General features: G+C 52.5%; 2 protein-coding genes across 4 annotated transcripts; one reads left to right on the top strand and one right to left on the bottom strand.

Annotated features, from left to right (window-relative positions):
- The first annotated feature begins 19,325 nt into the window (after positions 1–19,325).
- Positions 19,326–39,493, top strand: LOC136582875 (hepatocyte nuclear factor 4-beta-like). Its single transcript, XM_066584158.1, has 10 exons — positions 19,326–19,440; positions 24,993–25,164; positions 25,986–26,080; positions 28,886–28,992; positions 30,266–30,421; positions 30,629–30,716; positions 31,844–31,996; positions 32,136–32,372; positions 37,118–37,228; positions 38,898–39,493. Exons 1-10 carry the CDS (start codon positions 19,326–19,328, stop codon positions 39,014–39,016), a joined length of 1,353 nt encoding a protein of 450 aa, XP_066440255.1. The 3' UTR covers positions 39,017–39,493.
- An 8,016-nt stretch (positions 39,494–47,509) lies between these two features.
- ZDHHC7 (zinc finger DHHC-type palmitoyltransferase 7) lies at positions 47,510–67,336 on the bottom strand. Of its 3 annotated transcripts, none has more exons than XM_066584162.1 (8): positions 67,182–67,336; positions 63,723–63,803; positions 62,491–62,814; positions 54,440–54,564; positions 54,240–54,336; positions 53,280–53,361; positions 50,173–50,303; positions 47,510–49,299 (listed from the first exon to the last, which is right to left on the bottom strand). In XM_066584162.1, exons 3-8 carry the CDS (start codon positions 62,794–62,796, stop codon positions 49,126–49,128), a joined length of 915 nt encoding a protein of 304 aa, XP_066440259.1. In that variant the 5' UTR covers positions 62,797–62,814; positions 63,723–63,803; positions 67,182–67,336; the 3' UTR covers positions 47,510–49,125. The 3 variants fall into 3 exon arrangements, with proteins under 3 accessions (XP_066440259.1, XP_066440261.1, XP_066440262.1); XM_066584164.1 differs by lacking the exon at positions 67,182–67,336 and adding an exon at positions 63,990–64,082; XM_066584165.1 differs by lacking the exon at positions 67,182–67,336 and adding an exon at positions 64,017–64,040.
- Between the last annotated feature and the right edge of the window lie 445 nt (positions 67,337–67,781).

The following is a 67,781-nucleotide window of genomic DNA, read 5'->3' as shown; positions in this document are numbered from 1 at the left end:
GCTGGGGCGCGGACCGGCAGCCACCTCTGATCCTGCACCGCACTCCTGTGATAGCGGTCTATAAAGAAAAGCTTTGTTGCCCCGAGCAGCCAATCACAGCGCAGCTTTCATTTCTTGTACTGCTGAGGTAAAGTGAGACCTGCGCTGTGATTGGTTGCTCAGGGCAACCGTCTGGTTTTCTTTCGGCCATCCGTGTGATGCCGGCCGGCTCTCCTGCAGCCCCCTGTAGTTATGTCCCGTCTCTGTAGTAGCCAATATGGCCGTCACTAAGGTACTGCGGGGGGCAGCTGGATGACAACGCCTGTGGAACGGGAATGTCGCCTGAGTGGTTGCCAGCTTATATGATAAAAGTTTTGGCGCTGAAGACTTCTGTTCAGTGTGAAGCGTTTAAAGGGCCAGAGCGCACAATGTCGCGGCAGACGGCGGCTCACAGCGCAACGAGCGGACACCATTGTGGATGACGCCGCCCCCGCTCAGACATTAGGAATCTTCTGGATTGTTCACGGTCACATGACCGCGCTCTGACGCGGTACAAGATATTAACGCCGTTGTGATCGGACAGTCTTGTGACTTCGGCGGCTTCACACCATTTGCTGCGTTTTTACGGAAGAAGCGATGCTTTTTGTGTGCGCAGCGGTGCCTTTTGCCCCCCGCAGAGATTGTTCATTTGCACGCAGCAAACAGACGCAGCGATTGGAATGGCTGATTAGTCCCAGATGTGTTCTACGCCCAGCGGCGTCCCGTGTTGCCCAGTGTATTGCGCACGCATTGGCGCACCCCATCACCTTCTGTGGGACTCTGAAGTCAGCGGGTTCTGTTATCCGCGTATCGCAGCCGACCGGCCCGAGGGATTTCCATCAGCGCATCGCAAGAGCCACACCCCGCGGCAGCCGGGGGAGAGTTTACTGGCCGCATGCCGGGGGACATCATGCGTCGGAGGACATTTTTTGGGGAAAAGATGGAAGCATCGTCCAGAGATGGCGCCGTTGTGTTTTTACAGCGCTCACCATTCCACAACAACAAGCTGGTGGCGTTCTTCTCTCCCGCCGCTCCAGGATCGGGGAGATCGCTTTATTGTTTTACTACTTGTGCACAATACTAACAAATTTTAAAGAAAAATCACCTGACTGCGCCGCCGCCTCCTCCGACGCAGAGCGCTGTTCTTTCCCAGCAGCGGCGCTCGGCGGGGCCGGTTATTTGCGGGAGGAGTTGTAGTTTTTATTGGTTCAGGTGACTTTTGGATTGATTTTTATTTCATTTTTTTTTGTGAAGCGAAGAAAAGAAAAACAACAACTCTTGTTACTTTTTAGACTGATTTTAGCGCGTTCACCGCGAGCGATAAACAATCCTTCATTGTCTGGGCGGTCCTGAACGCGGTAATGGCGATTTAGGTGAAGCTTTAAAACATGTTTGGGGTGTTTTAGGGTTTGTAGGGAGAAACGTGGATTGTTTTTAAACTGGATTTTTTTCTTTAAAATATAAACTTTATTGACCTTTTTGTCGCCGTTTCTTCCTTTTGATGGCGGACAGGGAGGCGTTTGTGGCTGCCATGAGGACTCCCGTATAAATCACCCTAAGACTACCTTTACACGGGTGAGTGCGATTATCGGATTTCGCGCTACCAACATGTAATCTTCCCATGGATGTCAGGCGTTTTTATCTACAAACCGTCTCGGGGAAGTAGCGATCCTCCGGCACCGCTGTCAGCCATGGCAGAGGATCGTGGAGTTTCTCCCATTGTTCTCTATGGGCAGACCTCGCATCGCCTGCTCCGAGCCTGGGGTGCGCTGCAGCCGCCGCCTCCGTTGAGGGCGATGGGCGCTGTGATGAAGAGCACACAGCGAGACGGCTCTTGTGTATGACAATTCAGAACAATGGAGTCCATATTGGTGCGCGGTGTGTGATTTTTCTCGCTGTGTCACACACACGTGTATTCACATGCACATTCGCGCCTCATTTTTGTGCACAACAGCGTTTTTTTACTGTATTTTTTGCACGCACCGATGCTCTCCGCCATTGAAATGGCCAATTAGTTTGATGTTTCAGATGTGCGCAGATGCTACGGTTTTTGCGCAACGCAATTGTGTATACGAAATTCATGCTTGTAAACAAACCCATTGAAGTCCATCCGTTCTATTTTCTGCGAATTACCTGCGCAAAACTTCTGCACGCAAATATGTCCACGTGCCACCGGCCTAAAGCCGAGATAATGCCCGGACTGTTGGGAAAGCCAAACTATCAGATGTGCGCACTACAACTCCCAGCATGCCCTGCCAGCTCGCGGCCCTCCTGAGCCTTTGGATAGATAGTGTTATGATGAGTGGAGATTTGACATTTCTCACGTGGAGCGAGTAAGTCGCCGCGGTCCTCGCACGTGTCTGGATCCCAAAATTCTTTTGGCTCATTCTTCCTGGCAGAAGCCAAGGTTGTCTCCGCTGACAAAAGACAGAGGCCGGGGGGGCCGAGGGTTAGTGAGCGGCCATAAACACGTAGAACCTCACTGCTAGGGGGCGCTGTGCTGCTGGGGCTTATACAAGTGGCCAAATTCATTTACTGTTATACATGTATTGGCATTCTGAAGACCCAACTGGGATCAGAAGGCAGAGCTGTTATTCAGGGGTCTGGGAAAGCTGGGTGTCCGAGAGGCTGGATGGAGGACGTCCCGCGGCTCCCTGCGCAGCGCCGCCGTATTGGACACAGAGCTCACGGATTTATAGCAGATTTTCGCCTTCACCGCGGAGTCAGAATCTGCGTTGTGGTGGATGTTGTTGGCGAGAACTGAACTGTTCAGCCTGATCTGCAGGGAAATCCGTAGCGGCGCGTCACGCGGTTTGGGGATTTGTTTTATGGATTTTTCTGCAGTTTGTAGTTTTATTGCAGATATTGGCTTTACTTGTCGCACAGCGAACCGGACAGCGCGAGGCGGACAAGTGTATACGGGCCATGTGCTGTTAGAGGGAGTCCAGGGGGGCAACGGCCGAATTATAGCCCAGCAGGTTGTACGCGGGGACAGAAGACGGGGCAAGCAATGTATATCGGACAGCTCAGGGAGGGGTGCGGGTGGCTGTCCGGGCGCTGGGTGATACGATTCCCCCACGCACAACTGACAGGTGCCACACGTCTAAGGCCACTTGCACACAACCGATAAAATCACGAGAGATTTGTGTGTTGCGAGACGAATAAATCTCACACAAATATGAGCTCTATTCTTTTGAATAGGGTCACCTGAGCAATTATTTTCCGGCATCGCATCGCGGTATGGAAAAAACTGGCAGCATGTCCTATCTCTGTTCCCTCGGAACGCATCGCCGATTGTTTTTAGTGGGGCCGGCAATGTGCCTGTGAGCGAGATGCAGGGGTTCCCATTGAAAACAATGTGGAACACTCCGCAATCGCAGCAGAGGATCGCTACTTCCCTGAAGTGATGCGAGGCGTCAAAAACATCTCGCATCCACGAGGACTTTGTATGTTGGCACCTGGGGGGGGGGGGGAGGGGGCGGGATAACGAAATGCCGACACATGGGGGGGGAGGGGGGGGGCGGGATAACGACCCGCCGACACTTCGGGGGGGACGGGATAACGACCCGCCGACACTTGGGGGGGACGGGATAACGACCCGCCGACACTTGGGGGGGACGGGATAACGACCCGCCGACACTTGGGGGGGACGGGATAACGACCCGCCGACACTTGGGGGGGACGGGATAACGACCCGCCGACACTTGGGGGGGGGGATAACGACCCGCCGACACTTGGGGGGGGGGGATAACGACCCGCCGACACTTGGGGGGGGGGATAACGACCCGCCGACACTTGGGGGGGGGGATAACGACCCGCCGACACTTGGGGGGGGGATAACGACCCGCCGACACTTGGGGGGGGGATAACGACCCGCCGACACTTGGGGGGGGGATAACGACCCGCCGACACTTGGGGGGGGGGGACAACGACCCGCCGACACTTGGGGGGGGGGGACAACGACCCGCCGACACTTGGGGGGGGGGGACAACGACCCGCTGACACTTGGGGGGGGGGACAACGACCCGCTGACACTTGGGGGGGGGGGGGGGACAACGACCCGCCGACACTTGGGGGGGGGATAACGACCCGCCGACACTTGGGGGGGGGGATAACGACCCGCCGACACTTAGGGGGGGACGGGATAACGACCCGCCGACACTTAGGGGGGGACGGGATAACGACCCGCCGACACTTAGGGGGGGACGGGATAACGACCCGCCGACACTTAGGGGGGGACGGGATAACGACCCGCCGACACTTAGGGGGGACGGGATAACGACATGCCGACACTTGGGGGGACGGGATAACGACATGCCGACACTTGGGGGGGACGGGATAACGACACGCCGACACTTGGGGGATGTAAGCAAGATCCACAACAGGCATGCTTCCGCTGTAGGCAGTGCGGCGGCAGCAGAGGCCGGTGATGGTAAAGCAGGGGGGTTTATTACCAAACTCTCAGTCATAAACAAACACAGGCTTTCTCCAGCCATATAATGTCCATAAGGCACAAAATAACAGCCCTTGTAATCTGATGCCGGGATTCTCACCCAACCCTTTCCTCAGGGTTTTGCTTCCCTCAGCTCTCCAGGTTCTCTTCACCCGGCTTTCCAGGGACTCTGCACAGTCTGTCCTCTCTCTGGTCCGGCTGAACACTCTGCCACAATCTCTCTCTTACTGAGCTTTTCCTGTTCCTTTTTCAATTATGTTTCAGCTGAGTTCCAGGTTCAGGTATTTCCTGGACTTGAATATACGTGTGACCCGGACAGCCCCTGTCTCATGCAAACTCCGGAGTTATATACACACCATCCAGTACTTTACCCCTTACTTCACTACAGGGACGGGATAATGACACGCTGACACTTGGGGGACGGGATAATGACACGCTGACACTTGGGGGACGGGATAATGACACGCTGACACTTGGGGGACGGGATAATGACCCGCTGACACTTGGGGGACGGGATAATGACAGGCTGATACTTGGGGGACGGGATAATGACACGCTGACACTTGGGGGACGGGATAATGACAGGCTGATACTTGGGGGACGGGATAATGACACGCTGACACTTGGGGGACGGGATAATGACACGCTGACACTGGGGGGACGGGATAATGACACGCTGATACTTGGGGGACAGGATAATGACACGCTGACACTTGGGGGACGGGATAATGACACGCTGACACTTGGGGGGACGGGATAATGACACGCTGACACTTGGAGGGACGGGATAATGACACGCTGATACTTGGGGGATGGGATAATGACAGGCTGATACTTGGGGGACGGGATAATGACACGCTGATACTTGGGGGACGGGATAATGACACGCTGACACTTGGGGGACGGGATAATGACACGCTGATACTTGGGGGACGGGATAATGACACGCTGATACTTGGGGGACGGGATAATGACAGGCTGATACTTGGGGGACGGGATAATGACACGCTGATACTTATGGGACGGGATAATGACACGCTGACACTTGGGGGACGGGATAATGACACGCTGACACTTGGGGGACGGGATAATGACACGCTGATACTTGGGGGACGGGATAATGACACGCTGACACTTGGGGGACGGGATAGTAAAACGCTGACACTTGGGGACGGGATAATGACACGCTGACACTTGGGGGGACAGGATAATGACACGCTGACACTTGGGGGGACGGGATAATGACACGCTGATACTTGGGGGACGGGATAATGACACGCTGATACTTGGGGGACGGGATAATGACACGCTGACACTTGGGGGACGGGATAATAAAACGCTGACACTTGGGGGACGGGATAATAAAACGCTGACACTTGGGGACGGGATAATGACACGCTGACACTTGGGGGACGGGATAATGACACGCTGACACTTGGGGGATGGGATAATGACACGCTGACACTTAGGGGATGGGATAATGACACGCTGATACTTGGGGGACGGGAAAATGACACGCTGATACTTGGGGGACGGGATAATAAAACGCTGACACTTGGGGATGGGATAGTGCAACACTGACATTTGGGGTACAGGATAATGACACGCTGACACTTGGGGGACGGGATAATAAAACGCTGACACTTGGGGACGGGATAATGACACGCTGACACTTGGGGGACAGGATAATGACCCGCCGACACTTGGGGGACAGGATAATGACCCGCCGACACTTGGGGGACGGGATTATGACGCGCTGACACTCGGGGACGGGATAATGACAGGCTGATACTTGGGGGATGGGATAATGATACGCTGACACTTGGGGGATGGGATAATGACACGCTGATACTTGGGGGGACGGGATAATGACACGCTGACATTTGGGGGACGGGATAATGACACGCTGACACTTGGGGGACGGGATAATGACACGCTGACACTTGGGGGACGGGATAATGACACGCTGATACTTGGGGGACGGGATAATGACACGCTGACACTTGGGGGACGGGATTATGACGCGCTGACACTCGGGGACGGGATAATGACAGGCTGATACTTGGGGGATGGGATAATGATACGCTGACACTTGGGGGATGGGATAATGACACGCTGATACTTGGGGGGACGGGATAATGACACGCTGACATTTGGGGGACGGGATAATGACACGCTGACACTTGGGGGACGGGATAATGACACGCTGACACTTGGGGGACGGGATAATGACACGCTGACACTTGGGAGACGGGATAATAAAACGCTGACACTTGGGGACGGGATAATGACACGCTGACACTTGGGGGGACGGGATAATGACACGCTGACACTTAGGGGATGGGATAATGACACGCTGATACTTGGGGGACGGGAAAATGACACGCTGATACTTGGGGGACGGGATAATAAAACGCTGACACTTGGGGATGGGATAGTGCAACACTGACATTTGGGGTACAGGATAATGACATGCTGACACTTGGGGGACGGGATAATAAAACGCTGACACTTGGGGACGGGATAATGACACGCTGACACTTGGGGGACAGGATAATGACCCGCCGACACTTGGGGGACAGGATAATGACCCGCCGACACTTGGGGGACGGGATTATGACGCGCTGACACTCGGGGACGGGATAATGACAGGCTGATACTTGGGGGATGGGATAATGATACGCTGACACTTGGGGGATGGGATAATGACACGCTGATACTTGGGGGGACGGGATAATGACACGCTGACATTTGGGGGACGGGATAATGACACGCTGACACTTGGGGGACGGGATAATGACACGCTGACACTTGGGGGACGGGATAATGACACGCTGATACTTGGGGGACGGGATAATGACACGCTGACACTTGGGGGACAGGATTATGATGCGCTGACACTCGGGGACGGGATAATGACAGGCTGATACTTGGGGGATGGGATAATGATACGCTGACACTTGGGGGATGGGATAATGACACGCTGATACTTGGGGGGACGGGATAATGACACGCTGACATTTGGGGGACGGGATAATGACACGCTGACACTTGGGGGACGGGATAATGACACGCTGACACTTGGGGGACGGGATAATGACACGCTGATACTTGGGGGACGGGGTAATAAAACGCTGACACTTGGGGACGGGATAATGACACGCTGACATTTGGGGGACGGGATAATGACACGCTGATACTTGGGAGACGGGATAATGACACGCTGACACTTGGGGGGACGGGATAATGACACGCTGACACTTGGGGGGACGGGATAATGACACGCTGATACTTGGGGGACGGGATAATGACACGCTGACACTTGGGGGACGGGATAATAAAACGCTGACACTTGGGGACGGGATAATGACACGCTGACACTTGGGGGACGGGATAATGACACGCTGACACTTGGGGGACAGGATAATGACACGCTGACACTTGGGGGATGGGATAATGACACGCTGACACTTAGGGGATGGGATAATGACACGCTGATACTTGGGGGACGGGAAAATGACACGCTGATACTTGGGGGACGGGATAATAAAACGCTGACACTTGGGGATGGGATAGTGCAACACTGACATTTGGGGTACAGGATAATGACACGCTGACACTTGGGGGACGGGATAATAAAACGCTGACACTTGGGGACGGGATAATGACACGCTGACACTTGGGGGACAGGATAATGACCCGCCGACACTTGGGGGACAGGATAATGACCCGCCGACACTTGGGGGACGGGATTATGACGCGCTGACACTCGGGGACGGGATAATGACACGCTGATACTTGGGGGATGGGATAATGATAAGCTGACACTTGGGGGATGGGATAATGACACGCTGATACTTGGGGGACGGGATAATGACACGCTGACACTTGGGGGGACGGGATAATGACACGCTGACATTTGGGGGACGGGATAATGACACGCTGACACTTGGGGGACGGGATAATGACACGCTGACACTTGGGGGACGGGATAATGACACGCTGATACTTGGGGGACGGGATAATGACACGCTGACACTTGGGAGACGGGATAATAAAACGCTGACACTTGGGGACGGGATAATGCAACAATGACATTTGGGGGACGGGATAATGACACGCTGACACTTGGGGGACGGGATAATGACACGCTGACACTTGGGGGACGGGATAATGACACGCTGATACTTGGGGGGATGGGATAATGACACGCTGAAACTTGGGGGACGGGATAAGGACATGCTGACACTTGGGGGATGGGATAATGACACGCTGATACTTGGGGGGATGGGATAATGACACGCTGACACTTGGGGGACGGGATAAGGACATGCTGACACTTGGGGGATGGGATAATGACACACTGACACTTGGGGGACGGGATAATGACACGCTGACACTTGGGGGACGGGATAATGACATGCTGATACTTGGGAGACGGGATAATGACACGCTGACACTTGGGGGACGGGATAATGACACGCTGATACTTGGGGGGATGGGATAATGACACGCTGAAACTTGGGGGACGGGATAATGACACGCTGACACTTGGGGGATGGGATAATGACACGCTGACACTTGGGGGACGGGATAATGACACGATGATACTTGGGGGACGGCATAATGACACGCTGACACTTGGGGGACGGGATAATGACACGCTGACACTTGGGGGACGGGATAAGGACATGCTGACACTTGGGGGATGGGATAATGACACGCTGACACTTGGGGGATGGGATAATGACACGCTGACACTTGGGGGACGGGATAATGACATGCTGACACTTGGGGGACGGGATAATGACACGCTGATACTTGGGGGACGGGATAATGACATGCTGACACTTGGGGGACAGGATAACGACCCGCCGACACTTGGGGGGGACGGGATAACGACCCGCTGACACTTAGGGGGGGACAGGATAATGACACGCTGACTCCAACAGTCACTAGTGGTACGGGAAGTGCTCGGCTAGGGAATCTCGGAGCAGTTGTATCCGCACGTCTGATGTCTGTATAATGTCCTTCATTTGGTTTTATGTGAGGGGGGTGACTGCGGAATATTCCGGCCCAGCTGGGCCTCTGACCTCAGCTACAGTTAATAGACCTCTCTGTCTAGTTTGTCCATCTCCTTCAGCAGGGGGCGACACTGAGGAGTGACCCACAGTGCAGGCAATAACTGTCTGATTGCTGAGGCTCTGACCACTGGGATCCCCACCCATCCCGATTACAGGGGTCCCAAAGGTCCCTGAATGAACGGAGCAGCGTTCACGCTCTCGGCTACGCCTGGCTGTCCCATCCACATACATGGAGCAGCAGCGCACAGGCCCAGCCGAGGTGCCCTTCATTCGTGGCTCCGTGTTCTCAGGATTGGTGGGCTCCCAGCGGTCGGACCCCACCAATCAGTCATTCCCTGTCCTGTGGGTAGGAAATAACTCCGTTTGGCGGTACCGCCTCTTTTAGGGGTCACTTACACGGTCGCACAGAATAAAACCCGGTCATTTGTGTTGAGCGTTTTTTTCACCTATATTTCGTCCCGTCCCACTTTGTGCCGCCTGCAGACCGAGAACGTTCACTGAAGTCGGCGGGGGCGCAGAAAGACACAGAGAACCAACGAGAAAAAACAGCAAAATACGCCGCAAAAAATGCAATATCCAGGCTATAAATATGCGAATACGGACGCGCCCGTGGGAACCAGCCTGCAGGGGTTGCATCTATTTATTGTTTTTTCCTGTCTATTTGGAGGATTTCCTGTTTTCTGCTTTTATCTAATTTTTGGCAGTAAATATTTGCCCCCTGCGCCGAGCTCTAGTCCAACCGCGGAATTAACGAGTAAATGATGCCTCATCACTGCAACATGATGTCTGCTTGAGGTCAGTGAATGGAAACCTTCTGTACTTAAACCCTGCAGCAGAAATCCTTTAAAGCAGAGGTTTTGTTACAATGTATCCAGCCTCTGTGACTCCAGCCTGATACATTGTAACAGACCAGCAGCACAAGTGGGCAACTGGACAGTGTGCTGCCTCACTGAATAATCCGGTCGGCACGCTGTCCGTGCGTCGTCCGTTTTTTCTTTAAATGTCTGACACACGAATAAAAACCTTGTGTCGGAGGCCGAAGTCTGTGCCTCCAGCCGCCCCGCGTCATTGGGACCCCCTGTCGTGGGAATAAAGTCGCCATTTGTCGCTTCTTGATGTGGCGTTCCGGTTTTCTGCATGCCGATCAGTCCTTGTGGCTGAATTCATGTAAAGCCAGGATTACTGTGTGCGGGCAGCGTAATGCGTAAACTCTGCGGGTGGCGGCAGATCTATCATTACTGGGGGAGGGGTCTCTGGTTAGTTTTCAGATCCGGTCGCCGCTGATCACAGCGCGGTGCTTGAAAGATTACCTAGAGTCTGTAGGGCGACTTCCCCTTAACCCCGATCTCTTGTTAATGTCGGTGCAGCGTATTCGCGCGGGTCTTGTGCGTGTAATACACTATGCCAATCTGCCGTAGGTGGGCATGTACTCACACGACTTGCGAGAAGTACTCAAGAAAAATCGTAGCGTGTTTTATCTTTGCACATATTACACGCACATACATGCCTGCAAGCCACGTGCGTATATCTCGTGTGAGCCCGGCCTTACTCTGGGGCTCTCACTGAATGACCCCCAATCCATCGCAGGCTAAATTCTACAAGATGTTCACGATTTCGTTCAGATCGCCTTCGCTGCCAATTAAAAGTAAATAACGTATTGCGCAACAAATCCACGCGTTTGTTCACCAAGGAGGGAACGTTGTGTTCAGAGCAGAAGAAATGGGAACAAAATCAGTCAAACTCTTAATTCTGCGCCTCCCGTCCAGGAAATGTGGGGTCAGGGGAACCCCGGGCGTCCTCAGCCGCAGAGCGCCACAGTTCTGCACAGATGGCGGATCCCTAGTCAGACACATAAGAAGTACAACTCCCACCATCCTGACACATGAAATGGGGACACCAACCTGTGGCGTACCCATATGTCTGTGTCCTGCCATTCTATCATTAGAAAAACATGGCGGCTTCCTTCTAAAAATGGCGCTAAACCTGTCTGTGGGTCGTGTCTAATATTACAGCTATTCTGATGTGAACAGTGCAGATGTGTAATACCACTGACAGCCTGCGTTCTGTAATGTTCCGATGATTTGATGGACGTGCGATCGCAGATTTCTTACAACTGACGGAGGGAGATATGAGACCCTCATATCATGTGTGACTCCGTAATCCCCCCAGTGATGTCACCGCTCCTGTGCGGAAGCGAGCGGGGGGCTCAAATGAAGAAACGTATTTAATCCTATCCTGTGTCTTTACTATCCAGCTGGAGTGTCACATGGAGTATTGGGGGCTCCGTATCGCTCCCCTATAAACCCTCTCTAGTGTGCGGGGGTCCGGCTCTCTGCTCCCCCCGATGTTCCAGTCGGTTTTGGTCGCTGACTCTCCCATTCTCCATCTCACTTATTGGGAGACATTACAGCAGATTTGCCGCTGCAGTTCTTGTTTCTACCCCCTTATATTTTGGCTCCTCGGCGCCCTCTAGTGGTGAGAACGCCTTCTCTACAGCCGGTCAGGAACTACAACCCCCAGCAGCCTGTGCTGCGCCAGGTGGTCCCCCTGCAGCCCCCGTAAGACATGCGGCCGGGTTCAGCTAAGTTCCTTCTGTGATTTACAAGGCAGCGGTGACGGCTGTGACAGTGCCAACACCATAAAAAGCGCAGTAAGTGCTCCTCGAAGACCGTGGATGACGCAGATCGCCAACCCCCCCGCTGCGCCGTGCATTCCGCCTGTTTACACCAGCAGCGCCGCCAGCTGTTTATGATAGAACCGATCTGATCCATAATCCTATGGAAGCGCTTTATGTCACCGCTTCACCGCAGCGCAGCTCTGCTACATCGCACCCCGCCGCCATGATGCCTCTGGGATCCTCGCTGGCCGTAGCGTTCCCAGGAGGAAGCTTCATCATTGCAAAATGCAAACTAATGCAGTTTTCTAACAGGCTTTGTGTTTCACCATCTTCAAGATCTCTGCTTGCTGTCAGTAAACAGGAAGGTGTATTAACCCAAAAGCAGAAAAGCCAGTCCTGTCAGTAATACTCCCAGCTGAGGGTTTGTTACAATGTATCCAGTCTAGACAATCTGTGACTGCAGACTGATACATTGTAGCAACCTGTCATAACAGCAGAGAGACTTGTGCTGCTGATGTGTTGGGGCAGCTTGCCGCCCGCCTTTCTGATTGAGAATTGCGCCACAGCGAAACCCTACAGCTGTGTGCCGCTCTGTCCCGGCCGCTTGCATACCCAGAGCAAGCAGAGTCCTGGAAGCAAGACGCTAACAGCGGGGGGGGGGCAGCAGTAAGAGGTTGGCGCACCACTACAAGTCCTTGCTATGTATATATGTAGCGGCCCGGCGGTGTTAGCGTCTTGCTTCCCGGACTATTTGGGAGACCCGCGGTCAGGCCGAGGTGCAGTTCCATATTACGGACCCAAACGCAGGGCATCGTTGACACACATATTTCGGCTAAGGCCCCACCCTCCCTGGCCTTGATATTCCTTAAAGGGGTTTTCCAGGGAAATCCTATCCTCAGGATCGGTGATCAATAGTTGATTGGCCAGGTCCGCCGCTCGGGGTCCTAACCAGTCATCTGCTTCTCTGCACCGCTGTCAGTACGGACAGCGCAGACAGCCAGTTGCGCTGCCTAAACTACAGCTGACCGGATGATATTGCAGGCGCAGCTCCCATTGATTTCAAGAGGCGCTATGCCTGCACTACCCACACGCCTGCCAGGATTTGCTTTTAGCACCGTGCTTACTGACGGCAATGCCGGGGATCAGCTAATTGGCAGGGATCCTGAGCTGGAGACCCATGCCGATCATTTACTAATGACCGGTCTTGTGGACATCAATAGAAAACGTGCCTGAAGTCCCCGGCGACCCCTTGAAAAACAAGATGTTTTCCCCCTAAAATCATCCATTTCATTAGCCATTGGGAGCCTGCCCCTTTAAGGCTGCCTGTCCACGGGCACTGTGATATACTGCGTCGGATCTCCGCTGTGGGAGCCGCCGCTGGGAAGCAGGAGGCAGCTGACGGATCTCCGTGGTGAGCCTATCTGACAGATAGGTTCACCGCAGAGAATCATGGCAATTCACAGCATGCTGCGATTTGCCATCCACGAACGGTGAATCGAGGGGGGCTGCACTTTCCATAGCAATGGATTATCGCCGTGAGGAACACAGTGAAAATTCACCCGTGGACAGGAGCCCTAAAAGAGTAATCCCATCACAGTGGGTTACTGCCCCCCGATCACATTCAGAGGAGAGAGGATATGGACAGGACACGTGACGATTCTGTAGTATTTTCCTTAGGCTGGTCTCACAAGAATCTCCAGCGCTGTCACTAGGGAAGAGAGAGTATTCAAAAAGCTCTAGAAAAGCTTGAACGGTGGTCGGCGACTAACCGAATGGTATCTAACAAGGAGAGATGCAAAGTCTGACATCTGGGCAAGAAAAATGAAGAAAGCACATAGAGAATGGGAGGAATTGGGCTAAGCAGCACATGTGAAAAGACTTGGGTATACTAATAGATCACAGACTGAACATGAGCCAACAATGTGATGCAGCAGCCAAAAAGGCCAACACAATTCTGGGATGTAGTAAGAGAAGCACAGAGTCTAGATCACGTGAGGTCATTATCCCCTCTACTCTTCCTTAGTCAGACCTCACCTGGAATACTGGGGCCAGTTCTGGGCACCCCACTTTATAAAAGACATAGACAAACTGGAGCAAGTTCAGAGAAGAGTTACCAAGATGGTGAGCGGTCTGCAAATCATGTCCTATGAGGAACGGTTAAAGGATCTGGGAATGTTTAGCAGAAGAGAAGGCTGAGAGGAGACTTAATAGCGGTCTACAAATATCGGAAGGGCTGTCACACTGCAGAGGGATCAGCCCTATTCGCATCTGTACAAGGAAAGACTAGAAGCAATGGGATGAAACTGAGAGGGAGGAGACACAGATTAGATATTAGACAGTGAGGGGATCAGTGAGTGGAACAGGTTGTCACAGGAGGTGGGGAGTTCTCCTTCAATGGAAGTGTTCAGAGGCTGGACAGACATCTGTCTGGGATGATTTAGTGATCCTGCACTGAGCAGGGGGTTGGACCTGATGACCCCGGAGGACCCGATGACCCTGAAGGACCTGATGACCCCGGAGGACCCGATGACCCCGAAGGACCCGATGACCCCGGAGGACCCGATGACCCCGGAGGACCCGATGACCCCGGAGGACCTGATGACCCCGGAGGTCCCTTGCAACTCTACCAGTCTATGAATTACTAAGACAAGAAGAAGAAGCTGTGAAGAAGCACTAAAAACCTATTAGGCCGCTTTCACACGGCCGTAAAATCACGCGAGACACACAAATCTCACACGAATTTGAAGACTTTTCTTTTGAATGGGGTCGCATACATGAGCGTTTTTTTTGTTTTTTTTGCGGTGCAGGAAAAAATTTCATTGTTTCCAATGGGGCCAGAAAACCCGCGGCATATGAGGGGCACGTAAGTGCGATGCGAGGTTTCCCATTAAAAACAATGGGAACTGCTCGCCAATCTTCCGGTGCGGCTGAAACCAACTGTACCGGAGGAATGGGAGGCATTTTTGACACTGAAGCACCTCGTGTTCGCGGGGACATCGCACACACGGGCGCGATATCTGACTGTCAGAGGTGGAGCTGTACAGGACACAATGTCACGGACGGAGGAGAACGCAACTTCCAGGCCGTTCTGTTACCTTTGCGGCTCTGGGTCGGCGCCCGCGCTGAGACTGATCGGAGGCTACCATACCGACTGTCACATGTGATCACCGCTCCCCGTGTGCGGCATGTGGACCCGCGTTCTGCTGGTGAGCGTTCACTGCAAATAAACCTGTATGTGCAGAAGTTTCCACCTTGACTGAACCGTGGCTGCAGCTCTGGATGTGACTGGAGGAGAACAAGGAAGATTTAGTGTTAGATGCTGAACTATAAAATTTGGATTTGGCGGAGAACAGTCTGTGTGCGGCTCCGGAAATGAACAGCTCTCTGACAGACTATAGGTTCATTCCTTGCCAATTTCAAGTTTTCTGCTTGCTGTCAGTGAATGGAAAGATTGTTTACATGTAGAGGTTGGAAACCGGTACAGACTTCATCCTGGTCACACAGCTGAGGGTTTGTTACCTGGAGCGATCCAAGCCGTTATGCTGCCCGAAGCAAAGTGTGAAATTGCGTCCCCTTCCTAAAAAAACATTTACTTTACAGGCATTGAAAGCGCCAATACACAAGATGCCCAATACATATTTGACCCCCACACCATAGTGGCCCCAGTAGTCATAGTGATGCTCATAGTGGCCCCAAAAATTACAGTGATGTTCATAGACCCCAGTAGTCAGTGACCCCACTCCCCCCCCCCCATCGTGGCCCCAGTAGTAATATTGCCCCCTATTGTGTCCCCAGTAACCATCATGGCCCCAGTAGTCAGTGACCCTCACCCCCCATCGTGGCTGCAGTAGTCAGTGACCCTCACCCCCCATCGTGGCTGCAGTAGTCAGTGACCCTCACCCCCCATCGTGGCCCCAGTAGTCAGTGACCCTCACCCCCCATCGTGGCCCCAGTAGTCAGTGACCCTTTCCCCCCATCGTGGCCCCAGTAGTACTATTGCCCCCCACTGTGGCCCCAGTAGTAATTTCCCCCGTAGTCGCTAAGTATTATATAAAAAAGTCACTAATTTTGGCGCACACTCTATTTAGGCAAAATTATTCAACTTTTGGCGATTTTTTTGCACCCTGTTCAACATTTTCCAAAAATGTGTGGAACTTGACAAAGGGGCGGAGTCTCTCGGATCCATCAGATTTACTATAATGTATGCCAGCACGTTGCTTGCAGCAATCCAAAGCGCTCTTTACGTAAACCGGCTCTGACATCACTTACCGCCGTAGTCCTTGTTTTTCCTGTTTAGTAAGGCTAACTTCACACGGGCGAGCGAGATATCGGGCGTGAATCCCTCGCGCTCGCCCGCATGTCACTTCCCTGTGGATGTGAGGCATTTTTATGTCACCACCTCATGGACGTCCCGATCCTCCGGCGCTGCTGACAGCTGCAGCGGAGGATCGTGGAGTTTCTCCCATTGTTTTCAATGGGGAAGCATCGCATCAGATGGCCTGCACCTGCGATGCCACCGCCGGCCCTATTGGCGGAGCACGCCAAAAGATAGAACATGCCGCAAATTGTTTCCCATATCGCGGTCCAATGCGGGAAAACATCATTCATGTTTATGAGCCCATATAAAAGAACGGGGTCCATATTCGGTCCGGACTTTCTCGCCCGTCTGAAGGCGGCCTAAAACAAAGGCCAGAAAAATGGCAGCTACATTCACAGGGATGAGAATATTGCGCACGTTTCCTTTCCCCCTCACAGCGGTGCTGCGAGGAGAACAATCGCGGGATGTTCTATCTTTTGGCGTTTGTCAGAACATTTCACCGTTTTTTTTAAATGGGACCTTAAACATCGCCCGGCGCCCGCGAGCCGTACGAGGTGCACGCAAGTGCGGCGAGATGTTTCCTGTTGAAATCAATGGGAAAGACTTGCGATCCTCCGACGCGCCTGAAACGTTTCTCTTATGATCCAATTTCACAGAAGTGATGCAAGACGTTTAACTAAAAACGCCTAGCGTCCGCGGCAGAAACGCTCGTTGGCAAGCGCAACATCGGGCTGCTTCCTGGGCCTGATATGGCGCTCTGCCGGCGGGGTTTTTCCTACTAAGAAGCCTACAGTGAAATAGCCAGAAAATACACCAGCGACCCAAAAACACAGGAAAAGGGAGAAAAAAAGTGCCACTGACACCCGCCGCTATTTGACCTCTGACCTCCCGCAAACATCTGGACTTGGAGGTTTTGGGCTAAAAAAAATAAAGTAAGTAAGTGTGTCAAAACCAACGGAAACGAGGCGATTCTGAAAAAACAAAAGCAGCCGGTGACGCCGGCGTGCGATGACTCTGTGGTCACATGACCCTAATCACAGCGGGATCCTGCAGGACAGAGTCCAAGGCCGCCATGTCTCAATCCTCTTTATGAAGCGCAAATCTTGTTGCTCAATCCAGGTGTGATAACGAGGGAAGTCTATTATTCGGATAACTTAACCCTTCACTGACCGCTCCTCCGAGGGTTACTGAAAGGAGCAGCAGCAGTGGAGTCCATAGGGGGCGCTCTATACCTGTAGCATCCCCGAGTGGAACGTATGCCAATTAACCCCTTAGTGACGCGGCTTATATTAAACCTAAAAACTCAACGATTTTTTGGATTTCCATCTCCACTTTTCAGGAGTCATCGCCCCGGCCGGACGAGGAGTGATTTTTGCGCGGCGCGCTGTAGTCACTGTTGTACCATTTTGGGTCCATAGAACGTATTGTAAAACTTGCATTATTCATTTGCATCCCCTGCAGTGCCGCACGGAGCTCTGCGAGGACTGCATGTTTGTTGCCTGACGAGCTGCAGCTTTTATTGCTGCCATTTTGGGGTACTTACGGCTTTTGGCTCAGTTCTCCTGCCCTCTTTATAGCGTTTGCCCCACAGGATACAAAGGTTCTTTAAAAATAATTCTTTACACTTTATGTCCCTGTGGGGGACTTGAACCTGCACTACTATGACAGCTCTGATAGTACACTGCAGGACTTCTGTACTGCTAGGCATTATTGCTACTGGCCATGGCAACCCATTGGCTCTCCATGATTCCGTGTTGGAGGGCCGATCCCATTGGAGGGGGAGCGCCCTCCCTCTGTGATCCCTCCACAGTGTACATGCCTTGTACGGCAGTGGGGTTGGTGTTCTCACAGCCGCAGCCTCTGAACCTGCGCCATTCATAGGATGTAAATGTATGCCTGTTCGTGGGAACTGCTTCCTAGCCCGGACATACTATTGTGTCCCAGGGCGGGAAGGGGTTAAAGATTCAGGACACGAGTGGCTGATAACAGAGAACAGTAGTCTGCTTTAAAGGGGTTGTACCAGAATGACAAGTTCTGCCCTTTCCACAGGATAGGGGATAACTCGCTGATCAGTGGGGGTCTCTCCCATCACTGTGAGGGTCCATTCATCTCAGGGGGAGTGACGGCAGTGCCTCAGTACCGCAGGTATCTCAGCAGCTCTGTTGTAAGTGAATGGGGCGCTGGTGATCTTGCAGGACCTGCACTCTGTTCTGTCTCTTCCTCACTGTGAGGGGCGCAGTAACCCCGCAGTGAGGAGGTCGGGGACACGGGACCCCTGCTCTCGGGATCTGCTGAGACCCCCACCGATCAGCAGGTTAGGCCCGCCTTGTGGATATCCGGTGGACGGGGAAGGGGGGGAATAGAACTTGTCATTCAGGTACGACCCCTTTAAGTTTAGCAAAAGAGGAAATGAAAAGGTAACATCTTCAAGATCTTGGAAACAGCACAGCTGAGGGTTTGTCACAATGTGCCCAGTCCAAAGAATCCCCTGGGACTCCAGACTGATACATTGTATCCATTCACTGACAGCAAACACAGATCTTAGAAATGGAGAGGACTTGAGAGACTAAGTCTAACCCCAAGTCCACATAACGGACTGTGACTCGGTGGAGAACGCGGCGGGTTTCCCGGCTCCTCCTGCGGTGTCATGTGACCTATCAGTAAATGTCCCGGCAGGTAAGTGGCAGTGATTGGTGAGGCTTATCTCTGTGTGATTGACTCCTGCCCTGCAGTTTAGATTCTGCTCATTGATTTTCTGGTAACCTTGCTCCGGTGCGGAGGGGGCGCCGCTCGCTGATTGGCGCCGATGACCGCTCTTGTTGACAGATCGCAATAATGAAGCTTTGTGAGGGAATTATGGACATGGAATTAGCAGATTACTCGGCGCCGCTGGACTCCACGTACACCATGCTGGAGTTCGACAGTATCCGGGTGCTGCCCACTAATGCAGGTGAGGACGTGGGGTAATCGGGCTGGGGACATGCTGGGACTTGTAGTCCCCTATAGACTACAATATACGCGTGTCATTGTGTCCACCGGATTATATATAAAGGGCGATTGGCGTGATTTCCCATCAGGTGATTTCCACAGATCTCCTGCTGACCCCATCGATCAGCTGATATAGGACCTGGGGGGCAGCTAATGGAACCCCTAAATCCTCTACAGGAGGTAATGGTGGCTGTGGCCTCTTCTTGATTTGCTGCTATAGGTGGAGTTTTAGACGTGGCGCTGCTGGTCTCTGCTCTACGTGTCCAGATTACGTTTTTATAGCAGTTAGAGATCAGAGTCACATTGTATCATTCTGTCTAGTTGCAGTCACCACTAGGGGGAGCTCCCTGCACACTGATATATACAGCCACCACTAGGGGGAGCTCACTGTATACAGATATATCCAGCCACCACTAGAGGAGCTCCCTGCACACTGATATATACAGCCACCACTAGGGGGAGCTCACTGTATACAGATATATACAGCCACCACTAGGGGGAGCTCACTGTATACAGATATATATAGGTACCACTAGGGGGAGCTCACTGCATACAGATATACACAGCCACCACTAGAGGAGCTCCCTTCACACTGATATATACAGCCACCCCTATTGTTTCCATCAACTGATTACTATGTAACCGCGGTTCTGTAATGTTTGTATTTTGTCTCTCTGTATCCCCGTCTATGTAAGCGCTGCGGAATATGTTGGCGCTATACAAATAAAGATTATTATTATCTATACAGCCACCACTAGGGAGAGCTCACTGCATACAGATATATACAGCCACCACTAGGAGGAGCTCACTGTATACAGATATATACAGCCACCACTAGGGAGAGCTCACTGCATACAGATATATACGGCCACCACTAGGGGGAGCTCAGTGTATACAGATATATACAGCCACCACTAGGGAGAGCTCACTGCATACAGATATATACGGCCACCACTAGGGAGAGCTCCCTATATACAGATATATACAGCCACCACTAGGGAGAACTCAGTGTATACAGATATATACAGCCACCACTAGGGAGAACTCACTGTATACAGATATATACAGCCACCACTAGGGGGAGCTCACTGTATACAGATCTATGCAGCCACCACTAGGGTGAGCTCACTCTATACAGATCTATGCAGCCACCACTAGAGGGAGCTCACTGTATACAGATATATACAGCCACCACTAGGAGGAGCTCCCTGTATACAGATTTATGCAGCCACCACTAGAGGGAGCTCAGTGTATACAGATATATACAGCCACCACTAGGGAGAGCTCACTGCATACAGATATTTCATTATGTGGAGAGCGAGTAACAGAAGTCCCTAGGTAAGGCTTAAAGGGGTTGTCCAGCTGTAAACCATTGATGCCAGGTTTGTTGCCTGGGACTCCTGCCGATCAGCTCTTTGCTAGGCCACTATGATTGTGAACTGAGCTGACTTCTGTAGGAAGTAGCAGCTCCGTTTGTACTGTAGTTGCCAGGGCTGGTATTGCAGGCCAAGTTCCCTTTCATTGAAATGCCTGCAATACCAAGTTGGGCCACTACAGTAAGAATGGCGCTGTCTGCTTCCTGCAGAAAACGGCTCAGTACAAGAGTGCACCAGCCCAGTAAACGCTGATGCCATATCCCGAGGATAGGTAATCAATAGTTTACAGCCGACAACCCTTTTAATCATTATATCTGCAAGTTTCCAGTAGGCGTGTCAATCCATAACCTCTTCCAAGACCTCTGCTTGCTGTCACTTAAATGGAAACATTCATTGTTTAATACTTCTCCCACTGTCGATCTGTGCTGCTGATTGTCTGCACTGATACATTGTAACAAACCCTCAGCTGTACTGCTGTAAATCTGGACAAGTTGTCACCAGGAGACGCGGGACCCTCTCATTCACAAGATCAGCGCGGTCTCCGTGGTCGGACGCCATTTTATCTATAGATCGTGTAGCTATCGGAGATGATTCGCCCGCTATAGATGGCAGCAGTCCAGCATACCAGGCCGTTGTGTAATCTGCGGGCGGGGGGCGTGCGGGGTCAGCCGCGCCGCCGAGGGGTCACCTCAGTTTGTATTGTTTGCTGCGGAGTTAATCAGTTACATCTTTGCTGCCATCTTGTTTGGAAAACATCACGTGGAGAAGAGCAGAAAATGGCGCAAGTATGAGCGCCTGTGCGTAAGACCTCCAGCTGCCATTTTCCTCCTTGTCTCTTCTTGGAGGCCATCTCCGGCTTGGGGCGAGGGGTGATATGGTAAAAACGTGCGCTATACTTAGCGAGAGCGGCGACAATGTCCGACCGCTCTGCGCCTTCCATTGATATGAGCATTGCCATTGCCGCTGCGAGGAGGGGCCCCGCGGCCGGTTGGCCCCCATCCTGCGGATGCTGCAGACTTGCTCGGGAGTTGGGCTTGCGGTGTGGATTTCAGGGCTGACAACATGGCGGTTGAGATGTTGTTGTGCGCCGTTCTCGCCCTGTAGGCGGTGCCCGTGATGCTGGCGCAGCCTGGCGCTGACAGCTCCGATCGGCGACCTTTGATACCATTAGTTACTTTATGGTAGTTGGAATTAATGGCGCCATAAAACTAAAAGAGGCGCAGAGAGCTGAAGAGGCGGCGCGGCGCAGAACGTGCTGAACCCGCAGGCCATCATGTATTCTTAGTACTAGCACCATCATCATCCTCACCCTTAAAGGGGCGGCGGCCAGTTATTACAACCCTCAACACTGAAGCTTCAACGCCAAGAAGGAAAAGTCGTGGAATCATGGAAACCGCAGGATGAGTGGCCCGCTAATAACAAAACACTCAGTATTGAGGATGAGCCCCCCACCGAAGCCCCCGCAGTCACAGCCGGCGCCCAGCGAGGCTATTAACCCCTTAGTGACGCCGCCTGCTTTGGGCAGATTTTTAGGGGATTTTCATCTCCACTTTTCTAGAGCCCGGACGTTTTCCATTTCGTGTCGCCGCGGCCGAATGAAGGTGTTTGTTGCGCGGCGAGCTGCAGTTATCGGCACCGTTTTTGGGTCCACACAATGTTTTGTAGAACTTCTATAAAATGTTTTTGGGAGAAAATCCAGCAGTTCTGGCATCATTTTTGCAGTTTTTTACAGCGTTCATCACACAGATTAGCGCTAACTTCACGCAGGCGAGCGCCAGATCCGGCCGCTATTCATGGGACGATTTTGCGCTCGCCAACATGCGATTTTGCGGTGGATGCGAGGAGATTTTGTTTCTAAAGCGCCTCACATGACTTCGGTGACCCCGGCCGCGGCGAGGATCGTGGAGCGTCTGCACTTGTTTTCAATGGGGCAACATCGCGCCGCACCGCGCGCCCCCAGCCCGCCGCTGCTGTGCCGCTCACGTATGACCGCGTACAGAAGGACGGGGCTTATGTTCTCGTCCTGTTTTTTCACCCGTGTGAAGCCGGCCTGATCGACCCGTTACATTTTTTCTGCGGTCGGTACGATTACGAAAATATACAAATTATACATATTTTAGGCTTTTTTTTACTTTAGCATATTAAAAACTCTTTTTGGGAAACTGTTACCTCTTTGCTCCGCTGCATTCAGAGTCCGATAGCTTTTCTATTTTTCCACGGACGGAGCGCTGCGGGGCGGTGGGGTTTTTTGTGTGAAAAGCTCTAGTTTTTTTAGTACCATTTCGGCTTTTTTGATCACTTTTATTGCATTTTTGGGGAGGCAAAATGAACAAAATAAGCGTTTTAGATCCATTTTTAATGCTATTTTTTGCATGTTTTTTGCCTCGCAGCCTATTGGAGGAGTCGCTCCGGATACAAACGTGGGGCTTTATTTACTGATTTTAGGAACAAAGGGGAAAATGCACAAAAAAAGTTTTCATTTTTATTACTATTTTTTGTGTTTTTTATTTTTTTTATGAACCTGCAATGCTATGATTGCTCTGATAATACACTGCAGTACTTCTGTACTATTATTAGCGATCACAGACCATGGCAGACCTGGATGGCATTGTCTGGTATCTGGTTGCCATGGCAACCAATTGGCCTCTTGCAATTACATGGTTGTGGGCCGGTGATGAGCGTCCTCCCTCTGTGAACCCATTACACGTTGCGATTAACATTGATTGCAGCCTGTAAATGGTTAATAGCGGGAGGCTGTCTGTTGCGGATGGCATGGGTTGGCCTCCTGAGCCGGTGCCAGCCATAGGACATAAGTTTATGTCCATTTGTGGGAAACGCTTCCCGGCTGGGATGTGAGGTTCCTGTAGCGGGAAGGGGTTAATGAAGATTCGCTGCTGGCGGCTCCCTTTGCAATTGCCGACCAATGATGTCTCGGATGTGATCGACAGGAGACAAGTCCGGGGACGCTGCCAGCCAAGGTAGCTGTTGGGGAACAGGCGGCCCGGCTTTGTCATGTTCAAACACGGCTCCTAGGACACTTCGGAGAAATGGCGCCACCGCTGGTTCCACCACCAAATCACCATAAGGCTGAGCTGTTAGTGTACCTGCAGGGAAGACTGGAGGGTCCAGCTACCATACATTATGCCCCCCACACCCTAATGCCGAGAGTAGGACTGGTGTGACGCCCCCTCGTGGTGGCCTCTTCGTGGTGTTGCCCACATAGTCGCTGGACCAATCTCCGGCTGTCATTGTGTTTGAAATGGAAGCAGGACTCATCGCTGAAGATGACGGACCTCCATTCCGGCCTCCATTGCCATCTTGCTCTGCACCATGATAGCCTTCGAGGCCGATGGCGTGAGGTCAATGGAAGACCTGATGCTAGACGTTGGCTCGTAGCCCAGTGTGGTGCCAGCGCGTCCTGGTGGTTTATGTAGACACTGTTCGCCGCTGTAGGCTTGGGCTGTGTCGTCCATCTACACTCACCGTACAGAAGGGATCACTGTGCGCCATTCTTCTGATCGGCTGCTCCGTCCGCCTCCAGGTTCGCCTCCGTGCGTTTCTTGCCGTCCTTCCAGTTCATCATTGTTCTCCCAACCGCTGGGACCAGCACGGTTGAGCGGCGCTGACCTCTCGGCCTACGTGCGCGGCGATCTCCGCGAGTGATAAACCAAGGTCTCTTGGGTCAGGGATGCCGTCCCTCTCCGTCTGCAGTACGTGGTGATAACCGCCATGTCGGCGACCGGGTGGCATCGCAGTCATATCACATGAATTCATCTGATTCTTGAGGTTTCCTGTGGCTGCAAACTTTTACTTTTGATCTGCTTTTATACCATTGAAGCCCCGCCCACATGCCACAGATTGGCGCTAGGTGCTTGAAAACGTGATCATTTGCATATCTTAGCCACGCCCACAACTTCCTTGATTTGCATAACCTTCCGGCTTGTCCCTCTCGGTGCCGCTCGGTGCATTGTACAATCATCTCACCGGGTTTTACGGACGGTTTTCATCCAATTTTCGCAGTGCAACCGTAAATACGTTTATGAATCCCCTTAGTGATGTCACAGTCATGTGACCCCTGGCGCCTGGGCTGATGATAATGGCGCACACCATCTGTAAACTTGTCTCTTGTTTCCTGCAGAGATAATAACCGTGGAGTCGGGGAGTCCGGGAATCCTCAGCAACGGCGTCAGCGCCTTGTGCGCCATTTGTGAAGACCGAGCTACGGGGAAGCACTACGGAGCGTCCAGCTGTGATGGCTGCAAAGGGTTTTTCCGAAGAAGCGTGCGCAAGAACCACATGTACGCCTGCAGGTAACTACATGGCTGCACGAACTCCTGCAATACCCTGTGCTGCTCCCCCTACACACGGTGACGCGCCATTCCCAGTCCTCGCAGTATCGCCGCAGACTGTGGGCAGAAGTGGAAACGATTTGTGCTTCTTTCCACTGTAAACAGCCATGAAGTGCTGGAACATTCTCATCATCGCGGGCGGAGATCCTGTCCAGAGTGTTCACAGCTGAGGATATGTGACTATGTATCAGCCTGCAGTCCATTGTCTGGACTGGATACATTGTAACAAACCCTCAGCTGCGAGAAGTATTAAGTCAGTACAGATTCCCAGACTCACTGACAGCAAACTGCCGGGCCTTGAAACACAAACGGGCGGACTGCAACTAGCAGTCCTAACACAGCGCCCCCCGGAGGGGTCAGGCAATTACAGGAGTGCGACTGCACGGAGCCTGCGCAACGTATTAACCCATTGTTGCCAAATGGCTAATTTACACGGGCGGCTTTCGGGATGCGGTGAAGTGGAAAACTTTTTCAGTGAGATCGCAGAAAACTCGCCCGTTATTAGCGATTAGCGAGTTAAAAACCCCTCCGGCGCGAACGTGCGAATTTCATTGGAGTTCGATGGAGTTCCGAATTGTTCTCCTATTGAAACAACCTGCGATTTTTCTCGTCAGACGAATCACCAAGTCGCTGGTTGAAGCGCGATATCGGTCCGAGCCTCTCGGGTAATAATTGCGCTCGGCCATGTAAACGCAGCCTGTGTGATACTGACTGCTGTGTCTGGTCCCGATGTGGGGGATGCCGGTTGTAGTCGGTGACTAATGTGCGATTCCTCTCCGCAGGTTCAGCAGACAATGCGTCGTGGATAAAGATAAGCGCAATCAGTGCCGTTATTGTCGCCTGCGGAAATGTTTCCGAGCGGGAATGAAGAAAGAAGGTCAGTAAAAGGCGCTGTGGGTCACATGACCTAAAGGGGGGGCAGTGGGGTGTTGGCATCATGGGGTGACCTTGCATACGCTCGGAGACGGCACAGGTCTACATACGGAGGTGCTGCCAGATGCTCCACCTCTTAATATATTTGTCGCACTGTTCGGCGCGGTTTGGTCATAAGACGGATCTGTTTGGCTGGGGGGGGAGTGTGGCGGTTTCCTCAGCCGAGCGCTGAAGTGACGACTACTTACGGGGCGCACCGACTACTGAGGCTCCGTTCAGACCTGCTCACTGCTCCTGGCCGGCTGACCTATTCTATGATGGAACCGCACAGCGCCGGACGGACCGCATTCACAATGATGGCGTCTGTTTGGTTTCCGTTCAGCCGACCGGAATTTTACTGGACGGAAAAAGTCCATTTCATGCAGGATCTGCGACGGAATCCCCGAACGCACGCAGCTGTGCCCGTGGCACATGAGTGCCCGCCGCCCGTCCCACGGCCTCCGGCCAACTATTGCTCCAGAGCTTTACACAGGAGCAACAATTCCGTGACTGGGGGCGGAGCCTCTGGGGTCATTCCCGCCTCCATTCAGAGTAAGCGGGAGACGTAACTGTTACGGCCTGATGGTCGCTTCATTTATAGGTGACCTAAAGACCAAGCGCCTCCGACAGGTCAGTGATTTGTACACGGGACGACTATCGCCCAAATCCACTGCTTTCAGCGAGAATTCAAGCGATCGTCGCCCCGTTTAACGATACCTTTAAGTGGGTGTCTGAGACTCTGAACTAGGGGGAGGTCAGAGGTCACGTTCAGAGCCGCCGGCATGAAATACCGCACAAAAATCGTGCATGCAGGACTTAAAAATGCCAGCAGGTGCGGGAACCGAACGGACCCCATTCCAGTCAGCGGGGGTCTGCTGGGCAGTGTGGGGCCATTATGACCCCTTCATCCAGGGGATTCTGGTTTCCTGCTCCCATAAGAGATCCGTCCGCAGGACGCAGCGCAGAGGCGGATTTTGTTGGGTTTTTTCCATCTCCTGCATGTTAGAAATCCACGAGACGCCCGTAATTCCGCGCCAGAACGCTTTTCATCTTGCGGATTTTATCAGGTGCGGAATCCAAGCCCCACAGAGATAACATTGTGATGCAGGAATGGCGGAGCGGACTAAATCCGTCCCAAAGCAAACAGGAAAACGGGACGTGAAGCGCAGATGGGAATTAAGCCTAAATGTCCTCCGGTTGGTTTATAAACTTCCCACTACAATACTTCTCACAGCTGAGGGTTTGTTACAATGTATCAGTCTAGACAGTCCTCTGTGACTCCAGACTGATACATTGTAACAAACTATCAGCACAGGAGGAGAGATCTGTGCTGCGGCTGTTTTTATCCCAGAGGGTTGTCTACTCTGATACACTGTAACAAACCCTCAGCTGTGAGAAGCATTAGCGTGTATCTACAAGGGCGATATTCCCGTGTGATATGGAATAACTCGCAGAAGCCGCTCGCTTCAATCGCTACATGAACAGTTTTTCACTTTGAGGAGTTTAGTACAATCCTTCCTCTCGGTGAGTCTTACACGGGAACGGGCCATGAAATGTGTGGGACCCCGGCTGTCGGACGGCACTCCGAGCGCCAATGTGCTGTGCGAGGCAGGGAACACGAGAACCTCGGGCGTAATTCACCCATGTAAGTCGAACCGTAAGGTATATTCACACAGCGGATTCGCCACACGTTTCCGCTGTAGTTCCGCCCCCTCTGCGCCGCGGATCCACGCGGATTTACAGAATTCCCAACAAGATTTGGCGCAGAATCTGCATTCAGAAGTGACATCACCGCTCTTCATCTGCTCCATGTAGACGAGTGGATGGAAGATTCACTAATACGGATTCATGTGAACATCCGCTCAGGTCTGCGCAGGGGTTTCAGCAGCTACTCATGAGCAGGAATGTTTCCATTCACTGACAGCAAGCAGAACCTCAAATAATTGGGGAATCAAACCACAAAGGGGGGATTTATTATGTGCGGCCTTTTCTGAGATGTTTTGCTGGGGGCCGCGTTGCCGTTATTTGCGACAAATGTATCGCTGCCTCACCTGGATGATAAGTTAGTCGTACGTGGAGATACACCTGGAGGTGCGGGGTCACTTATTGCTCCGCCCACACGGGGAGACGGCGACAAATTCTGCAACTGAGAAGTTGCCATTCTTAAATCTGTCTATAAACTTATTTCACCCTCCGCCCCCTTCTCTGGAAAAGTGAAATGATGAGCGGAGGGCAGCGAGAGGAGGAACACCCCCCTGAGACGTTCTGGGGGCAGCGAGCGCTTCACTTCCCCAAACCTCCCTATCTGACGGCTGCAGAGCTGCTCATTACACGGGGGTCACAGCCTCTGTATATTGGGGGGCTCCCAGCTCCTGTCTCTGTATATAAGGGGACTCACAGTTCCTGTCTCTGTATATAGGGGGGCTCATTGGCTCTGATCCTGTATATAGGGGGGCTTGCTGGCTCTCTTTCTGTATATTGGGGGGCTCGCTGGCTCTGATCCTGTATATAGGGGGGCTTGCTGGCTCTCTCTCTGTATATTGGGGGGCTCGCTGGCTCTGATCCTGTATATAGGGGGGCTCGCTGGCTCTGTCTCTGTATATAGGGGGGCTCGCTGTCTCTGATCCTGTATATAGGTGGGCTCGCAGTTCCTGACTCTGTATATAGGCGGGCTTGTTGGCTCTATCCTTGTACATAGGGGGGCTCGCAGCTGTCTCTATATTGGGGGTGTCCGGCTCTTGACGTCACTTGGTGTTTGCTGTCCCTGCAGCCGTACAGAACGAGAGGGATCGGATCAGTCTGAGGAGAAGCAGCTTTGAGGACAACGGTTCGCTATCCATCGCTGTCCTGACGCAGGCGGAAGCCATGACGCAGCAGGTGAGACCCTCCGTGCCGCGAGACGAGCGTCCTGCAACTATTACACCGACTAACGAAACCTTATATCCGTGCGTTCGCTGTGTTGTGGATATCACCCCCAACTGAAGGCACGAGATCTGGGGCGGCGCTGCAGGATGACTTGCTGGCTGATGTTTATTCCTCCCGTCTTCGTGATCTCGGGCCTCGTTCGTGAGGTAGAATGTGCCGCGGATCTGAGTAGAATCTGCGCCGTTTCCGTATCACATCTCCTTGACGATCAGCGCAGAGGTTGACCCCCCGTGAAAAAGTGCTAAATCCACGAGCGAATCCGCAGTAAAGTGAGGTGCAGAAGCAGCTTATCCGTAGATTTCTGCTGCAGATGTTGAGGTGGAACCTGTACGGAAAAACCCAACGTGGAGCGCTGCGACCGCGGCCTCCGGAACGGATCATCACGCTGCTAATTGGCTTTGTTCTCTGAAAATGCGCAGTATTTACACCCTGAGCAGCGGCGCCGTTAGGGGCGCGTTCACATGGTATATCTGGATTGTAATGGGAATCCGCGGTCTTGTCTTGTCGGCACGTTTTTTCCTGTCGCATTGCGGTAAAATTAGAAGTGACGTCACTTTTTCACTTTCCGTTTCAGTTTTTGGCGTAGAAAACGACGGGATATTAAAACACGCGTCAAAATATGCATGGAATGCAAAAAAAGCGCCTGAAAGCAGAGAGTAGTTGCGAGGTTTATTTAGGCAGATTTTTTTGCCCCTTCAAATCCGCCGTGTGAACAAACCCGAGCGAAGCGCCAGCCCAGAGCCGCTAGTAACGGGAGGGATTGTGGCGAGAACCCGCTAACGGCGAACTATCATTCTGTAATTTCCTAATCGGATCCGCCGCAGATGCGACTCCCGGTTGATGGAGGACACAGAGTTGTGGGTCACTCAGGGGGCCGCGGGGGCCGTTGGTGTCACCACAAATCTCACGCTGATAAGATCATGAGGCATCGCTCCGGTCATTTAGGGGTTAACATTATACGCTGTCGCAGACAGGATACGGCGGTCCTCGATGCACAGAACAGTCCCGGAGGAGAAGTGATCCAGCGCGGCGCCACCTGGTGCCACTGTAGACTAGTACAGCTGGGGGGCACTGCCCGTACTGTAATCGCGCTGTACAGTTATCGCCTCCAGTCGCGATGAACCTCCGTTGCGCCAATCTATCACTCCGCAGCTTTTCGACATTTTATGGGGGTCATCTCGATAACTGGGATCTGCCGCCTCGCTCGCGGTTTTCTCGTCTCCAGCTCTCCTGTCTCGGTCCGGCATCCATGGTGGAGATTTCAATGAAGAAAATTGCTACGATCGGAGACGTCTGCGAGTCCATGAAGCAGCAGCTCCTCCTACTGGTCGAGTGGGCGAAGTACATCCCCGCGTTCTGTGAGCTGCCGCTGGACGACCAGGTAATACAGTCGCCATAGATGGAGGGCGGCAGCCGTCAGGTGTGACTGATAATGGCGACTTATAGCGCTTTGGAAATTAGCTGAAGCCAAAAACGGCGACTCGTAAGAGCGCCATTATGATTGCAGAACTATGTAGCCCCTCCTCCACTCGTTACGGGTATTTAGTATTCTTGTGCCTTCACCCCTCCCCTTCTTGTCTTCCCCCAGGTGGCGCTGCTGCGGGCGCACGCTGGCGCTCATCTCCTGCTGGGCGTGGCCAAGCGCTCCCTCCCGTATAAGGATTTCCTGCTTCTGGGTGAGAAACAAAGTATCATTTTATGACCCGGCTCCTCCCCCTGCGCAGAGCTGCTCTTTATCCCGTTCGCGGAGCGCGCTGAAGCAGATGTCCATTAAATTGTCACCACTGAAACTAATAGCTTTTTGCAACATCGCAATCAGCTGAAGATTAATTAACCGCAGGGCGGAGTCTAAGGAGAGTCAGTTTATACGCCATTAATGGGGAGAGTCACGAAAAATGGCGAAACGCAGGGTCTCCGTAGACTGTAATAACGTACTGAGCGCCGCACGTCCCTCCCGGCCCGGCTCTCTATTAGCGACGTAGCGTGTGATTTTCATGTGACTCTTCTAGTTAATGCCCGTCTCTTCTCATGTGACCCCTATATTACAAGCCCGCTCCTGTCATGTGACTTCTATATTACAAGCCCGCTCCTGTCATGTGACCCCTATATTACAAGCCCGCTCCTGTCATGTGACCCCCTATATTACAAGCCCACTCCTGTCATGTGACTTCTATATTACAAGCCCGCTCCTGTCATGTGACCCCTTTATTACAAGCCCGCTCCTGTCATGTGACCCCTTTATTACAAGCCCACTCCTGTCATGTGACCCCTTTATTACAAGCCCGCTCCTGTCATGTGACCTCTTTATTACAAGCCTGCTCCTGTCATGTGACCCCTTTATTACAAGCCCGCTCCTGTCATGTGACCCCTTTATTACAAGCCCGCTCCTGTCATGTGACCCCTTTATTACAAGCCCGCTCCTGTCATGTGACCCCTTTATTACAAGCCCGCTCCTGTCATGTGACCCCCTTTATTACAAGCCCGCTCCTGTCATGTGACCCCTTATGTTACAAGCCCGCTCCTGTCATGTGACCCCTATATTACAAGCCTGCTCCTGTCATGTGACCCCTTATATTACAAGCCCGCTCCTGTCATGTGACCCCTATATTACAAGCCCGCTCCTGTCATGTGACCCCTATATTACAAGCCCGCTCCTGTCATGTGACCTCTATATTACAAGCCCGCTCCTGTCATGTGACCCCTATATTACAAGCCCGCTCCTGTCATGTGACCCCTATATTACAAGCCTGCTCCTGTCATGTGACCTCCTGCCTCTGATTGTTCTTCCTCTTCATCCCTGCAGGTAATGACTTCATTATTCCCATGCAGTGCCCAGAACTGGAAATTGCGCGCGTGGCGGTGCGGATCCTGGAGGAGCTGGTGAAGCCGCTGCGGGACATCCAGATCGATGAGCAGGAGTACGCCTGCCTGAAGGCAATTATATTTTTTGATCCAGGTGAGAGCCACGTAAGGGGGAGGGGCTCCAGGGGCAAAGGTCACATGACCCACCGCCTTTCGCTACGCCCCCTGTTAAGGTACCTTTGTGGCGGTTGTGTGGACGTGGCGCCGTTCTGATTGCAGCCGTGTCTCCGCAGACTGTAAGGGGCTCAGCGACTCCAGTAAGGTGAAGAACATGCGCTTCCAGGTGCAGGTGAACCTGGAAGACTACATCAACGACCGGCAGTACGACTCCAGGGGGCGCTTCAGCGACATTCTCCTCCTCCTCCCCCCTCTGCAGAGCATCACCTGGCAGATGATCGAGCAGGTGCAATTCGCCAAGTTGTTTGGGATGGCGCGGATCGACAGCCTGCTGCAGGAAATGTTACTGGGAGGTAGAGTATCACCAGGGGCTTCACTGGGCCGACACACTGTAACGAAGGCTGCAGCACAAGCCTGGGGTGACCCACTGTAGCGAGGGCTTCAGCACAACATCGAAGGCTAATATCAGGGTGACACACTGTAGTGAAAGCTCTAGCCGCTCATATATCAATATCGGGGTGACCCACCGTAGCGAGGGCTCCGGCACAGTCCCGGGGTGACCCACTGTAGCGAGGGCTCCGGCACAGTCCCGGGCTGACCCACTGTAGCGAGGGCTCCGGCACAGTCCCGGGGTGACCCACTGTAGCGAGGGCTCCGGCACAGTCCCGGGGTGACCCACTGTAGCGAGGGCTCCGGCACAGTCCCGGGGTGACCCACTGTAGCGAGGGCTCCGGCACAGTCCCGGGGTGACCCCCTGTAGCGAGGGCTCCTGCACAGTCCCACGGTGACCCACTGTAGAGAGGGCTCCGGCACAGTTCCGGGGTGACCCACTGTAGCGAGGCCTCCGGCACAGTCCCGGGGTGACCCACTGTAGCGAGGGCTCTTGCACAGTCTCGGGATGACCCACTGTAGCGAGGGCTCCGGCACAGTCCTGGGGTGACCCACTGTAGCGAGGGCTCCTACACAGTCCCACGGTGACCCACTGTAGCGAGGGCTCCGGCACAGCCTCGGGGTGACCCACTGTAGCGAGGGCTCCGGCACAGTTCCGGGGTGACCCACTGTAGCGAGGGCTCCGGCACAGTTCCGGGGTGACCCATTGTAGCGAGGGCTCCTGCACAGTCCCGGGGTGACCCACTGTAGCAAGGGCTCCTGCACAGTCTCGGGGTGACCCACTGTAGCGAGGGCTCCGGCACAGTCCCGGGGTGACCCACCGTAGCGAGGGCTCCGGCACAGTCCCGGGGTGACCCACCGTAGCGAGGGCTCCTGCACAGTCTCGGGGTGACCCACTGTAGCGAGGGCTCCGGCACAGTCTCGGGGTGACCCACCGTAGCGAGGGCTCCGGCACAGTCCCGGGGTGACCCACTGTAGCGAGGGCTCCTGCACAGTCTCGGGGTGACCCACTGTAGCGAGGGCTCCGGCACAGTCCCGGGGTGACCCACTGTAGCGAGGGCTCCTGCACAGTCCCGGGGTGACCCACCGTAGCGAGGGCTCCTGCACAGTCCCACGGTGACCCACCGTAGCGAGGGCTCCGGCACAGTCCCGGGGTGACCCACTGTAGCGAGGGCTCCTGCACAGTCCCGGGGTGACCCACTGTAGCGAGGGCTCCGGCACAGTCCCGGGGTGACCCACTGTAGCGAGGGCTCCGGCACAGTCTCGGGGTGACCCACCGTAGCGAGGGCTCCTGCACAGTCCAGGGGTGACCCACCGTAGCGAGGGCTCCTGCACAGTCCCGGGGTGACCCACCGAAGCGAGGGCTCCTGCACAGTCCCGGGGTGATCCACTGTAGCGAGGGCTCCTGCACAGTCTCGGGGTGACCCACTGTAGCGAGGGCTCCGGCACAGTCCCGGGGTGACCCACCGTAGCGAGGGGTCCGGCACAGTCTCGGGGTGACCCACCGTAGCGAGGGCTCCGGCACAGTCCCGGGGTGACCCACTGTAGCGAGGGCTCCTGCACAGTCTCGGGGTGACCCACTGTAGCGAGGGCTCCGGCACAGTCCAGGGGTGACCCACTGTAGCGAGGGCTCCGGCACAGTCCCGGGGTGACCCACTGTAGCGAGGGCTCCGGCACAGTCTCGGGGTGACCCACCGTAGCGAGGGCTCCTGCACAGTCCAGGGGTGACCCACCATAGCGAGGGCTCCTGCACAGTCCCGGGGTGACCCACCGAAGCGAGGGCTCCTGCACAGTCCCGGGGTGATCCACTGTAGCGAGGGCTCCTGCACAGTCTCGGGGTGACCCACTGTAGCGAGGGCTCCTGCACAGTCCCGGGGTGATCCACTGTAGCGAGGGCTCCTGCACAGTCCCGGGGTGATCCACTGTAGCGAGGGCTCCTGCACAGTCTCGGGGTGACCCACTGTAGCGAGGGCTCCGGCACAGTCTCGGGGTGACCCACCATAGCGAGGGCTCCGGCACAGTCCCGGGGTGACCCACTGTAGCGAGGGCTCCTGCACAGTCTCGGGGTGACCCACTGTAGCGAGGGCTCCGGCACAGTCCCGGGGTGACCCACTGTAGCGAGGGCTCCGGCACAGTCTCGGGGTGACCCACCGTAGCGAGGGCTCCTGCACAGTCCCGGGGTGACCCACTGTAGCGAGGGCTCCTGCACAGTCCAGGGGTGATCCACTGTAGCGAGGGCTCCGGCACAGTCTCGGGGTGACCCACTGTAGCGAGGGCTCCTGCACAGTCCCGGGGTGATCCACTGTAGCGAGGGCTCCTGCACAGTCTCGGGGTGACCCACTGTAGCGAGGGCTCCTGCACAGTCTCGGGGTGACCCACTGTAGCGAGGGCTCCGGCACAGTTCCGGGGTGACCCACTGTAGCGAGGGCTCCTGCACAGTCTCGGGGTGACCCACTGTAGTGAGGGCTCCTGCACAGTTCCGGGGTGACCCACCATAGCGAGGGCTCCTGCACAGTCCCGGGGTGACCCACTGTAGCGAGGGCTCCGGCACAGTCTCGGGGTGACCCACCGTAGCGAGGGCTCCTGCACAGTCCAGGGGTGACCCACCGTAGCGAGGGCTCCGGCACAGTCCCGGGGTGACCCACTGTAGCGAGGGCTCCTGCACAGTCTCGGGGTGACCCACTGTAGCGAGGGCTCCGGCACAGTCCCGGGGTGACCCACTGTAGCGAGGGCTCCTGCACAGTCCCGGGGTGACCCACCGTAGCGAGGGCTCCTGCACAGTCCCACGGTGACCCACCGTAGCGAGGGCTCCGGCACAGTCCCGGGGTGACCCACTGTAGCGAGGGCTCCTGCACAGTCCCGGGGTGACCCACTGTAGCGAGGGCTCCGGCACAGTCCCGGGGTGACCCACTGTAGCGAGGGCTCCGGCACAGTCTCGGGGTGACCCACCGTAGCGAGGGCTCCTGCACAGTCCAGGGGTGACCCACCGTAGCGAGGGCTCCTGCACAGTCCCGGGGTGACCCACCGAAGCGAGGGCTCCTGCACAGTCCCGGGGTGATCCACTGTAGCGAGGGCTCCTGCACAGTCTCGGGGTGACCCACTGTAGCGAGGGCTCCGGCACAGTCCCGGGGTGACCCACCGTAGCGAGGGCTCCGGCACAGTCTCGGGGTGACCCACCGTAGCGAGGGCTCCGGCACAGTCCCGGGGTGACCCACTGTAGCGAGGGCTCCTGCACAGTCTCGGGGTGACCCACTGTAGCGAGGGCTCCGGCACAGTCCAGGGGTGACCCACTGTAGCGAGGGCTCCGGCACAGTCCCGGGGTGACCCACTGTAGCGAGGGCTCCGGCACAGTCTCGGGGTGACCCACCGTAGCGAGGGCTCCTGCACAGTCCAGGGGTGACCCACCATAGCGAGGGCTCCTGCACAGTCCCGGGGTGACCCACCGAAGCGAGGGCTCCTGCACAGTCCCGGGGTGATCCACTGTAGCGAGGGCTCCTGCACAGTCTCGGGGTGACCCACTGTAGCGAGGGCTCCTGCACAGTCCCGGGGTGATCCACTGTAGCGAGGGCTCCTGCACAGTCCCGGGGTGATCCACTGTAGCGAGGGCTCCTGCACAGTCTCGGGGTGACCCACTGTAGCGAGGGCTCCGGCACAGTCTCGGGGTGACCCACCATAGCGAGGGCTCCGGCACAGTCCCGGGGTGACCCACTGTAGCGAGGGCTCCTGCACAGTCTCGGGGTGACCCACTGTAGCGAGGGCTCCGGCACAGTCCCGGGGTGACCCACTGTAGCGAGGGCTCCGGCACAGTCTCGGGGTGACCCACCGTAGCGAGGGCTCCTGCACAGTCCCGGGGTGACCCACTGTAGCGAGGGCTCCTGCACAGTCCAGGGGTGATCCACTGTAGCGAGGGCTCCGGCACAGTCTCGGGGTGACCCACTGTAGCGAGGGCTCCTGCACAGTCCCGGGGTGATCCACTGTAGCGAGGGCTCCTGCACAGTCTCGGGGTGACCCACTGTAGCGAGGGCTCCTGCACAGTCTCGGGGTGACCCACTGTAGCGAGGGCTCCGGCACAGTTCCGGGGTGACCCACTGTAGCGAGGGCTCCTGCACAGTCTCGGGGTGACCCACTGTAGTGAGGGCTCCTGCACAGTTCCGGGGTGACCCACCATAGCGAGGGCTCCTGCACAGTCCCGGGGTGACCCGCTGTAGCGAGGGCTCCTGCACAGTCCCGGGGTGACCCACTGTAGCGAGGGCTCCGGCACAGTCCCGGGGTGACCCACCATAGCGAGGGCTCCTGCACAGTCCCGGGGTGACCCACTGTAGCGAGGGCTCCGGCACAGTCTCGGGGTGACCCGCCGTAGCGAGGGCTCCGGCACAATATTGGATATCGGGTGACCGACTACTGATTACACAAAGCGAAGAGATCCGGGTAAACGATATAATCGATCTCCCCGTATTTAAAGGGCCGGTAGCCCCCTGTACATAAAGCTTCGTCACTATGTACTGCTGAGAAGGAGTATATTAATCCCTCCCACCTGTGTAGATCTCTGCTTCCTGTCAGTGAATAGAACTGTCTATGTGCTGAGGCCGTTATCAGTCCAGCGGGATCCCCTAGCAGAGCTGTGAGGTTCTGGTGCCGTCCGCGTGTTCGTCCAATGATACAAGCAATGTTCTGATACATTTCGGGTCTAATGGGAATCTCTCCGTAGGATCGGCGGTGGACGGCGGCCATCATTACCTGCATGTGGCTCCCTCCAGCCTCAGCCTGGAGCTCCTCCCTGCTCACACCTTGCATGCGGCCGCCCCGGTGCTGCTCTCAGGTGAGCCTTACCTTTCTTCTGTTACCGGGGAGGTGGTGGATATCCGTGTGGAGCCGTCGCTGTCTTGGCGATAACTGCGCCACTTTCTGATGTCTGAGCGGTTTTCACGGGTTTACAGTAACTTTACCCGCGAAAACCAGGCAGCCGTAACTCGTCGCTCCAGTCTGGATGTTGTGACTCCCCAGGGAGCCGGGGCATTGCTGGGGTCCTCAGAGATCAGGGGCACAAGGTCCCGAGGCATATGATGCCCCCCCCCCTCCGGATATATATGCATTGTTACCGCAATACCTGCAGCAGATATTCCCACCATGCAGGAACCGCATCCCATCTGCATGAGGTTACCGAACAGAAGGGACTATACCAATAATAATACCGCCACGCCGTGACCCTACATAGTAACCATTACATCCATAGGCTACTGTATAAAAACACTGCACAAACATTACTATTACCGCCACATACGTGACCACAGTGCCTTTATATCCCCTGATCACATGACGTCCATTCTAACTGCTTTGTGCACTTTTCCTGACTTTTCTATCCAGCCCAGAGCATCATGATCACTTCTTCCAGCCACGATGTGTTTCTGCAGCAGCGCTCTGCTCTCTTCACAGTATTCATGCCATCTGTTACTTCTCAAAGGCAAGAAATCCCACTTGGGTGTGCCACCTTATAACGTAAGAATGCCCCACTGGAGAGACCCTTTTATAATGACCCCCCCCTCCCCCGCAATATTGTTGATAATGATAGAGCTTGGAGTCAGAGGCTTCCTGTTCTGCCCTTGTGTTACCCGGAGTCACAGAGGATCTACTTAACCCCTTCCTAACCCAGGGTGTAGATGTACGGGCGTACATTTAAGACGTATGAATGGCGCAGGCTCAAAAGCTGCAGCAGGAGCTGCCTGAGACTTACAGCCGGCCTCAGGCTGCAACAGCGGGGATCAGCAAGAACACAGATCCCCTTTTAACCCTTTATGTGCCGCAATCAATGTTGATCACGGCATGTAATGGGGTCACGTAGGGCCTGTGCTGTCATCGGCCCTACTCCATGTAATCGTGGAGGGCCAATGTGTTGCCATGGCCTGTGATTAGCGATAATACATTGGAAGTACAGAAGTATTGCAGTGTATTATCAGTGCAATTGTAGCATCACAGGTTCAAATCCCTCTAGGGCTTTTGAAAAGTGAAGATGAAAATCCCCCCCAAAACGGTTATGTTCTTATGGCCAAAATAGGCTGCATCACTAAGGGGTTAATAAACCCACAAACGCTATACGCACCTCCGGGGTCTCCCTTCATGCTCTATCACAGTCCCATGTGTGGGTGGTGCGATGTAGTGATGTCATCACGCCGCCTACAGCCAATGATGGAGCAGGACGCCTCCGACTCCCCGCTCTACCATCGTTATCAACCATATCAGCACCGCTTGGGGATTCGGGGAATATGCCCATCCCTGGCACTGAGCTCGATGGCCACAGTGGGGCGTTGATGCATGATGCAAACGGTGGCGCCCGACTAACGCTCCGATCAGGTCAGCCATTTCTCTGCGCCATTCAATGGAAAAATGTAAAGCGCGAGTCGTGCGGCTGTGATGGCGCGGTAACAAGGGGGTTGGTGGCCCTTTAAGCTCGCGCTCTCACTGTAACACAATGTTTTCTTCTGCTTTCCCAGAATCTCCGGACTCTTCGCTCTCTTCTCCGCCCACCAACAATGAAGACTACAAGCTGCACAGCGGCGCCCCCGCGCCCGTCCTGCACCGCACCGTCATCGCCAAGAAGGAGATCCTATAGACACGGAGCAGCCGCTCTGCGGAGGACCCGGGGGTTTATTTTTAAGCCTTTTATAAAAAGTAGTGACCTGAACTTCCTGGCGGCGGATGATGGGAGTCGCAGTCACCACGGAAACCATATTTTTAAGTCTTAAATGTGTTGGGCGGAGCCATCTGGAGCCACACCCCCTATATAATAACTGTAAATCAATGAATACAATGGAGGCCAGAAAATCGTCCTTGTCGCTGACCGCGCAGTGTTTGCTGTGTCCGCCTACGATTCGCCATCCGTCACCGTGTTGTAGCAGAAGGAACGGACGTAAAAACCTGAGGAGTCAAGAGGCGAAGACGTAAGCGTCAGGAAATGGTGTTCGTACCGCGCAGCACGGAGACTCGGCCGTCCTCTCTGTAATCGCTGGGGGCCATGCAGCCCGCCACAACCGACTACGGTGGGCATGGGGACGTCTGCAAGCACTTAATACCAACGCATTGAAGGACTCTGGGGAGCGCGCGCGGGCGGGGGGAGGGCAGGGGGGGCGGAGTGAGGGCGGAGTGAGGGCAGGGGGGCGGCAGGAGAGGAACCAGGCCTGAATGCCCAGAAATCTTCCTGCATTAAACATGTTTACAGTAAACTTCGCCAACAAATGCAAAACCTTCCAAACTGACTGTCCAACTACACTGCAGTACCTGCTGAGCGCCCCCTGCTGGCTCTGTGTCTTTGTTGCTTGTTCTGCATCGTTCACAAACCTAATTCTTCTAATAATTTAGAACCCTACATGATAGATAAAGAGCATTAGTGTCATGGCTGCCATACTACAGCGACTGCGGGGTGTGACAGACGGGCTCCACTATAGACGTGAGGCATCACCCACTATAGACACCTGTATGAGGTGCGAGCCATCACTCACTATAGACACCTGTGTGAGGCGTGAGGCATCACCCACTATAGACACCTGTGTGAGGCGTGAGGCATCACCCACTATAGACACCTGTGTGAGGCGTGAGGCATCACCCACTATAGACACCTGTGTGAGGCGTGAGGCATCACCCACTATAGACACCTGTGTGAGGCGTGAGGCATCACCCACTATAGACACCTGTGTGAGGCGTGAGGCATCACCCACTATAGACACCTGTGTGAGGCGTGAGGCATCACCCACTATAGACACCTGTGTGAGGCGCGAGGCATCACCCACTATAGACACCTGTATGAGGTGCGAGGCATCACCCACTATAGACACCTGTGTGAGGCGTGAGGCATCACCCACTATAGACACCTGTGTGAGGCGTGAGGCATCACCCACTATAGACACCTGTGTGAGGCGTGAGGCATCACCCACTATAGACACCTGTGTGAGGCGTGAGGCATCACCCACTATAGACACCTGTGTGAGGCGCGAGGCATCACCCACTATAGACACCTGTGTGAGGCGCGAGGCATCACCCACTATAGACACCTGTGTGAGGCGCGAGGCATCACCCACTATAGACACCTGTGTGAGGCACGAGGCATCACCCACTATAGACACCTGTGCGAGGCATCACCCACTATAGACACCTGTGTGAGGCGCGAGGCATCACCCACTATAGACACCTGTATGAGGCACGAGGCATCACCCACTATAGACACCTGTGAGAGGCATCACCCACTATAGACACCTGTATGAGGCACGAGGCATCCCCCCGCTATAGACACCTGTATGAGGCACGAGGCATCACCCACTATAGACACCTGTGAGAGGCATCACCCACTATAGACACCTGTATGAGGCACAAGGCATCACCCACTATAGACACCTGTGAGAGGCATCACCCACTATAGACACCTGTATGAGGTGCGAGGCATCACCCACTATAGACACCTGTGTGAGGCGTGAGGCATCACCCACTATAGACACCTGTGTGAGGCGTGAGGCATCACCCACTATAGACACCTGTGTGAGGCGCGAGGCATCACCCACTATAGACACCTGTGTGAGGCGCGAGGCATCACCCACTATAGACACCTGTGTGAGGCGCGAGGCATCACCCACTATAGACACCTGTGTGAGGCACGAGGCATCACCCACTATAGACACCTGTGCGAGGCATCACCCACTATAGACACCTGTGTGAGGCGCGAGGCATCACCCACTATAGACACCTGTATGAGGCACGAGGCATCACCCACTATAGACACCTGTGAGAGGCATCACCCACTATAGACACCTGTATGAGGCACGAGGCATCCCCCCGCTATAGACACCTGTATGAGGCACGAGGCATCACCCACTATAGACACCTGTGAGAGGCATCACCCACTATAGACACCTGTATGAGGCACGAGGCATCACCCACTATAGACACCTGTGAGAGGCATCACCCACTATAGACACCTGTATGAGGCACGAGGCATCACCCACTATAGACACCTGTGTGAAGCATCACCCACTATAGACACCTGTGAGAGGCATCACCCACTATAGACACCTGTATGAGGCGCGAGGCATCACCCACTATAGACACCTGTATGAGGCGCGAGGCATCACCCACTATAGACACCTGTATGAGGCGCGAGGCATCACCCACTATAGACACCTGTGAGAGGCATCACCCACTATAGACACCTGTGAGAGGCATCACCCACTATAGACACCTGTATGAGGCACGAGGCATCACCCACTATAGACACCTGTGTGAAGCATCACCCACTATAGACACCTGTGAGAGGCATCACCCACTATAGACACCTGTATGAGGCGCGAGGCATCACCCACTATAGACACCTGTATGAGGCGCGAGGCATCACCCACTATAGACACCTGTATGAGGCGCGAGGCATCACCCACTATAGACACCTGTGAGAGGCGCGAGGCATCACCCACTATAGACACTTGTATGAGGCACGAGGCATCACCCACTATAGACACCTGCGAGAGGCATCACCCACTATAGACACCTGTATGAGGCACGAGGCATCACCCACTATCGACACCTGTGTGAGACGTGAGGCATCACCCACTATAGACACCTGTGTGAGGCATCACCCACTATAGACACCTGTATGAGGAGCGAGGCATCACCCACTATAGGCACTTGTGTGAGGCATCACCCACTATAGACACCTGTGTGAGGCATCACCTACTATAGACACCTGTGTGAGGCATCACCCACTATAGGCACCTGTGTGAGGCATCACCCACTATAGGCACCTGTGTGAGGCATCACCCACTATAGGCACCTGTGTGAGGCATCACCCACTATAGGCACCTGTGTGAGGCATCACCCACTATAGGCACCTGTGTGAGGCATCACCCACTATAGGCACCTGTGTGAGGCATCACCCACTATAAACACCTGTATGAGGCGCGAGGCATCACCCACTATAGACACCTGTGTGAGGCATCACCCACTATAGACACCTGTATGAGGAGCGAGGCATCACCCACTATAGGCACTTGTGTGAGGCATCACCCACTATAGACACCTGTGTGAGGCATCACCTACTATAGACACCTGTGTGAGGCATCACCCACTATAGGCACCTGTGTGAGGCATCACCCACTCTAGGCACCTGTGTGAGGCATCACCCACTCTAGGCACCTGTGTGAGGCATCACCCACTCTAGGCACCTGTGTGAGGCATCACCCACTCTAGGCACCTGTGTGAGGCATCACCCACTCTAGGCACCTGTGTGAGGCATCACCCACTCTAGGCACCTGTGTGAGGCATCACCCACTCTAGATACCTGTGTGAGGCGCGAGGCATCACCCACTATAGACACCTGTGTGAGGCGCGAGGCATCACCCACTATAGATTCCTGTGTGAGGCTTCACCCACTATAGACACCTGTGTGAGGCATCACCCACTATAGACACCTGTGTGAGGCGCGAGGCATCACCCACTATAGACACCTGTGTGAGGCTTCACCCACTATAGACACCTGTGTGAGGCATCACCCACTATAGGCACCTGTGTGAGGCATCACCCACTATAGGCACCTGTGTGAGGCATCACCCACTATAGACACCTGTGTGAGGCTTCACCCACTATAGACACCTGTGTGAGGCATCACCCACTATAGACACCTGTGTGAGGCTTCACCCACTATAGACACCTGTGTGAGGCATCACCCACTATAGGCACCCGTGTGAGGCATCACACACTATAGGCACCCGTGTGAGGCATCAGCCACTATAGGCACCCGTGTGAGGCATCAGCCACTATAGGCACCTGTGTGAGGCATCAGCCACTATAGGCACCCGTGTGAGGCATCACCCACTATAGGCACCCGTGTGAGGCATCACCCACTATAGACACCCGTGTGAGGCTTCACCCACTATAGACACCCGTGTGAGGCATCACCCACTATAGGCACCCGTGTGAGGCTTCACCCACTATAGGCACCCGTGTGAGGCATCACCCACTATAGGCACCCGTGTGAGGCTTCACCCACTATAGGCACCCGTGTGAGGCTTCACCCACTATAGGCACCCGTGTGAGGCATCACCCACTATAGGCACCCGTGTGAGGCATCACCCACTATAGACACCCGTGTGAGGCTTCACCCACTATAGGCACCTGTGTGAGGCATCACCCACTATAGGCACCTGTGTGAGGCATCACCCACTATAGGCACCTGTGTGAGGCATCACCCACTCTAGACACCTGTGTGAGGCATCACCCACTATAGGCACCTGTGTGAGGCATCACCCACTATAGGCACCTGTGTGAGGCATCACCCACTCTAGACACCTGTGTGAGGCGCGAGGCATCACCCACTCTAGACACCTGTGTGAGGCTTCACCCACTATAGGCACCTGTGTGAGGCTTCACCCACTATAGACACCTGTGTGAGGCTTCACCCACTATAGGCACCTGTGTGAGGCATCACCCACTATAGGCACCCGTGTGAGGCATCACCCACTATAGGCACCCGTGTGAGGCATCAGCCACTATAGGCACCCGTGTGAGGCATCAGCCACTCTAGGCACCCGTGTGAGGCATCACCCACTCTAGGCACCCGTGTGAGGCATCACCCACTCTAGGCACCCGTGTGAGGCATCACCCACTCTAGGCACCCGTGTGAGGCATCACCCACTCTAGGCACCCGTGTGAGGCATCACCCACTCTAGGCACCCGTGTGAGGCATCACCCACTATAGGCACCTGTGTGAGGCATCACCCACTATAGACACCTGTGTGAGGCATCACCCACTCTAGGCACCTGTGTGAGGCATCACCCACTCTAGACACCTGTGTGAGGCATCACCCACTATAGGCACTTGTGTGAGGCATCACCCACTATAGGCACCTGTGTGAGGCATCACCCACTATAGACACCCGTATAAGGCATCACCCACTATAGGCACCCGTGTGAGGCATCACCCACTATAGGCACCTGTGTGAGGCATCACCCACTATAGGCACCTGTGTGAGGCATCACCCACTATAGACACCTGTGTGAGGCATCACCCACTCTAGGCACCTGTGTGAGGCATCACCCACTATAGGCACTTGTGTGAGGCATCACCCACTATAGGCACCTGTGTGAGGCATCACCCACTATAGGCACCTGTGTGAGGCATCACCCACTATAGGCACCTGTGTGAGGCATCACCCACTATAGGCACCTGTGTGAGGCATCACCCACTATAGGCACTTGTGTGAGGCATCACCCACTATAGGCACTTGTGTGAGGCATCACCCACTATAGGCACCTGTGTGAGGCATCACCCACTATAGGCACCTGTGTGAGGCATCACCCACTATAGGCACCTGTGTGAGGCATCACCCACTATAGGCACTTGTGTGAGGCATCACCCACTATAGGCACTTGTGTGAGGCATCACCCACTATAGGCACTTGTGTGAGGCATCACCCACTATAGGCACCTGTGTGAGGCATCACCGACTATAGGCACTTGTGTGAGGCATCACCCACTATAGGCACCTGTGTGAGGCATCACCCACTATAGGCACCTGTGTGAGGCATCACCCACTATAGGCACTTGTGTGAGGCATCACCCACTATAGGCACTTGTGTGAGGCATCACCCACTATAGGCACTTGTGTGAGGCATCACCCACTATAGGCACCTGTGTGAGGCATCACCGACTATAGGCACTTGTGTGAGGCATCACCCACTATAGGCACTTGTGTGAGGCATCACCCACTATAGGCACCTGTGTGAGGCATCACCGACTATAGGCACCTGTGTGAGGCATCACCCACTATAGGCACCTGTGTGAGGCATCACCCACTATAGACACCTGTATAAGGCATCACCCACTATAGGCACCTGTATAAGGCACCACCCACTATAGGCACCTGTGTGAGGCATCACCCACTATAGGCACTTGTGTGAGGCATCACCCACTATAGACACCTGTATAAGGCATCACCCACTATAGGCACAGCTCCCTCCAGCTCTGGGTATGGGTCACAAGGAGGACAAGATCCCTTTCCAAGTGTCAAATCCCTTAATCCCTGTCATCTGATAATCCGACCGCCGCAGAGCGCCAAAGTGCACAGCGAGGCGGAGGATGGGGGTTGTGAGCCGTAGAGTGTAAGCTCCTGCGCTCTGCTGCCCCCTTTATATCATTGCGGGGGCCCCAATCATCTGACTGGTCACTCGGAGCAACCAATCACAGCACAGCTTTCATCTTATATTCTGTTCCTGAAAAATAAAAGCTGTGCTCTGATTGGTCGAGAAAGATGACACCCGCTGTGTGATTGGCTGCTGGGGATAAGACAGCTTATCTCTGAGGCAGGATCATAACTCTGCCCCCTCACAGCGCCCCCCAGTGTGGGGACAGAATTTCACCCTGGGACCGGAGGCGGTTTATTAACCCCCGCCCCCTCCTCTTCTTCTTCATCATTATTATTTTACTTTTCCTCCCCACTTTAAAGAAAATATTAAAGAAAGTCTTCATTATCGCCGTCGCTTCTGCGTTTTGCGGCCGGATGAGGGGCGTTTTCTGCGCGGCCAGATGAGGGATGTCTTCTGCACGGTGCGGCCGGACGAGGGGTGTCTTCTGCACGGTGCGGCCGGACGAGGGGCGTCTTCTGCGCGCCGGACGAGGGGCGTCTTCTGCGCGCCGCGGCCGGACGAGGGGCGTCTCCTGCGCGCCGCGGCCGGACGAGGGGCGTCTCCTGCGCGCCGCGGCCGGACGAGGGGCGTCTCCTGCGCGCCGCGGCCGGACGAGGGGCGTCTCCTGCGCGCCGCGGCCGGACGAGGGGCGTCTCCTGCGCGCCGCGGCCGGACGAGGGGCGTCTTCTGCGCGCCGCGGCCGGACGAGGGGTGTTTTTTTTGCATGCCGCGGGGTTCATGGCTACCATTTTGGGTCACTACATTGTATTGTAGAACTTCAGGGCAAAAACATCAATTCAGTCATTTTTTATATTTTTCCCTCCACCATTGATCCTGCAGCGCGAACGGCGGATCCGTGTTTCTGCGGCCGCTACGTTTGCGACACCAAAAGTCTTATCATTTGGAGGATTTTCCGCTTTTGTACAATAAGACCCTCTTCTGGAGGTTTTCTTGGGTCTCTTTGCATTCCCCGTTCTGTACCGGCTTCTGGCCGCAGCGCCGCGGGATGGAAGGTCCTGGCGGTAGTTCTTATTGCCACCATTTTGGGGTACAAACGGCTTTTTCATCAATTAATTGTATTTTTGTGGGAGGCAAAATTAACAGCATCGGCATTTTGGATTTTTTTTATAGCGTTGGCGATGAAACGTCACGTTTGTTGTAGCGGTTGTTTCGAACGCGACGGAATCAAACGGCGGTTTTAATTTTGTAGTTTAAAGAAAAAGGTGAAACGCGCTAAAAGTTTTTTTTTTCTGACCTTTTTACCATTTTTCCTCTTTTTCCCTTACATGTTTCTCTTCCTGTCGGGACTCGAACCTGCGATCACTCCGGTAATACACTGCACTACTGCTAATCATAGCCATCATAAGCCCAGGCAGACCCGGACGGCGTCTTCCAGTGGCCGTACCCCTTTTTCCTGGAGCTGCCAGGATGTAAACTTACCTCCCGTGACAGGCACGGGTTAAGATCCACCAGGCGCGTACCGAGCCGCGGTCACAGAGATCGTTCACTTGGCCGTCACACCGGCCGCCTCACAATGTGCGCAGGAAGCACGGTCGCTCACGCAGTCTCATCGCGGTTGTGATGTGATGCACCGATGATCGGCGGCCCAGCGGTCGGATAACGGAGCTTCCCAGAACGTTCCTGCATCACAGCCGCAGAGCGAGAAGCTTCCAGCTGAGGGTTCGTTACAATTGTCTCCAGTCCAGATCTTACGGCAGAAGCTCAAACCTCCCCGCTGGTGCTGGACTGACACACTGTAACAAACCCTCCGCTGTGAGAAGGATTACGAGGACTGGGGTAAATGAGAGCGTTTCCATTCACTAACAGCAAGCATAATTTTTGAACAGTGATGCAGGAGACAAAGCAATCCAGAACCAAGATGGACGACAGCCGCACTGCGACGGCGGCCATATTGGTAGTCACGCAGCTTTTCACGACGGCAGAGATTGAGCAACAGAGTTCAATACTTTATTTCACAAATCAGTGCATAAGAGAACTCCCATCATCCACGGCGCCGGGCGCCACACCGAGGGGCCCGACGGCGACTCCGCGAACGACACGAGAAAACGATTTACAAGGAGGGAGAGTAAAGAGCCGAACCGGGACATTAGTGTCCGATACGAGAGAAGCAGCGACTACTCTGCACCAAGCCGCACGTCCCGGTCACCGACTAACAGCGCAGACTGCACAAGACGACTCCACTACCACACACTGCGCTCCAGTCCCATCCAGAGCTGCGCCCTCTGCTGGCTCAGTGTCTGCTCTGCTGCATGGAGTATTGCTGTCTGGGCCTTTACACTGCTGCATTATGGGAGATGTAGTCTTCTGTAACCAAGACTGACAATCTAGCAGGAGCGTCTGCTGGCTGCATTATGATTGCAGCTCTGGCTGTGACAAGAGAAAAGCCATGATTGAAGTACAGGATGGGTGATAAATGTTCGACCGTTGGGGTCCTAGTGATCATGAGAATGGCGCCCGAGTCCATCTAGTGAATGCGTGACCATCGCCACAAACACGAGGGAGGTCAGGCAAGATTACAGCTCTAGATGTGACTGGAGTATATAAGACAGGATAGAACAAGTACAAGTGCAGCTCTGGATGTGACTAGAGAATGCCATAACAGATGGGGCTACAGCTCAGATGTGACTGCAATATAAGCCACGATATAACAGAATAGGGACTGCAGCTCTGGCTGTGACTAGAGAATGACATAACAGAATGGGGGCTACAGCTCAGATGTGACTGCAATATAAGCCACGATATAACAGAATAGTCATTGCAGCTCTGGATGTGACTGGAGTATATGACATGATATAACAGAATTGTCATTGCAGCTCTGGATGTGACTGGAGTATATGACATGATATAACAGAATTGTCATTGCAGCTCTGGATGTGACTAGTGGTCCACCAGAACACAAATATTTACAGACGTACTGAGAATTACACGCAGCTTTAACTGGTAAAGTGACATTTGGAGGCGGCGTTAAGTGCTTCACGAACCGGCCTCCACGCACTTTACTGCCGGGCACCAAAGATTTTCTAAAGCTTCTAGAACAATCAGATAAAGATGGCGACTGCAACCCCGAGCGAGCGGAGCAAGGACGGAGAGGGGATGGAGATGACGACAGAAGCGAGGAATGGATGAAGCAGAACAAGCCCAGAACAGCTGCCATGCACACATGAAGAGCAGGACCTGCATGCTGACACCTCCCACCGCGCCCGCCGCGGGGCGTACACAACCCGGGAGCCCCCCGGCTCCAGCGATAAAACCTACAAATCTCATTCCGGTAAAAAATCTTTAGACAAACTAAAAACAAATAAAAAGCCCCGGGACCCTGTGGGGTGAGATCCGGCGGCCGCGCCACAGACAAGGCGCCATTCGCATCTGGAAAATGTCTCCTGTTCATTTCAGGATAATACAGCGAGTCTCGGCGCGGCTCCGTTTGTCTTTTTGGTCGTTGGATCTGCGGGGAGATCGGATCTTGTGCGAACGATTCCGGCGCCGTCCAATAAATACGTCAGAGGAACTTTCAGCGATTCCAGCAAAAACGGAGGGAACCTCAGACGGAGAACTCGGTGCCGCCTTTACGCGCCCGCAGGAAACGTCTGATCTGGAGGCCAGCAAACGGGTTAATCCACAGGAAAGATGGCTGCCCCCCGAAGACGGACCTCATGCCGTCCCAGCGCAGTCTGCGCTCCCACGTCGGCTTCTCGCTCTTTAGACGCTCAATTTCCTGCAGAGACAGAAAGAAGAAACGGATGTTAAGAGCCGCTCGTGGCGCCATGCGCCCAACAGAAGCAGATCTGCCATTCAGGACGCCAAGAAAGCTGGGTGACGCCCGCTGCAGCGAGCGATACCCGCACCACGACCGTCCGCACCCAGCTCTCCCGGCTCCTGACTGCTGATGAGGAAGTTTGTAACAGAAGTTCCAGGATTGATGTGGGCGGGTCCCCCTGTGATGTGGGCGGCCCGTGACGTGGGCGGGTCCCCGTGATGTGGGCGGCCCGTGACGTGGGCGGGTCCCCCTGTGATGTGGGCGGCCCGTGACGTGGGCGGGTCCCCCTGTGATGTGGGCGGGCCGTGACGTGGGCGGCCCCCCCTGTGATTTGGGCGGGTCCCCCTGTGATGTGGGCGGCCCCCCTGTGATGTGGGCAGGCTGTGACGTGGGCGGGTCCCCCTGTGACGTGGGCGGGTCCCCCTGTGACGTGGGCGGGTCCCCCTGTGACGTGGGCGGGTCCCCCTGTGACGTGGGCGGCCCCCCTGTGACGTGGGCGGGTCCCCCTGTGACGTGGGCGGCCCCCCTGTGACGTGGGCGGCCCCCCTGTGACGTGGGCGGCCCCCCTGTGACGTGGGCGGCCCCCCTGTGACGTGGGCGGCCCCCCTGTGACGTGGGCGGCCCCCCTGTGACGTGGGCGGCCCCCCTGTGACGTGGGCGGCCCCCCTGTGACGTGGGCGGCCCCCCTGTGATGTGGGCAGGCTGTGACGTGGGTGGGTCCCCCTGTGTTGTGGGCGGGCTGTGACGTGAGCAGGTCCCCCCCGTGACGTGATCAGGTCCCCCGTGCTCCTTTCAATAAACTTTATCAGCTCCTCCTGCGCACAGACGTACCGTTTCGTCGTTGCATATTGAGTGAATCTGGGTCCCGAACATGACGGTGGTGAAGGTGAGGAAGAGGAGGCCCTCCAGGCACAGGAAGATCATGAGGATGACCGTGACCGGAGGCGAGAACGAGCTGCAGTCTGCAAGACAAGAGCAATCACAGGGCATTAAAGGGGGGAGGTCATTGATACCAGATCTGTGGGGGAGGGGACTCCTGGCGCTGCTGCCGATCAGCTGATTGCAGGGCCTGCAGCACCGTGGTCTCTTTACCTGGCACAGCGCCGTACATTCTCCGGTGGCTGGGCCTGGTACTGCAGTCTAGCCAGACACCGCTGCCACTAGAGCTGTAGGGGAAACAAGGAATAGGCTGCAGAGCTTACCCCAGCAGCTGATGGGCAGGGGGGCCGGTATGGGAAGTACCTGTTAACACCCAGTGAGCACCGTACAGGTAAGGCGGATGTCAGGAAGGGGTTATTGAGTAAAGCGGGCTTGGGGTTTAAGCCCATTCTATACTCTGTGGGTATCTACAGGTCTCCGACACCCAACAGCTGGGATCAGAGATAAACTCTAATCCCCACCATTAACCCTTTAGAGGCTGTTGTCAGGCTCCGTCACCCAAACAACCCACCCGCAGCATGATCACGGGCTGCGGTCCAGTCACCATGGCAGCCTAGAGCCTCATGAAGACCCCGGGGCTGCCATGGATGTCTGCCTACCTGTAAGATAACACATAAGCAGTATATAGCACATGTGATCAGCCGCCCTTCAGGCCCCCCCACCCCCCACCCGGCATTTTCCAAGCTACATTTAAAAAAAAATTTTAAAAGTGTGTTATCGCTGCAACTTACAAAAACACCCCTTTATTTCTCGCACGCGGTCAGCGCCAAAGACGCCGTCACCGAGAAACACTGAACAACGAGGGGTCAGAAAGTGGTATATACATCAAAACGGGACCGAGAAAAACTACAAGCTGCCCTGCAGGAAGTGAACCGCAGGCGGCGCCAGAGAACGAGGGGCGTGGTCAGAAAACGGCAACAAAAAGAAAAACCATCTGCTGAGGACCCTCGGACCGCGGCGACACGAAGGGGTGAGGTTCGCCTGTTCGCATCCAGTCCGGGCGTTCACCCAGAAGGCTGACGGGAAAGAACCGTTTCTGCTGCCAGGAATGAATGCAGCCCCAATACAAGGAGCCTACATGCAACTGAAACGAACCCTCAGCTGTGAGCCAGCGCAGGAATGTCTGTAGAGGCCTGGCTGAGATCGTTACAGTGTGTCAGCGCAGCTGTGAGAAGAGTAACGGGATGTTCACAACGCAGGTTTATGACATGGAATCTGCGCCGCTTCTGCAAACATTCCGCACCGCAGTTCATTCGGCGCGGATCTCATCCATGTGTGCAGATTAACGCCCCAAACTGTAAGCATACGCCGCTCTCTGGGGCATTCCACTGAGATCTCCTCAGACAGTTGGTCCCAGGACTTGGCATCAGGGCGCCCGCACACTTACGGTTTGTTAAGGCGATTGGCAGTGGGACTTTCTAATGTTAAAACGGCATCGCGCAAAAGTCAGAGAAGCGCGAACTGCGATACGTTTTTATACAGGGTGGAGCGCGGTAATTTGCTAATTTGGGAGTGAAATAAAAATAATAATGAACTTGTAAAAACGTTATTTTCTATTTTATTTACATTGAACAGTAGTGGGATTTACTAATTATTTGGTTTTACATATTGTATCTGGCACATGTTGACCTTCGCTCCCCACACACTGCTGCACACGGTTTCTGAAGTTCTCACGCACTCTTTCAAGCGTGTCGACTGGTATTCTGGCAATCTCAGCGTCAATATTGTTCCTTAGGTCTTCCAGGGTGTTGGGACGGTTGCAATACACCTTAAACTTCAGGTAACCCCAAAGGAAAAAATCACATGGGGCTAAGTCTGGTGAGCGTGCCGCCGGCCAGTTAAGATCACCCCTCAGGGAGATAAGCCGTTCAGGAAACGTTTGCCTCAAACATTCCTGGTAACTCTCGCTGTGTGCGCAGTGGCACCGTCTTGTTGAAACCATGTACCCATGTACTCTAATTACATTGCCTCGAGTGCTGGCTGGAAAAAATCCTGCAGCATAGTTAAGTAACGTTCGGAATTCACAGTTGCCGGAAAAAAGTAAGGACCAATGATTCCTCCTGGTGATAAGGCGCACCACACAGTGACGCGGTCCGAATGCAGAGGTCTCTGGTGAACTTCTCTGGGGTTTGTATCGCTCCAGTACCGCATGTTTGGTTTGTTTACACACCCACGGAGGTGAAAATGTGCCTCATCAGAAAAGAGCACAATGGCGTCACGAGGTATGGCTGCAAGCATGTCTTCACAAGATGTTCGTCGTGTAACATAATCCCGTGCTGACAATTGTTGGACCACGCACATTGTAAACGGGGGAAAACTCAGTTCACTATGAAGAATCCGGTGGAGACAACGTCTTGGAATGCCAAGAGCAAGTGCTTGCTTCCGAGCAGAGCGTTTCGGAGATTGCTGCTGCTCTAACTCGTTGGATGTTTTGTGGTGTTGTAACACTTCTCGCAGGTCCTCTTCGTACGGATGACACATTCCCTGCTGTTCTGAATGCATTTACCCAATTTACAACTGATTGCCGTCCGCGTGGGGGAACAGCGAATCGCAAACGAAAAGCCCGCTGCATTGCAATGATCGAGTGGTGATTTGAAAAGTACGCTTCAACACAAAATGACCGCTCCTCACGTGTCCACTGCATGATGGCAACTGAAAAGCAGCTGCAGACAAACTTTCCGTCAGCCACTATAAGCAACGCCCACTCTCCCCTCTCTTCGACCAACAGCGCTGCCACAACCTGCAACTCAAAAAAGCAATTTACCGCGCTCCACCCTGTATAAGAAAGTCCCATTGACAATTACGTTAAAAAACCCCAAGTGTGCCGGAGCCCTAAGACGACACTTCATTTACTGGACGCCGGCCCTTTAATGCATCCTTTTTGATTCACTCATGTTTAACAGTTCCTAACAACAAGCAGTGGATGAGAGGACGGCAGCGGGAGGAGGACCCCGCTAATAACAGTCACAAGCTGCCAACAGCTTCTGGTCGGTACTCACCGTTCCACTGCGCCCGGACGCAGGTGACGAGCTGCAGGCAGCACAGAATGAGAGCGTGGAGGGAGATCAAAGCGATGTACATCTGCAGGAGACAAGAGCCAATCAGCAACGGCCGACACCCCACCATGATTACGATTATCCGTGATCTACTGCTTGTCTGTCCTCCACAGGCTCCTCCCACACCACAAATATCAGACTAATGGGAGCGCTGAGGGATGACCAGCTGCATACAGCGAGCGGAACGTGTGTGCGCCATTTATAGGAGTGGCCTAAATATATATATATATATAGCATCGCAGTATACAGTGGACAACCCGACCCCACGATGTATCCCTCCGATCATCCCAACCCCAAGAGCTCACAATCTAATCTCCCCATCACACACAATGTATCACTCCCATCATCCCTGACCCCAGGAGCTCACAATCTAATCTCCCCATCACACAGAATGTATCACTCCCATCATCCCTGACCCCAGGAGCTCACAATCTAATCTCCCCATCACACACAATGTATCACTCCCATCATCCCTGACCCCAGGAGCTCACAATCTAATCCCCCTCATCACACACAATGTATCACTCCCATCATCCCTGACCCCAGGAGCTCACAATCTAATCTCCCCATCACACAGAATGGAGCCAGATGACCTCTAATGTCCCATTTAGACGTGACGACAGTTGGGTAAGCGGCCGCACAAGGGCTGACGTCACGGCTCGTTGTTGGCGCTCGTGCAGAGAGTTTAAACAGGCGGCTCGCCGCTGATCTCCGCTCATTCCCCGTCACACCGAGCGTCCGCCATGTATTCATGCTGGTGAACAGTCAGCGACCAATAACCAGCGCACGGCGGTTCTGCATTTAGACACGTATTTAGCGCTCTAATCATCCCGTGTAAATGGCCCTTGAGCGGCACATACAGATGTGGCCCCCGCTCAGGTCTGCCCCGGGCCCCGCACTCACTGTGAAGAGCACGAAGAATCTCTGGTTCTTCTCGCCGACGCAGTTGTTGACCCACGGGCAGTGATGGTCCATCTTCCGGATGCATCGCTTACAGATACTGTGGAGAGAAGTGGGAGGTGAGGTGGGCAGTGTGACGGCAGGGTCCTCAGTAGTCGGCAGCAGGGGCGTACAGCTTTGGGCCCCCTGGCACCCCGGCTTACCTGCAGTGGTGGGCGCGCTCCGGTTTGATGCTGCAGCACTTGGGACACTTGTAGATCACCTCTCCGGGCTTCAGCTGGAGGCTCTCCATGTATTCCTTCGTAGCGTTCCCTTTGGGCACCGCCCCCTAGCGCCATCCAGAGGAAACAAGACAGACGCTTATCAGGGAGCAGCGGCAACACGACTTGAGATAAGGGGCGGAGCTCAAGGCTGCATCATAATACGGACCGTGCAGATGTGACGAGCGAGGCTCCGCAGACTATAATTATCGCTGGGCGGCTCCACGGCAGGAACCACGCTGTCACATAAACACGTCACTGAGCTCATCTGTGTCAGAGATTACCGACAACATACATGACAGCTCAGCACATAGTCAGCGACTAATAATGTAACGTTTATAATGAGTGTCACCGGTCACATGACCAGATAATACAACTCCATAACCTGAGCCAACAGGACCAGATGAAAACACGGCAGAACACCCGGCCGCCTGCTGCTAGTAGACTGCTAACATCCCTGAGCGTGAAGAGGCGGTATTACACTAGTGACCCTCCTACACGCGGGGAGGCGGTATTATAGTAATGATATCCTTGTACATAGGAGGCAGTATTATAGTAGTTATATTCTTGTACATAGGAGGCAGTATTATAGTAGTTATATTCTTGTACATAGGGGGCAGTATTATAGTAGTTATATTCTTGTACATAGGGGGCAGTATTATAGTAGTTATATTCTTGTACATAGGGGGCAGTATTATAGTAGTTATATTCTTGTACATAGGGGGCAGTATTATAGTAGTTATATTCTTGTACATAGGAGGCAGTATTATAGTAGTTATATTCCTGTACATAGGGGGCAGTATTATAGTAGTTATATTCTTGTACATAGGAGGCAGTATTATAGTAGTTATATTCTTGTACATAGGGGGCAGTATTATAGTAGTTATATTCTTGTACATAGGGAGCAGTATTATAGTAGTTGTCTTCTTGTACATAGGGGCAGTATTATAGTAGTTATATTCTTGTACATAGGGGGCAGTATTATAGTAGTTATATTCTTGTATATAGGGGGCAGTATTATAGTAGTTATATTCTTGTACATAGGGGGCAGTATTATAGTAGTTATATTCTTGTATATAGGGGGCAGTATTATAGTAGTTATATTCTTGTACATAGGAGCAGTATTATAGTAGTTATATTCTTGTATATAGGGGGCAGTATTATAGTAGTTATATTCTTGTACATAGGAGCAGTATTATAGTAGTTATATTCTTGTACATAGGGGGCAGTATTATAGTAGTTATATTCTTGTACATAGGGGGCAGTATTATAGTAGTTATATTCTTGTACATAGGGGGCAGTATTATAGTAGTTATATTCTTGTACATAGGGGGCAGTATTATAGTAGTTATATTCTTGTACATAGGAGGCAGTATTATAGTAGTTATATTCTTGTACATAGGGGGCAGTATTATAGTAGTTATATTCTTGTACATAGGAGCAGTATTATAGTAGTTATATTCTTGTACATAGGGGGCAGTATTATAGTAGTTATATTCTTGTACATAGGGGGCAGTATTATAGTAGTTATATTCTTGTACATAGGAGGCAGTATTATAGTAGTTATATTCTTGTATATAGGGGGCAGTATTATAGTAGTTATATTCTTGTACATAGGGGGCAGTATTATAGTAGTTATATTCTTGTACATAGGGGGCAGTATTATAGTAGTTATATTCTTGTACATAGGGGGCAGTATTATAGTAGTTATATTCTTGTACATAGGGGGCAGTATTATAGTAGTTATATTCTTGTACACAGGGGGCAGTATTATAGTAGTTATATTCTTGTACATAGGGGGCAGTATTATAGTAGTTATATTCTTGTACATAGGGGGCAGTTTTATAGTAGTTATATTCTTGTATATAGGGGGCAGTATTATAGTAGTTATATTCTTGTACATAGGAGCAGTATTATAGTAGTTATATTCTTGTACATAGGGGGCAGTATTATAGTAGTTATATTCTTGTACATAGGAGCAGTATTATAGTAGTTATATTCTTGTACATAGGGGGCAGTATTATAGTAGTTATATTCTTGTACATAGGAGGCAGTATTATAGTAGTTATATTCTTGTACATAGGGGGCGGTATTATAGTAGTTATATTCTTGTACATAGGGGGCGGTATTATAGTAGTTATATTCCTGTACATAGGGGCAGTATTATAGTAGTTATATTCTTGTACATAGGAGGCAGTATTATAGTAGTTATATTCTTGTACATAGGAGGCAGTATTATAGTAGTTATATTCTTGTACATAGGGGGCGGTATTATAGTAGTTATATTCTTGTACATAGGAGCAGTATTATAGTAGTTATATTCTTGTACATAGGGGGCAGTATTATAGTAGTTATATTCTTGTACATAGGGGGCAGTATTATAGTAGTTATATTCTTGTACATAGGGGGCTGTATTATAGTAGTTATATTCTTGTACATAGGGGGCTGTATTATAGTAGTTATATTCTTGTACATAGGGGGCAGTATTATAGTAGTTATATTCTTGTACATAGGAGGCAGTATTATAGTAGTTATATTCTTGTACATAGGGGGCAGTATTATAGTAGTTCTATTCTTGTACATAGGGGGCAGTATTATAGTAGTTCTATTCTTGTACATAGGGGGCAGTATTATAGTAGTTATATTCTTGTACATAGGGGGTAGTATTATAGTAGTTATATTCTTGTATATAGGGGGCAGTATTATAGTAGTTATATTCTTGTATATAGGGGGCAGTATTATAGTAGTTATATTCTTGTACATAGGGGGCAGTATTATAGTAGTTATATTCTTGTACATAGGAGGCAGTATTATAGTAGCTATATCCTTGTACATAGGGGGCAGTATTATAGTAGTTATATTCTTGTACATAGGGGGGCAGTATTATAGTAGTTATATTCTTGTACATAGGGAGCAGTATTATAGTAGTTATATTCTTGTACATAGGAGGCAGTATTATAGTAGTTATATCCTTGTACATAGGAGGCAGTATTATAGTAGTGATATTCTTGTACATAGGGAGCAGTATTATAGTAGTTATATTCTTGTATATAGGGGGCAGTATTATAGTAGTTATATTCTTGTACATAGGGGGCAGTATTATAGTAGTTATATTCTTGTACATAGGGGGCAGTATTATAGTAGTTATTTTCTTGTACATAGGAGGCAGTATTATAGTAGTTATTTTCTTGTACATAGGAGGCAGTATTATAGTAGTTATATTCTTGTACATAGGAGGCAGTATTATAGTAGTTATATGCCCGTACATAGGGGGCAGTATTATAGTAGTTATATGCCCGTACATAGGGGGCAGTATTATAGTAGTTATATTCTTGTACATAGGGGGCAGTATTATAGTAGTTATATTCTTGTACATAGGAGGCAGTATTATAGTAGTTATATTCTTGTACATAGAAGGGAAGTATTATAGTAGTTATATTCTTGTACATAGGGGGCAGTATTATAGTAGTTATATTCTTGTACATAGGAGCAGTATTATAGTAGTTATATTCTTGTACATAGGGGGCAGTATTATAGTAGTTATATTCTTGTACATAGGAGGCAGTATTAGAGTAGTTATATTCTTGTACATAGGGGGAAGTATTGTAGTAGTTATATTCTTGTACATAGGAGGCAGTATTAGAGTAGTTATATTCTTGTACACAGGGGGCAGTATTATAGTAGTTATATTCTTGTACACAGGGGGCAGTATTATAGTAGTTATATTCTTGTACATAGGGGGCAGTATTATAGTAGTTATATTCTTGTACATAGGGGGCAGTATTATAGTAGTTATATTCTTGTACATAGGGGGCAGTATTATAGTAGTTATATTCTTGTACATAGGGGGCAGTATTATAGTAGTTATATTCTTGTACATAGGAGGCAGTATTATAGTAGTTATATTCTTGTACATAGGAGGCAGTATTATAGTAGTTATATTCTTGTACATAGGAGGCAGTATTATAGTAGTTATATCCTTGTACATAGGAGCAGTATTATAGTAGTTATATCCTTGTACATAGGGACAGTATTATAGTAGTTATATTCTTGTACATAGGGAGCAGTATTATAGTAGTTATATTCTTGTATATAGGGGGCAGTATTATAGTAGTTATATTCTTGTACATAGGGGGCAGTATTATAGTAGTTATATTCTTGTACATAGGGGGCAGTATTATAGTAGTTATTTTCTTGTACATAGGAGGCAGTATTATAGTAGTTATTTTCTTGTACATAGGAGGCAGTATTATAGTAGTTATATGCCCGTACATAGGGGGCAGTATTATAGTAGTTATATTCTTGTACATAGGGGGCAGTATTATAGTAGTTATATTCTTGTACATAGGGGGCAGTATTATAGTAGTTATATTCTTGTACATAGGGGGGCAGTATTATAGTAGTTATATTCTTGTACATAGGGGGCAGTATTATAGTAGTTATATTCTTGTACATAGGAGGCAGTATTATAGTAGTTATATTCTTGTACATAGGGGGAAGTATTGTAGTAGTTATATTCTTGTACATAGGAGGCAGTATTATAGTAGTTATATCCTTGTACATAGGAGGCAGTATTATAGTAGTTATATTCTTGTACATAGGGGGGCAGTATTATAGTAGTTATATTCTTGTACATAGGGAGCAGTATTATAGTAGTTATATTCTTGTATATAGGGGGCAGTATTATAGTAGTTATATTCTTGTATATAGGGGGCAGTATTATAGTAGTTATATTCTTGTACATAGGAGGCAGTATTATAGTAGTTATATGCCCGTAAATAGAGGGCAGTATTATAGTAGTTATATTCTTGTACATAGGGGGGCAGTATTATAGTAGTTATATTCTTGTATATAGGGGGCAGTATTATAGTAGTTATATTCTTGTACATAGGAGGCAGTATTATAGTAGTTATATTCTTGTACATAGGGAGCAGTATTATAGTAGTTATATTCTTGTATATAGGGGGCAGTATTATAGTAGTTATATTCTTGTACATAGGGGGCAGTATTATAGTAGTTATATTCTTGTACATAGGGGGCAGTATTATAGTAGTTATATTCTTGTACATAGGGGGCAGTATTATAGTAGTTATTTTCTTGTACATAGGAGGCAGTATTATAGTAGTTATTTTCTTGTACATAGGAGGCAGTATTATAGTAGTTATATTCTTGTACATAGGAGGCAGTATTATAGTAGTTATGTGCCCGTACATAGGGGGCAGTATTATAGTAGTTATATGCCCGTACATAGGGGGCAGTATTATAGTAGTTATATTCTTGTACATAGGGGGCAGTATTATAGTAGTTATATTCTTGTACATAGGAGGCAGTATTATAGTAGTTATATGCCCGTAAATAGAGGGCAGTATTATAGTAGTTATATTCTTGTACATAGGGGGGCAGTATTATAGTAGTTATATTCTTGTATATAGGGGGCAGTATTATAGTAGTTATATTCTTGTACATAGGAGGCAGTATTATAGTAGTTATATTCTTGTACATAGGGAGCAGTATTATAGTAGTTATATTCTTGTATATAGGGGGCAGTATTATAGTAGTTATATTCTTGTACATAGGGGGCAGTATTATAGTAGTTATATTCTTGTACATAGGGGGCAGTATTATAGTAGTTATTTTCTTGTACATAGGAGGCAGTATTATAGTAGTTATATTCTTGTACATAGGAGGCAGTATTATAGTAGTTATATGCCCGTACATAGGGGGCAGTATTATAGTAGTTATATGCCCGTACATTGGGGGCAGTATTATAGTAGTTATATTCTTGTACATAGGGGGCAGTATTATAGTAGTTATATTCTTGTACATAGGAGGCAGTATTATAGTAGTTATATCCTTGTACATAGGAGGCAGTATTATAGTAGTTATATCCTTGTACATAGGAGCAGTATTATAGTAGTTATATTCTTGTACATAGAAGGGAAGTATTATAGTAGTTATATTCTTGTACATAGGGGGCAGTATTATAGTAGTTATATTCTTGTACATAGGAGCAGTATTATAGTAGTTATATTCTTGTACATAGGGGGCAGTATTATAGTAGTTATATTCTTGTACATAGGAGGCAGTATTAGAGTAGTTATATTCTTGTACATAGGGGGAAGTATTGTAGTAGTTATATTCTTGTACATAGGAGGCAGTATTAGAGTAGTTATATTCTTGTACACAGGGGGCAGTATTATAGTAGTTATATTCTTGTACACAGGGGGCAGTATTATAGTAGTTATATTCTTGTACATAGGGGGCAGTATTATAGTAGTTATATTCTTGTACATAGGGGGCAGTATTATAGTAGTTATATTCTTGTACATATGAGCAGTATTATAGTAGTTATATTCTTGTACATAGGGGGCAGTATTATAGTAGTTATATTCTTGTACATAGGGGGCAGTATTATAGTAGTTATATTCTTGTACATAGGAGGCAGTATTATAGTAGTTATATTCTTGTACATAGGGAGCAGTATTATAGTAGTTATATTCTTGTATATAGGGGGCAGTATTATAGTAGTTATATTCTTGTACATAGGGGGCAGTATTATAGTAGTTATATTCTTATACATAGGAGGCAGTATTATAGTAGTTATATTCTTGTACATAGGGGGCAGTATTATAGTAGTTATATCCTTGTACATAGGGACAGTATTATAGTAGTTATATTCTTGTACATAGGAGCAGTATTATAGTAGTTATATCCTTGTACATAGGGACAGTATTATAGTAGTTATATTCTTGTACATAGGGGGCAGTATTATAGTAGTTATATTCTTGTACATAGGGGGCAGTATTATAGTAGGTATATTCTTGTACATAGGGGGCAGTATTATAGTAGTTATATTCTTGTACATAGGAGCAGTATTATAGTAGTTATATTCTTGTACATAGGGGGCAGTATTATAGTAGTTATATTCTTGTATATAGGGGGCAGTATTATAGTAGTTATATTCTTGTACATAGGGGGCAGTATTATAGTAGTTATATCCTTGTATATAGGGGGCAGTATTATAGTAGTTATATTCTTGTACATAGGGGGCAGTATTATAGTAGTTATAGCCTTGTATATAGGGGGCAGTATTATAGTAGTTATATTCTTGTACTTAGGGGGCAGTATTATAGTAGTTATATTCTTGTACATAGGGGGCAGTATTATAGTAGTTATATTCTTGTACATAGGGGGCAGTATTATAGTAGTTATATTCTTGTACATAGGAGCAGTATTATTGTAGTTATGTTCTTGTACATAGGGGGCAGTATTATAGTAGTTATGTTCTTGTACATACGAGCAGTATTATAGTAGTTATATTCTTGTACATAGGGAGCAGTATTATAGTAGTTATATTCTTGTACATAGGAGCAGTATTATAGTAGTTATATTCTTGTACATTGGAGCAGTATTATAGTAGTTATATTCTTGTACATAGGGGGCATTATTATAGTAGTTATATTCTTGTACACAGGGGGCAGTATTATAGTAGTTATATTCTTGTACATAGGAGCAGTATTATAGTAGTTATATTCTTGTACATAAGATGCAGTATTATAGTAGTTACATTCTTGTACATAGAGGGCAGTATTATAGTAGTTATATTCTTGTACATAGGAGGCAGTATTATAGTAGTTATATTCTGGTACATAAGGGGCCGTATTATAGTAGTTATATTCTTGTACATAGGGGGCAGTATTATAGTAGTTATATTCTTGTACATATGAGCAGTATTATAGTAGTTATATTCTTGTACATAGGGGGCAGTATTATAGTAGTTATATTCTTGTACAGAGGGGGCAGTATTATAGTAGTTATATTCTTGTACATAGGGGGCAGTATTATAGTAGCTTTATTTTTGTACATAGGGGGCAGTATTATAGTAGTTATATTCTTGTACATAGGGGGCAGTATTATAGTAGTTAATGTTTGTATATTAGCGCTGTATAGAATAGGGTTTCCTACATGAATGGCGCAGCAGATACGGCTCTTACCGGGTCCGTCAGCATTGTCCTCAGGTGGGAGGTCAGCGCCAGCACCGCCAAGCAGTTGAACATGGTCCCATTAATGACTGAATACCAAAAGTCTCTGGAGGGGAGCAGCATAACAAAAGTCACCACAAAGTCCGCATAGAAGACCAGCATCCATGTTATCACGGCACAGACCATGCCACAGCCGTCCCGTATGAACCACAGCTTGTCCACCAGTTCCGCCTCCGAGGGGGAGGAGTTGTAGCCATCGCTCTCGTTAAGAAGAGGATGGTGCTCCACATCACGGAAGCGATGCGCCGACGCCTGCATGTCTCACCAAAACTTGTCCTGCAAAAGAAGACGCAATAGGAGGTTACGGAACGAACGGCGACAGCTGCTTCAGGTGGCGCTGTCACCAGAGGGCGCCACAACTAGTAAAGCCGTTCGCACTCCACTCCAAGCTTCACTGCCTATCTATACGGATGCCACCCAACTTTCCCAGAACCCTTAGGCTTCATGTCCACAGGGAAAATCAGGCCGGCCGTGGATTTTCCATGCAGAATCCCACAGCGGGTGCCTCCTTTCCTCCGGACATAAGGCCTAAAAAAGAAGCATTACTTACCTGTCCGGACGCTGCGGATCTTCCCTCTGTCGCGGCCAGATCTTCTTTCTTCAGCCCGGCGGATGTGCTCGGCACGCCAACAGTGTGCCGTGCGCATGCGCCGCTCTCTTTCTTTTTTGTACTCCTGCTCTCCCACGCCGGAGAGCAGGAATACAGCTGTGGGTGTTCCGCGGATCCGGACGGCTTCCATAGCCTTCAGTAGAAGCCTGCGGGAGCCCCGCACTAAAATGGAGCATGCCGCGGGTGTTTTCCCGCACACGCAATCCGCGCCTCAAGGGAAAATGACATCCGCAGGTATTTAATTACCTGCGGGTGCCCAATGCATCCCTATGGGGCGCGGATTACACGTGCGGGTGGCCCGCTGCGGATCTGTCCCCGTGGACATGAGGCCTTAGTGCCAATCTGCCTGGCGGTGCTGCCAGGTAACACAGAAGCTTTACCATTCAGGAGAAAGCTGGGTGACAGCCGCTGTACAAGCTGTGATGACGGCCATAGTGGTTATCAGAGCCGACGGAGGAAGACGAGAGCGAGCACACCGATACCGCCAATTACTGAACCCCGGAGGTCGTGATCAGTAATCCCCCCGCGGCACCGTAAGTTGTACTCAGGGCCCTCTATGGCTCCAACGACTCACCTCACAGCCTGATAAACGTTACGCAGACATTTCCCGCGGCTCCTGACCCCGCGACCGACGGACGATCATGTCTGGAGAAATCTGCAAAGACAAAAAGATACAGAATTGAGGAGGTTCCCGGAGGGGCAGGCGGTCACAGCAGTCAATGCCTCCCGGAGGGGCAGGCGGTCACAGCAGTCAATGCCTCCCGGAGGGGCAGGCGGTCACAGCAGTCAATGCCTCCCGGAGGGGCAGGCGGTTGAGGTCTCCCCTTGTAGCGGGTGTCACCTGCCGTCTGGTCTGTAGGGATGTTACCCGTCACGCCAGCAGCTAGTGAGTGCTGCCGCCGCTGCTGCCTCCCCGCTGACAGAAGGATCCGGATGATGAGACCGCAGGAATAAAATGTACCGAGATTTATAAGTCATTAATTACAGGAATCACGCCGACTAACGAGTCTCCGGCAGGACGGGCGGGTTCTGGGGAATGTACCCAGGCCAGTTCACCGGGCGCAGGTCTCTGCTGGGTGTCAGGAATGGCATCTCCTAGGACCCTCCTCAGGAGAGATCATTTGGGAACCCGAGTGTGGGCATGCAACAGTCAGCCGGGGGGGCGCAGCGTGGGCCGCAAGAACAGCCAGCCGGGGGGCGCAGCGCGGGCCGCAAGAACAGCCAGCCGGGGGGCGCAGCGCGGGCCGCAAGAACAGTCAGCCGGGGGGCGCAGCGCGGGCCGCAAGAACAGTCAGCCGGGGGGGCGCAGCGCGGGCCGCAAGAACAGTCAGCCGGGGGGGCGCAGCGCGGGCCGCAAGAACAGTCAGCCGGGGGGGCGCAGCGCGGGCCGCAAGAACAGTCAGCCGGGGGGGCGCAGCGCGGGCCGCAAGAACAGTCAGCCGGGGGGCGCAGCGCGGGCCGCAAGAACAGTCAGCCGGGGGGGCGCAGCGCGGGCCGCAAGAACAGTCAGCCGGGGGGGCGCAGCGCGGGCCGCAAGAACAGCCAGCCGGGGGGCGCAGCGCGGGCCGCAAGAACAGTCAGCCGGGGGGCGCAGCGCGGGCCGCAAGAACAGTCAGCCGGGGGGCGCAGCGCGGGCCGCAAGAACAGTCAGCCGGGGGGCGCAGCGCGGGCCGCAAGAACAGTCAGCCGGGGGGCGCAGCGCGGGCCGCAAGAACAGTCAGCCGGGGGGCGCAGCGCGGGCCGCAAGAACAGTCAGCCGGGGGCCGCAGCGCGGGCCGCAAGAACAGTCAGCCGGGGGGCGCAGCGCGGGCCGCAAGAACAGTCAGCCGGGGGGCGCAGCGCGGGCCGCAAGAACAGTCAGCCGGGGGGCGCAGCGCAGGCCGCAAGAACAGTCAGCCGCGGGGCGCAGTGGGGATTTTTCATCACCCGTAGGCAGGACTCGTGTAATTGCATCTTTCACTCCGGCACATTCAGCAAAGCAGCGAGATGACAGCGCAGACGCCGCGAGGAGCGAAGAAAACCTTCCATGGAGTCGGGGGATCCGAAGTATGAAGAGACGTGACGCCAAAGACCCGAGGAATACGAAGACGGCCGCGCGGCGGGACCGCTGGAGTGTGAGGCGGGGGCCACGCGGGGTGATCAGCCACAGAACGCCATGGCACTCACATTGCCGCGTGTTTCATCACGAATTGCTGCCCCCCCCCCCCCACTGGGGAGAAATGGATTCTGCAGCGGAGACGGCGATAAAGCTGACACGCTGCGTCCGCACGGGTTTTGGGCGGATTATTTCCGCAGCTTCTGGATAAGATTTTATAAAATGCGCTTTGCTGCTGTGAATGGAGGTTCTGCTCCCTGTGAGCGCCCCCTAGTGGCCGCCCCAAGATCGGCATGCTCGGCTCCGGCCGCCATGTAACCCTCCAGGTGAATCCTCGCCCGCCTGCAGGTGTGACGACCCAACCGGCTGCAGAACTGAGAGGATCGCCCGAGCTCTGGGCATTGGCGCAACGCACAAAACTCATGCCACCCATTAACCCCTTGTATGCAGTGCCTCCGTCACACGGGGCGTCGCTTCTTCGTGCTGCGGGACGGAAAAACTGCAGTACTTTCCCCTTGTCAGCGATCTCGCAGGACACGCCCGGGGTTTGTTTTGGGCGAGTTTAAAAAAAATGACATCGCATGAACCTCCCGTTACCGCGGTACGAAAGAGGCATCAAACTGGCGCAGAAACCACGGATTTAAGAGTGCGATATCTCGGACGGATCTCCCGCTCGCTCATGTACGGCCGCCCTCCGCTCCTGGCATCCTCTGCGCCGCCGCTTCTCCCTCCGCTGTGTGGCTGCCGCTCGTCTCCATCCGCACGCGAAGCCCCTCCTCTAATCCTCTGCTGTGACTCTTGTAACGATCTGCTGCGCGAACGGGAGAGATTCTGTGCTGCGATACTCTGCAGACTGCGTCCTCGGACATCTTGTAGAGGTGCAATCCTCACCAGCTGGGGGCGCTGGAGACGCGACACCCCCCGTAAACATTACATCCCCTCCCCCGTGGAGGAGCCGAGGGCAGCGTCATGTTGCGGGCGGCGCGGGGCGGAGCCTCTGGCGGCGGCGACTAACATCTTACAGGGAAACAACTAGCAACCGATGAAGACGTCCGTGGCCGCGAGGGGCGGAAACTTCACTTAAAGGGCCAGCGCACCTAAAATGAAAGAGTCGCCCTCTTCTGTTCAGACATGACAATCTCTGCCACTCCGCCTCCATTGAACGACTACCACAGCGGCCACGGGGGAGGGGGGACGGACTCCACACCAGCTGGACCCCAACAGTCTGGCGCCTCCCCTTCATCTACATGACGGTGCTGTGTGTGTTCCGTCAGCTAGAGGGGCAGTGGAGACGTGACGGCAGCGCCGGGGCGGACGGAGCGCCACCCTGTCTGATGATTATGTGCAGGACTCCTCGGGGGCGGGGCGGCCACACCCACCTGCCTGAACAGTCCGGCCCCCGAGGGTCCAGCACAGGGGGAGGCGCAGAGGACGGTAATACAATCCGGGCGCAGAATCCACAGGCGTCAGTGAAGCATCCAGAGCGCGAGCCGCGCGAATTATCTCGCCGCCGTCGATAAAGGGATGCAGAGCATCAGATAATAAGAGTCGCCGTGCAGCGTCCGCGGACATCCGTCAGTAAGCGTCCGCCGTCATCGTTCTTCTCGCACGTGAAGCGGCGGACGTCACGCATCGCCTTCTGGCGGCACATCCCCGCTCGCTGTCACATGACTGGCTTACACACAGTGATGATGTCATAGCGGAAGGTCACATACAGCCGATAGTAGGACAGCTTGATGGGAGTTGTAGTCCTTCACGCGCCTCGCCCTGAGGTAATTCGACAGTCAGGCGCAGCTGCTGCAGAGCCGCTTTATGCCGGGTGTGAATACAAATGCAGCCCCTCCCCGCGGGTCACGTGCTCTCCGCCGGATACATTGTGATGGACACACCGTTTGTGGCAAGAGGCCCTGAGGAGAACCGCCGGCACACCGCCCTCACCTGCCGCCGCTCTCCTCCATCGTCCCACCGGCGCTCCGGCCACCGCGGCCTCCTCCCTGGTCGCAGCCGCCACTTCCGGGGTGGGTGGGATCGGCTCTTTCCGGAGCCGCTGAAGGGGATTTCGGTAGACTTCGGAGTGTTCGCAGCACGCATGCGCCAGGCTTCATTCTCGCGAGAGTCTGCCATATGCGGCCATACTGCTGGAGGCAGGAGCGGGGAGTGCGCCCGGTGTGCGCCATCTTGGTTGTGGCAGGTTGATTCTCGTCTTTGCAGTATATGAGGGGGCAAGTGTCTCTAATATGGGGTATTTTTAACATTTACCTCAGGTTTCCTCCATTTTACTGTACAGAGAAGTGACAACTGGTGTTCCTTAACCCGTGTGAAGTTTCAAGGAATATGGCGACCAGAAAGGCGCGGTGTTTGTGTGTGCAGCTTCATATGGAATTGTTTTTGTTGTTAGCCATTTAGTCGTTCAGCACCTTCAGTGGCCCTAAAGGCGAGCTCCATGTTTTTCGTTTTTGCTTCTTTCAGTTGTGTGATCTCCATGCCAGTATCGGCTCTGACAGTATCGGCCATAGTGTTCTTTGGCTCCAGGTCTTT

This window comes from Eleutherodactylus coqui, chromosome 11, assembly GCF_035609145.1.
Source record: "Eleutherodactylus coqui strain aEleCoq1 chromosome 11, aEleCoq1.hap1, whole genome shotgun sequence".
Lineage (NCBI taxonomy): Eukaryota > Metazoa > Chordata > Amphibia > Anura > Eleutherodactylidae > Eleutherodactylus > Eleutherodactylus coqui.
The sequence above is the reverse complement of the archived record's forward strand: the minus strand, read 5'-3'. Positions and strand labels throughout refer to the sequence as shown.

Coding starts and splice junctions, on each gene's coding strand:
- LOC136582875 (XM_066584158.1), top strand. CDS start 19,326: ATGAAGCTTTGTGAGGGAATTATGGACATGGAATTAGCAGATTACTCG. Junction 19,441..24,992: donor GGTGCTGCCCACTAATGCAG/GTGAGGACGTGG, acceptor TGTTTCCTGCAG/AGATAATAACCGTGGAGTCG. Junction 26,081..28,885: donor AGCGGGAATGAAGAAAGAAG/GTCAGTAAAAGG, acceptor CTGTCCCTGCAG/CCGTACAGAACGAGAGGGAT.
- ZDHHC7 (XM_066584162.1), bottom strand. CDS start 62,796: ATGCAGGCGTCGGCGCATCGCTTCCGTGATGTGGAGCACCATCCTCTT. Junction 54,565..62,490: donor GGACAATGCTGACGGACCCG/GTAAGAGCCGTA, acceptor GGATGGCGCTAG/GGGGCGGTGCCCAAAGGGAA. Junction 54,337..54,439: donor GAGCGCGCCCACCACTGCAG/GTAAGCCGGGGT, acceptor TTCTCTCCACAG/TATCTGTAAGCGATGCATCC.